At 36.1% G+C, this 67,418-nt stretch overlaps 3 protein-coding genes across 3 annotated transcripts in view; 1 reads left to right on the top strand and 2 right to left on the bottom strand.

Annotated features, from left to right (window-relative positions):
* Nucleotides 1-15,205: 15,205 nt before the first annotated feature.
* chga (chromogranin A) lies at nt 15,206-24,312 on the top strand. Its single transcript, XM_028439643.1, has 8 exons — nt 15,206-15,409; nt 15,591-15,640; nt 16,941-17,034; nt 19,415-19,483; nt 19,585-19,671; nt 19,871-20,143; nt 21,701-22,107; nt 23,645-24,312. The coding sequence occupies exons 1-8, from the start codon at nt 15,361-15,363 to the stop codon at nt 23,726-23,728; spliced, it is 1,113 nt and encodes a 370-aa protein (XP_028295444.1). The 5' UTR covers nt 15,206-15,360; the 3' UTR covers nt 23,729-24,312.
* Nucleotides 24,313-25,385: 1,073 nt separating this feature from the next.
* ccn2a (cellular communication network factor 2a) lies at nt 25,386-28,226 on the bottom strand. Its single transcript, XM_028439976.1, has 5 exons — nt 27,785-28,226; nt 27,473-27,689; nt 27,126-27,377; nt 26,825-27,036; nt 25,386-26,725 (listed from the first exon to the last, which is right to left on the bottom strand). The coding sequence occupies exons 1-5, from the start codon at nt 27,845-27,847 to the stop codon at nt 26,429-26,431; spliced, it is 1,041 nt and encodes a 346-aa protein (XP_028295777.1). The 5' UTR covers nt 27,848-28,226; the 3' UTR covers nt 25,386-26,428.
* Nucleotides 28,227-59,920: 31,694 nt separating this feature from the next.
* Nucleotides 59,921-67,418, bottom strand: part of LOC114457391 (syntaxin-7-like) — a 9,494-nt gene continuing 1,996 nt past the window's right edge. Inside the window, exons 2-10 of the mRNA XM_028439123.1 lie at nt 66,592-66,684; nt 66,313-66,382; nt 64,723-64,813; nt 64,498-64,635; nt 62,972-63,015; nt 62,404-62,494; nt 62,206-62,278; nt 61,182-61,264; nt 59,921-60,941 (exon numbers count right to left, since the gene is read on the bottom strand). Coding sequence (XP_028294924.1) covers nt 60,846-60,941; nt 61,182-61,264; nt 62,206-62,278; nt 62,404-62,494; nt 62,972-63,015; nt 64,498-64,635; nt 64,723-64,813; nt 66,313-66,382; nt 66,592-66,676 — 771 coding nt within the window. The 5' untranslated portion in view covers nt 66,677-66,684 and the 3' untranslated portion in view covers nt 59,921-60,845. The remainder of the gene's footprint in view (nt 60,942-61,181; nt 61,265-62,205; nt 62,279-62,403; nt 62,495-62,971; nt 63,016-64,497; nt 64,636-64,722; nt 64,814-66,312; nt 66,383-66,591; nt 66,685-67,418) is intronic.

Raw genomic sequence — 67,418 nt, 5'->3', positions numbered from 1 at the left:
CAGAGGTAAGGCTATAGTAAGTGTCAAAGAGCAACCGTAGCAGTGGAGGCAATCAATGAGGCAACCAGGCCCCAGAGTTTTGATGCATCAGGTTTTTGTCTTTTTATTTTCAATTGGCACCACAAGCACAGTGCATTTCAATCTCCACTCAACCCAATACTGACCAGAATGGAGGTCCCTATATACAGGTGCATCCTTAATTAGCCTGTACCAAGCGTGGGGTGACATTTTATTTAAATATTAAAAGTACAACATAAATATTTACACAAATAATTCTTAACAGACACCATCATAAACAATAACCCTCTATTAATATAATTACCCTTTTTCAGATCCCCTAAAAGATTAAACTAATTATTTATATTGATTTCTAAACATCAAGCTCCCCTGTTCCTTAGTCCCTCTTGGTCTCTCCCACCTGGAAATATAAAAAGGTGTCCACAGTCCCCGGGGAATTCTTTCACCAGGACACCACAGGAAAAAGGAAGAGACCATGCACAGGTAAGCATTGCTGTATATTTCATTTCAATCACACCCAGAATAAGAGAACATATTTAATGGTTTTATCTATCATGTCACTGCTAAGTTATTTATCAATTATCTTAAAATGTATTTTCTGTTTTTATCACTAGATGAATGCTGAAACCCTGTGGCCTGAACCATGTGCTTCATCACCTGTCCTCATGATGTCAATTTAAGCAAATTCATTAAATCAATACAACAGAATGTGTCTTCTTAATTTCATTAAGTACTGCCAGTCTGTTCACACAATTTACCATGTATACATTATAACAGTCCATGTGTAACGTCACCTCGTCGTTACAGTAAGGCATAAAAATTGAAAAAAAAAATTGATTTTTTTTTTCTGAGATAAGGCTATCACAATACCCTAAGAACTAGTCCAAATATGATGTGCATACTTGAACTGGGATGAAAATTTAGTGAGGCATGAAATAGTGAAAAATGAGAAAAATGACAAACACCCCAAATCAGAGGTAAGGCATAAAAATTGAAAAATAATTTTGACTTTTTTTTTTCTGAGATAAGGCTATCATAACACCCTAAGAACTAGTCTAAATGTGATGTGCATACTTATACTGGGACGAAAATGCAAAAAAGGCATGAAAAATGAAAAAAATGACAAACACCCCAAATCAGAGGTAAGGCATAAAAATTGAAAAAAAAAATTGATTTTTTTTTTCTGAGATAAGGCTATCACAACACCCTAAGATCTAGTCTAAATAAGATGTGCATACTTGAAATTGGATGAAAATTCAGTAAGGCATGAAAATGAGAAAAAGTAGAAAATGAGGAAAAAATGACAAACATCTTAAATCAGAGGTAAGGCATAAAAAGTAAAACAATTTGAATTTTTTTTAACTGAGATAAAGTTATCACAACACTCTTAAATCTAGTCCAAATATGATATGCATACTTAAACTGGGATGAAAATGCAGTAATGTAAGAAAAATGACAAACACCCCAAATCAGAGGAAAGGCTATGGTAAGGCATGAAAATTTGAAAAAACGTGGATTTTTTTTTTCTGAAATAAGGCTATCACAATACACTAAGATCTAGTCTAAATAAGATGTTCATACTTGAACTGGGATGAAAATTCAGTAAGGCATGAAATTGAGAAAAATGACAAAAACCCCAAATTAGAGGTAAGGCTATAGTAAGGCATAAAAATTGAAAAAAAAATTAGATTTTTTTTTTCTGAGATAAGGCTATCACAATACCCTAAGATCTAGTCTAAATAAGATGTGCATACTTGAACTGGGATGAAAATTCAGTAAGGCATGAAATTGAGAAAAATGACAAAAACCCCAAATTAGAGGTAAGGCTATAGTAAGGCATAAAAATTGAAATAAAAATTAGATTTTTTTTTTCTGAGATAAGGCTATCACAACACCCTAATAACTAGTCTAAATATAATGTGCATACTTGAACTGGGATGAAATTTCAGTAAGGCATGAAATTGAGAAAAAGTAGAAAATGACAACACCCCAAAACAGAGGTAAGGCTATAGTAAGGCACAAAAATTGAAAAACTTTCGATATTTTTTTTTTTTTTAGATAAAGCCATCACAACAATCTTAAAACTACTCCAAATATGATGTGCATACTTATACTGGGATGAAAATGCAGTAAGGCATGAAAAATGAGAAAAATGACAAAAACCCCAAAACAGAGGTAAGGCTATAGTAAGGCATAAAAATTGAAAAACTTTGGATTTTTTTTTTTTTTAGATAAAGCTATCACAACACTCTTAAAACTACTCCAAATATGATGTGCATACTTATACTGGGATGAAAATTCAGTAAGGCATGAAAATGGGAAAAATGACAAAAACCCCAAATCAAAGGTAAGGCTATAGTAAGGCATAAAAATTGAAAAAAAAATTAGATTTTTTTTTTCTGAGATAAGGCTATCACAATACCCTAAGAACTAGTCTAAATATGATGTGCATACTTAAACTGGGATGAAAATTCAGTAAGGCATGAAATTTAGAAAAAGTAGAAAATGACAAACACCCCAAAACAGAGGTTAGGCTATAGTAGGGCATAAAAATTGAAAAACTTTGGATTATTTTTTTTTTTAGATAAAGCCATCACAACACTGTTAAAACTACTCCAAATATGATGTGCATACTTATACTGGGATGAAAATGCAGTAAGGCATGAAAAATGAGAAAAATGACAAAAACCCCAAAACAGAGGTAAGGCTATAGTAAGGCATAAAAATTGAAAAACTTTGAATTTTTTTTTTTTTAGATAAAGCTATCACAACACTCTTAAAACTACTCCAAATATGATGTGCATACTTATACTGGGATGAAAATGCAGTAAGGCATGAAATTGAGAAAAATGAGAAAAATGACAAAAACCCCAAATTAAAGGTAAAGCTATAGTAAGGCATAAAAATTGAAAAAAAAATTAGCTTTTTTTTTTTTGCTGAGATAAGGCTATCACAATACCCTAATAACTAGTCTAAATATGATCTGCATACTTGAACTGGGATTAAAATTCAGTAAGGCATTAAATTGAGAAAAAGTAGAAAATGACAAACACCCCAAAACAGAGGTAAGGCTATAGTAAGGCATAAAAATTGAAAAACTTTGGATTTTTTTTTTTTAGATAAAGCTATCACAACACTCTTAAAACTACTCCAAATAAGATGTGCATACTTATACTGGGATGAAAATGCAGTAAGGCATGAAAAATGAGAAAAATTACAAAAACCCCAAATCAAAGGTAAGGCTATAGTAAGGCATAAAAATTGAAAAAATTTAGAATTTTTTTTCTGAGATAAGGCTATCACAATACCCTAAGAACTAGTCTAAATATGATGTGCATACTTAAACTGGGATGAAAATTCAGTAAGGCATGAAATTTAGAAAAAGTAGAAAATGACAAACACCCCAAAACAGAGGTAAGGCTATAGTAAGGCATAAAAATTGAAAAACTTTGGATTTTTTTTTTTTTTAGATAAAGCTATCACAACACTCTTAAAACTACTCCAAATATGATGTGCATACTTATACTGGGATGAAAATTCAGTAAGGCATGAAAATGAGAAAAATGACAAAAACCCCAAATCAAAGGTAAGGCTATAGTAAGGCATAAAAATTGAAAAAAAAATTAGATTTTTTTTTTCTGAGATAAGGCTATCACAATACCCTAAGAACTAGTCTAAATATGATGTGCATACTTAAACTGGGATGAAATTTCAGTAAGGCATGAAATTGAGAAAAAGTAGAAAATGACAAACACCCCAAAACAGAGGTAAGGCTATAGTAAGGCATAAAAATTGAAAAACATTGGATTTTTTTTTTTTTGATAAAGCCATCACAACACTCTTAAAACTACTCCAAATATGATGTGCATACTTATACTGGGATGAAAATGCAGTAAGGCATGAAAAATGAGAAAAATGACAAACACCCCAAAACAGAGGTAAGGCTATAGTAAGGCATAAAAATTGAAAAACTTTGGATTTTTTTTTTTTTAATTAAAGCTATCACAACACTCTTAAAACTACTCCAAATATGATGTGCATACTTATACTGGGATGAAAATGAAGTAAGGCATGAAAAATGAGAAAAATGACAAAAACCCCAAATCAAAGGTAAGGCATAAAAATTGAAAAAAAAATTAGATTTTTTTTTTCTGAAATAAGGCTATCACAATACACTAAGATCTAGTCTAAATAAGATGTGCATACTTGAACTGGGATGAAAATTCAGTAAGGCATGAAATTGAGAAAAATGAGAAAAATGACAAAAACCCCAAATTAGAGGTAAGGCTATAGTAAGGCATAAAAATTGAAAAAAAAATTAGATTTTTTTTTTCTGAGATAAGGCTATCACAATACCCTAAGATCTAGTCTAAATAAGATGTGCATACTTGAACTGGGATGAAAATTCAGTAAGGCATGAAATTGAGAAAAATGACAAAAACCCCAAATTAGAGGTAAGGCTATAGTAAGGCATAAAAATTGAAATAAAAATTAGATTTTTTTTTCTGAGATAAGGCTATCACAACACCCTAATAACTAGTCTAAATATAATGTGCATACTTGAACTGGGATGAAATTTCAGTAAGGCATGAAATTGAGAAAAAGTAGAAAATGACAACACCCCAAAACAGAGGTAAGGCTATAGTAAGGCACAAAAATTGAAAAACTTTCGATATTTTTTTTTTTTTTAGATAAAGCCATCACAACAATCTTAAAACTACTCCAAATATGATGTGCATACTTATACTGGGATGAAAATGCAGTAAGGCATGAAAAATGAGAAAAATGACAAAAACCCCAAATCAGAGGTAAGGCTATAGTAAGGCATAAAAATTGAAAAACTTTGGATTTTTTTTTTTTTTAGATAAAGCTATCACAACACTCTTAAAACTACTCCAAATATGATGTGCATACTTATACTGGGATGAAAATTCAGTAAGGCATGAAAATGAGAAAAATGACAAAAACCCCAAATCAAAGGTAAGGCTATAGTAAGGCATAAAAATTGAAAAAAAAATTAGATTTTTTTTTTCTGAGATAAGGCTATCACAATACCCTAAGAACTAGTCTAAATATGATGTGCATACTTAAACTGGGATGAAAATTCAGTAAGGCATGAAATTTAGAAAAAGTAGAAAATGACAAACACCCCAAAACAGAGGTTAGGCTATAGTAGGGCATAAAAATTGAAAAACTTTGGATTATTTTTTTTTTTAGATAAAGCCATCACAACACTGTTAAAACTACTCCAAATATGATGTGCATACTTATACTGGGATGAAAATGCAGTAAGGCATGAAAAATGAGAAAAATGACAAAAACCCCAAAACAGAGGTAAGGCTATAGTAAGGCATAAAAATTGAAAAACTTTGAATTTTTTTTTTTTAGATAAAGCTATCACAACACTCTTAAAACTACTCCAAATATGATGTGCATACTTATACTGGGATGAAAATGCAGTAAGGCATGAAAAATGAGAAAAATGACAAAATGACAAAAACCCCAAATTGAAAAAAAATTAGATTTTTTTTTTTCTGAGATAAGGCTATCACAACACCCTAAGATCTAGTCTAAATAAGATGTGCATACTTGAACTGGGATGAAAATTCAGTAAGGCATGAAATTGAGAAAAATGAGAAAAATGACAAAAACCCCAAATTAAAGGTAAAGCTATAGTAAGGCATAAAAATTGAAAAAAAAAATTAGCTTTTTTTTTTTTGCTGAGATAAGGCTATCACAATACCCTAATAACTAGTCTAAATATGATGTGCATACTTGAACTGGGATTAAAATTCAGTAAGGCATTAAATTGAGAAAAAGTAGAAAATGACAAACACCCCAAAACAGAGGTAAGGCTATAGTAAGGCATAAAAATTGAAAAACTTTGGATTTTTTTTTTTAGATAAAGCTATCACAACACTCTTAAAACTACTCCAAATAAGATGTGCATACTTATACTGGGATGAAAATGCAGTAAGGCATGAAAAATGAGAAAAATTACAAAAACCCCAAATCAAAGGTAAGGCTATAGTAAGGCATAAAAATTGAAAAAAAAAATTAGATTTTTTTTTTCTGAGATAAGGCTATCACAATACCCTAAGAACTAGTCTAAATATGATGTGCATACTTAAACTGGGATGAAAATTCAGTAAGGCATGAAATTTAGAAAAAGTAGAAAATGACAAACACCCCAAAACAGAGGTAAGGCTATAGTAAGGCATAACAATTGAAAAACTTTGGATTTTTTTTTTTTTTAGATAAAGCTATCACAACACTCTTAAAACTACTCCAAATATGATGTGCATACTTATACTGGGATGAAAATGCAGTAAGGCATGAAAAATGAGAAAAATGACAAAAACCCCAAATCAAAGGTAAGGCATAAAAATTGAAAAAAAAAATTAGATTTTTTTTTTCTGAGATAAGGCTATCACAACACCCTAAGATCTAGTCTAAATAAGATGTGCATACTTGAACTGGGATGAAAATTCAGTAAGGCATGAAATTGAGAAAAATGAGAAAAATGACAAAAACCCCAAATTAGAGGTAAGGCTATAGTAAGGCATAAAAATTGAAAAAACTTTGGATTTTTTTTTTTTTAGATAAAGCTATCACAACACTCTTAAAACTACTCCAAATATGATGTGCATACTTATACTGGGATGAAAATGCAGTAAGGCATGAAAAATGAGAAAAATGACAAAAACCCCAATTCAAAGGTAAGGCTATAGTAAGGCATAAAAATTGAAAAAAAAATTAGATTTTTTTTTCTGAAATAAGGCTATCACAACACCCTAAGATCTAGTCTAAATAAGATGTGCATACTTGAACTGGGATGAAAATTCAGTAAGGCATGAAATTGAGAAAAATGACAAAAACCCCAAATTAGAGGTAAGGCTATAGTAAGGCATAAAAATTGAAATAAAAATTAGATTTTTTTTTTCTGAGATAAGTTTATCACAACACCCTAATAACTAGTCTAAATATGATGTGCATACTTGAACTGGGATGAAATTTCAGTAAGGCATGAAATTGAGAAAAAGTAGAAAATGACAAACACCCCAAAACAGAGGTAAGGCTATAGTAAGGCAGAAAAATTGAAAAACTTTGGATTTTTTTTTTTTTTAGATAAAGCCATCACAACACTCTTAAAACTACTCCAAATATGATGTGCATACTTATACTGGGATGAAAATGCAGTAAGGCATGAAAAATTAGAAAAATGACAAAAACCCCAAATCAAAGGTAAGGCTATAGTAAGGCATAAAAATTGAAAAAAAAATTAGATTTTTTTTTTCTGAGATAAGGCTATCACAATACCCTAAGAACTAGTCTAAATATGATGTGCATACTTAAACTGGGATGAAAATTCAGTAAGGCATGAAATTTAGAAAAAGTAGAAAATGACAAACACCCCAAAACAGAGGTAAGGCTATAGTAAGGCATAAAAATTGAAAAACTTTGGATAATTTTTTTTTTAGATAAAGCCATCACAACACTCTTAAAACTACTCCAAATATGATGTGCATACTTATACTGGGATGAAAATGCAGTAAGGCATGAAAAATGAGAAAAATGACAAAAACCCCAAATTAGAGGTAAGGCTATAGTAAGGCATAAAAATTGAAATAAAAATTAGATTTTTCTTTTCTGAGATAAGGCTATCACAACACCCTAATAACTAGTCTAAATATGATGTGCATACTTGAACTGGGATGAAATTTCAGTAAGGCATGAAAAATGAGAAAAAATGACAAAAACCCCAAATCAAAGGTAAGGCATAGTAAGGCATAAAAATTGAAAAAAAAAATTGATTTTTTTTTTTCTGAGATAAGGCTATCACAATACCCTAAGAACTAGTCTAAATATGATGTGCATACTTAAACTGGGATGAAAATTCAGTAAGGCATGAAATTTAGAAAAAGTAGAAAATGACAAACACCCCAAAACAGAGGTAAGGCTATAGTAAGGCACAAAAATTTGAAAAACTTTGGATTTTTTTTTTTTTTTAGATAAAGCCATCACAACACTCTTAAAACTACTCCAAATATGATGTGCATACTTATACTGGGATGAAAATGCAGTAAGGCATGAAAAATGAGAAAAATGACAAAAACCCCAAATCAGAGGTAAGGCTATAGTAAGTGTCAAAGAGCAACCGTAGCAGTGGAGGCAATCAATGAGGCAACCAGGCCCCAGAGTTTTGATGCATCAGGTTTTTGTCTTTTTATTTTCCATTGGCACCACAAGCACAGTGCATTTCAATCTCCACTCAACCCAATACTGACCAGAATGGAGGTCCCTATATACAGGTGCATCCTTAATTAGCCTGTACCAAGCGTGGGGTGACATTTTATTTAAATATTAAAAGTACAACATAAATATTTACACAAATAATTCTTAACAGACACCATCATAAACAATAACCCTCTATTAATATAATTACCCTTTTTCAGATCCCCTAAAAGATTAAACTAATTATTTATATTGATTTCTAAACATCAAGCTCCCCTGTTCCTTAGTCCCTCTTGGTCTCTCCCACCTGGAAATATAAAAAGGTGTCCACAGTCCCCGGGGAATTCTTTCACCAGGACACCACAGGAAAAAGGAAGAGACCATGCACAGGTAAGCATTGCTGTATATTTCATTTCAATCACACCCAGAATAAGAGAACATATTTAATGGTTTTATCTATCATGTCACTGCTAAGTTATTTATCAATTATCTTAAAATGTATTTTCTGTTTTTATCACTAGATGAATGCTGAAACCCTGTGGCCTGAACCATGTGCTTCATCACCTGTCCTCATGATGTCAATTTAAGCAAATTCATTAAATCAATACAACAGAATGTGTCTTCTTAATTTCATTAAGTACTGCCAGTCTGTTCACACAATTTACCATGTATACATTATAACAGTCCATGTGTAACGTCACCTCGTCGTTACAGTAAGGCATAAAAATTGAAAAAAAAAATTGATTTTTTTTTTCTGAGATAAGGCTATCACAATACCCTAAGAACTAGTCCAAATATGATGTGCATACTTGAACTGGGATGAAAATTTAGTGAGGCATGAAATAGTGAAAAATGAGAAAAATGACAAACACCCCAAATCAGAGGTAAGGCATAAAAATTGAAAAATAATTTTGACTTTTTTTTTTCTGAGATAAGGCTATCATAACACCCTAAGAACTAGTCTAAATGTGATGTGCATACTTATACTGGGACGAAAATGCAAAAAAGGCATGAAAAATGAAAAAAATGACAAACACCCCAAATCAGAGGTAAGGCATAAAAATTGAAAAAAAAAATTGATTTTTTTTTTTTCTGAGATAAGGCTATCACAACACCCTAAGATCTAGTCTAAATAAGATGTGCATACTTGAAATTGGATGAAAATTCAGTAAGGCATGAAAATGAGAAAAAGTAGAAAATGAGGAAAAAATGACAAACATCTTAAATCAGAGGTAAGGCATAAAAAGTAAAACAATTTGAATTTTTTTTAACTGAGATAAAGTTATCACAACACTCTTAAATCTAGTCCAAATATGATATGCATACTTAAACTGGGATGAAAATGCAGTAATGTAAGAAAAATGACAAACACCCCAAATCAGAGGAAAGGCTATGGTAAGGCATGAAAATTTGAAAAAACGTGGATTTTTTTTTTCTGATATAAGGCTATCACAACACCCTAAGAACTAGTCTAAATATGATGTGCATATATGAAATGGGATGAAAATTCAGTAAGGCATGAAATTGAGAAAAATGAGAAAAATGACAATAACCCCAAAAAAGAGGTAAGGCTATATAGTAAGGCATAAAAAGTGAAAAATTTTGGATTTTTTTTTAACTGAGATAAAGTTATCACAACACTTCTAAATCTAGTCCAAATATGATGTGCATACTTAAACTGGGATGAAAATGCAGTAATGTATGAAAAATGAGAAAAATGACAAACACCCCAAATCAGAGGAAAGGCCATGGTAAGGCATGAAAATTTGAAAAAAAACGTGGATTTTTTTTTCTGAATTAAGGCTATCACAACACCATAAGAACTAGTCTAAATATGATTTGCATACTTGAACTTGGATGAAAATTCAGTAAGGCATGAAAATGAGAAAAAGTAGAAAATGAGGAAAAAATGACAAACATCTCAAATCAGAGGTAAGGCTATAGTAAGGCATAAAAATTGAAAAATTTTGGATGTTTTTTTTCTGATATAAGGCTATCACAACACCATAAGAACTAGTCTAAATATGATGTGCATAAATGAAATGGGATGAAAATTCATTAAGGCAAGAAAATTGAGAAAAATGACAAAAAACCCAAAAACAGAGGTAAGGCTATAGTAAGGCATAAAAATTGAAAAAAAAAATTAGATTTTCTTTCTGAGATAAGGCTATCACAACACCCTATGAACTAGTCTAAATATGATGTGCATACTTGAACTGGGATGAAAATTCAGTAAGGCATGAAAATGAGAAAAAGTAGAAAATGACAAACACCCCAAAACAGAGGTAAGGCATAAAAATTGATTTTTTTTTGGTCTGAGATAAGGTTATCATAACACCCTAAGAACTAGTCTAAATATGATGTGCATATTTGAACTGGGATGAAAATTCAGTAAGGCATGACATTGAGAAAAAGTAGAAAATGACAAACACCCCAAAACAGAGGTAAGGCTATAGTAAGGCATAAAAATTTAAAAAAAATTTAGATTTTTTTTTCTGAGATAAGGCTATCACAAAACCCTAAGAACAAGTCTAAATATGATGTGCATATATGAAATGGGATGAAAATTCAGTAAGGCATGAACTTGAGAAAAAGTGGAAAATGACAAACACCCCAAAACAGAGCTCAGGCTATAGTAAGGCATAAAATGTGAAAAATTTTGGATTTTTTTCTTTGAGATAAAGCTATCACAACACTCTTAAAACTAGTCCAAATATGATGTGCATACTTATACTGGGATGAAAATGCAGTAAGGCATGTTAAATGAGAAAAAGAAGAAAATGAGAAAAAAAAAAAATGACAATAACCCCAAATTGTGTTAAGGCATGAAAAATGAAAATTATTTTTATTTTTTTTTCTGAGATAAGGCTATCACAACACCCTAAGAACTAGTCTAAATATGAGGTGCATACTTGAACATGGATGAAAATCCAGTAAGGCATGAGTAATGAGAAAAATGACAAAAACCCTAAATCAGAGATAAGGCTATAGTAAGGCATAAAAAGTGAAAAATTTTGGATTTTTCTTTTCTGAGATAAGGCTATCACAACACCCTAAAAACTAGTCTAAATATGATGTGCATACTTGAACTGGGATGAAATACCAGGAATGCATGAAAAATAAGAAAAACTATAAAAAGGGAAAAAAAATGACAAACACCCCAAATCAGAGGTAAGGCTATTGTAAGGCATCAAATTTGGTAAGGTAAGGCATAATTAAAAAAATAGACTTTTTTTCTGAGATAAGGCCATCATAAGACCTTAAAAACTACTGCAAATATGATGTGCATACTTAAACTTTGATGCAAAAGCAGTATGGCATAAAAAATGAGAAAATGTGGAAAATGAGAATAACATAAACACCCCAAATCAGAGGCATGAAACTTGCAAATTGTTGTCATGGGGATTATATTTTAGTATACTAGTTTATCATGGAAATCTATTGTGTTTAACACATTTTTACTGTGTTTTGTCTTGACACCTGCTGACCACTGACTTAACCACAGGTTAAGAACCATTAATCTAAAGACTACTTTGTTTTTTTTTTTTTAATACAACAGTCAATGTTATTAAAGTGACCCTAGAATAGAAGCATGAGAGATTTATTAAAACATTTATTTATAAACAAGTCATTTTAATGCTGAAAATGGTTTAGTTGGTGGATTTCTAGGTTGTTGCTGCTGCTGATCAGAAGTCCCTGATGTGTGAATCAGTTTCACCTGAACAGCCACTGCTGAACAAATCACTCTAATTTGTACACAGTGTCCCTTCTTTTCCAGCAATGATGTAATTGCTTTCACTAAACGAGGCTAAGTATGTATCTTTCCATCCACTGTGGATGATTGTATTGTCCTATTCATTATGCTTTCTAGTAAACAGATCACACAGTACAAACTCAGTGTGTTGACACAGTTGAATATAATAGTAAAAGCAGCTGGTGGTTATAGTTAAAGGTTCTTCTAAGGTTACAATACAAGATTTGAACTAGTTTGAATGGAACAGAGAAGCACAAAAATGTATATTTTAAACAAACCTTGACTTATACTTATCATAACAATAAAGCCATGTGACGCATTAGTCCCAACCTTTTTTGGATTGTTGCCCCATTTTAATATCACAAATTTCTGACATTATCTTACTTCTGGAATTTGTTTGCTATACTTATTTATTTTAACATTATTATTATTATTATTATTATTATTATTATTATTATTATTATTATTATTATTATTATTATTATTATTATTATTATTATTATTATGTTTTTAACACTATATTATATTACATTATATATTATATTACCATATTTTAGATTTATATTTGAGAAAGTGAAAATACAGAACACAGTTTTGTGTTGTTTTATTTCTTGAAAAGAATGATAAAAAAGAAAATATTCAGCAACTTTTTAAAAAAATGTAATCAATTACTAGACTTTTCAGGTGACCCTATTTAAATTCCAGGTGACCCCACATGGTATCACAACCTCAAGGTTGAAAAACCAATCATTATAACAAGAATTGACAAATTATTAACAATAATAATGTCATCTGTAGTAAAATAAGTAAGAATTTTTTGAAACGCTTGGTGTTATGAGTACAAGTAGATGTATACAGTTTAGATTGTGCAGCTAATAAATACAAAACAGGATGAGTGCATCATAGAGAGCCTGTGGTGTCAGAAAAACACATTAATATTAAAGGGATTCATTTTAAAATATTAATACCTTTGTCAGAATTAAAGGTGGTGAATTGGAGGGGAAATTATAATGTTAATCTCCTGGCAGATCTAGAAGATAAAATTCCGGCTTCATTTCCTTCTGACCCAGCTCTTCGATGTTTCAACAAGATGAATTTCAATCAGCTGCTGCTTGGATTTCATAAAGACCTCATTGTTGTATTCAGAAAAAAAAGCCTCTCCATGTTTGAACAAAGCTCTCCTGGCTTTATCCGAAGCAAATATGGATTCGGCTCTGACGCAGCTCTGCTTTTATTGTCTCTCTCACCATTAGAGCATAATTAGATCTTCAGGATCTCAGTGGAGCGTTAGCGATGAAACAGCAAACAGTCCCACCTCCCCACTTTGTCAACCACTTTGTTGAATGTGTCACTAACAAAAGAATAAATGAACTCCCAGGCTTGTGTACATTTGGTATAATCTGAGCCCGTAAAGGTTGACGTAAGCAAACAAGCTGTTTCATGTTTGTAGAAGGCTCTTATGTAAAGGGACAGTAAAATACATGCGCAATTTACTTCACAACTGGAGACATTTACTTTGGAATTAAATAGTTTAATTAAATTTAGATTATTCTGACATTTTTTCATTAGAAAATATCGTTGTTTTGCTTTTTTACATTAACTTTAACCTATCCTATACAATATGACTCCTGATTAAAGACAGTTTTATGGTGAAGTAGTTAACAGAAAAACATTTTGCCACAAGAAAAGACCCAAAACCCTTGATTGTGCTGAAAAAAAGGTTTTGCTTCATGCAATATTTGATATTGTAAAAACAGGGCTGCACTATTGATTTGCATATTACAAATTACAATAATTATTTTACGAAATAATTTGCTATACTTATAAATATTTGTTGCAATTTGCTATAAGGACTGGTATACTGATTCACTCAGAATGTTGTTTAACATAAAACAAGCTATGTTGCAATGATAATGTTTAACAATAAAAAAAAAACAATAATAAATTAAAAAAAACAATAATAATAAATAAAAAATAGCAACAATAGTAAACAAAATAATTAAAACAATAATAATAATAATAAAAATAATAATATGATATACACTGACATTACAGCCTGTGCAATTCCCAGTTCCATGAAAGCAGGTATGCACACTACAGTGAGGTGTTGCCAAGCAACACTCCCAGTCTTTATAAAACTGCAGGTCAGCTCTGTGACTATCCAACTGTTCTCAGGGCATGATGATATGTGGAGACATAGTGAAGGTGTCTCTTCACATAAAGAAATGTGTGTGCCTTCAGACACAACAAGCAGCAGACATTCACAGTTAAAATAAGCAAATGATCCACCAAAGAACTGTGCCATAAAATAAATACTAAGAAAAAAATGACATAATATTTATTTATTTAGTTAATTTGTGAAGCATATCAATAAAACAAAGATTACAGAAGGAAAATAATACAAAGTTGCCACTCAAAAGGAGTAGGTGGCACTTAAAAGAAATCCTGCCCCTCTTTCTTCATTTTATAGTGCTGTATTTACACAATTCATATTCACAAAACAAAAACAAAAAACCCCAAAAACTAAAAAAACTGAGAAGCATAACCTATAAATATATTATCATTTGTAATATTTACAAAATAAAATATAGAGAACTAAATCAGATAGTATAGCCTAGTGTTGAAAAAAATAAAATAAATCAAAACCAGCCTGGCTTAACTTAGCACACTACACAATGAGTACATCTGTAACACCACATTGCACTCCCACCTTAAAACAGTTGACTTTCCCATTGTCCTACCCTGACTCCCTCTTCCCTGTCCCCTGTCCCCTCAGCTATAGGTGAACGCTGCCCTCTCTTTTCTATATTCTCCCTTTCATAAAGATTTTCTTACCCTTCCTTGGGGAGGGCTGGTGATGATCAAAAATTTTTTTTTTTAAATTGCAATAATAATACATGCAATGCTGTCGCAAAAAGATTGCACTACATGTAGCGTTGACCTTCGATGGCATGTGTAGAAATGTGAAAAGAAAAACATGACTAACTGTGATATATGGATTTCAAATGTGTGATTTTATGAAATATCATTTTTAAAAGTTTCCAACATCCACATGCATTCTTAATTACTTTTTGTGTGAAAAGAGAAAATATAACGTCTGAATCCTTATCCATCCAATTCATTGTTCTAGAATACACTAAGGTGTGTTTATGAGTGTGATGTCACTTCCTCTCTCTCCTGAAATAAAAGCTGCTGTCAGGGGCAGCGCAGAGAGGACAGACGCTGTCAGCTCACTGACGCTGTAGAACGTCTTCACCAGCTTGATCTCAGGATGCGTCCGTAAACCTTCCAGGCTCATCTTTCTGACTCAAGCGCTGGGTTCCTGGAGAGCTTTACGCGCTTCGTCTCCAATCATGGCACAAAGGGGATTGTTGGTACTTCTGACAGCGCTGTTTAGCTGCGGTAAGAGAGCTCAGCTGAATAAAAGAGTTCGGACACAGAGGCAGTGAGGGAGGAAAGCAGAGATCAGAGGGTCATGATTCAGCACCGTGGACAGCGGCATTCATTCCATCCCTCATCAGGAGATAGCAGAGTGAGATAATGATGATGATGATGATGATGATTGTCCTTCTTTTCTTTGCAGTTCTATCATTGCCAGTGACTTCAAGCCAGCTGGAGAATGAGGACGTAAAGGTAAACTGAATTATATCATATCAATATACGCCGATGTCATTGTAAAACATATACAATGAAATTAAGGTGATTTCCAAGAATGAAGAAATGAGGAATGACATATGACACACTCAAATAAAATATTGGAAAAATAAATATAAATATATAACACCATAATCCGCAATATAAAAATATAAGCTGACCTGTCAATCAGATAAATAAATATGGCACAGATAGTGGATTGCTCTTAAATGTGAATTATTGCACGTTTTTTAATCCATATTCATTCCATATATGTCAGGAATATAAGAAAATATGAACAGGACAAAACCTAACCCATTTAAAATGCTAAATAGTTGTGATTAGAAGTTAGAAAATAGGACGCTTAGACCCTTTTTTTTGGAGGTTTAATGAGATTGTGACGCTCCTAAATAAATTAGAACCAGCTTTTACTTGTTCAGCATTATAATTAACAGTAGCTCATGTGTTGGATCAGGCATTGTACCCTTGCCGGTTCATTACTTTTCCTTCTTTTGACTAATAAAGAACGCAGCACGCTAAGAAAATCCACACAATAGCTGCAGCGAAGAAGAGTCATAATGTGCTTTTTGGCTCACATCCACAATATTACTCAATATTCTTTTGTAATGCTGCAGGATGATAAATAACACAAAACATGAGAGTAAAGTAAAAAAATATATATATTTGTATGTTGGTAGTGTGTCAGTCAATCTGTGGAATCTGCCACAATCTTGCTAACTTTGATCATACATTTGTATTTTGTCTTTATTCATGCTTTCAGGACAATTCAAACAGCAGGAATATAAATACTTAGTGTGGGTAGTTTAACAATTTAAGGCACTTAGTCCACTAAGAGAAAGATCTGTCTGAGTTTGCTGAATCAATAAGACATTAATTAGAAAGCAACAGTGAGTCTGACCTCTGTGGTTAGTACAGAGAATGGTAGATCCATCTCTCTCGCTCATACACATATGAATGTACATGTTGGAAACAAACCAAAAAGCTGACTAGGAGTGACTGATATTTAAAATAAAAGCATTTGGGAGGCTGAATATAACAGAGGGAAAGAAGTGACATTGCTGCATGATACAAGGAATTGGAAATATTTTTGATCTCGCCATCAAAAGGGATTTCACATTTCTAGATAAAGGGAGTGTTTTCGGAGCGTCTGTGGCAAATCTGCTCCATAATTCAGTTTGATTGCTATAATCAGTGCTTGTCTGCAGTGTTTCAAGAGCAATGAGACGCACTGAAAGTGAAAGGCACATATTTTCACGTGTGGGTTTGTTTGCCTCCACAGGTGATGAAATGCATCGTGGAAGTGTTGGCTGATGTGCTGTCAAGGTCACACGTCATCCCAGTCAGTCAGGAGTGTTTGAGCACGTTGAAGACAGGTAAGAACAACAAAGAAATACAGGAACGATGGGAAACCGATTTAATTTTCACATTTTATACATAAAAAAACACATTTTTTGATTTCACGTTAAATTGTCACATCCTATTGTCCATTTCTTGGTATTATCTGACATAAACAAGAGCACAACAATCCACGTACAATATTAATTCAAGTTTTTGTTTGTTAACTGATGGGATCCTACAATGCATTGCTAAAATTTGTAATTAAACAGTAAAACATCCAATATTTCATTGATTCAGTTTTACAACAAGTTGCTCCACCCTTTGCAGCTACAACAGTCTTACTTGAAGTCTCAGGGAAATTCTTTCTATAAGATTTTGGAGTCTGAACTCTGTAAAGATGTTGCGCAAGAAGAGTTGGGAGCTTAATTTGTTGGAACATTATTTAACCTTTTGTAACCTTTTCCCACAAAGGAGAACACAAAGAATTGTCTAAAATGTCTTCCAGTTTGGCGGCTAAAAACTATGACCCAACTTTATCCCTTTACACCAGCATTAAGGATGGTTTTTTTTTTTTTTGTTAGTTCTGGTTTATTTGAAAAAACAAATGAATATTAAATGTATGATTTTTTGCAGCTTCATGTCATTTCAATTAGTCCTTATCACCATTATTGTCACAAAGGCAATGGCGCTAAACAGGTCAGCCGTTATTGGAAAAATCATGAAATCGGGGGATGAACATTAAATTTTCATAAGGTTAATGGATTGATGCAGTGATTGATGGGAGAAAAAAACTCAAGCGAAGGTCAAAAGCACGAGTTCATTCCATTACATTTCCAAAGTATGACCTTCAAGCTGTCCTTGTGAGAGAAAAAAAAAAAAATCAATTGAGGTCCATTCTGTGTTTGGAGCAGTGAAGAAGGTGAAACCGTGCACCGCCAGTGGAAATGTTGGATAGGAAGACTGGATGAGAAGAGGGAGAGATGGAGTGAAAGAATATAAGAGGAGGGGAATGATAGCTAAACTCAGCACAGTGCAGCCAAGCAGTCTGTTTGGAGGGTCAGCACAAAGTGCCCTGCTGCATTACCCCAGTGAGAGAACCTCTGAGGGCCCAATGATTGATTATTCTCCTGCTTTGAAGGACTAAATTTCAGGGCAATTAAGTCAGAGTAAACCACCCAAGCAAAATGTCCTTTTTCCTTGAGAAAGTAAAGTGTTAAATGAAATAAAATGAGACATATCTGTGTTCTACACCTTAAGGCATGTGTCAAACTCAAGGACAGGGGGCCAAATTCGACCCTTTAGACCATCCAATTTGGCCCGAAGGAAAAAGTAAAAAAAGACGGAAAAAACATGAATTATTGTGTAATATACCAAATAATTTGGTTGTCAATATCTCAGCCCTTCTGAATACATAAATTCAATGAAACTCCACATTATTTGGAGGATGGCAATTTCCCCCATGCTTTTATCCTGTAACTGCAGTCATTTTAAATCTCGCCAAATTAGATAAAAATTCTACACAAAAATCAAGAAAATGTAAAAGAGAAAATTCTGCAGATTGATATCAATCACTTATGGCTTGGATATTGTCAGCGCTTTAGGTATCATTTATACGTCTAAGAGCAAACATTGGGACATTAATGTTGAAATTGCTCATTTTCCTGCATAAAATCTGCGGCCCATTTAAAATCAAACTATTTTGTATTTCGCCCCAGTATCGGTAGTCATCTTAAAGATGTAAATCATTGTTCTAATCAGAAATAAAACGGGTCAAAAGTGACCAAAAATTTTAAAAACCACAGAAATTGGTTAAAAGTTGCAAAAAACGAACAGAAAAAGTGATAAAAAGTATTAAAATTGTCAATATTGGCTTAAAAGTGCAAAAAAAAAGTAGGAACATTCAGTTTAAACTGCCAAATAATGGGCATGATAAATCATGAATCTTGTTAAGTTGGCAAAGATAAGCATTAAATATGGTGTAAAGAGATTAAAAGAAAATAATGGGTCAACAAATGCAACATTAGGTGGAAAAAGTGGTTTATATTAAGTGCTGAAAATGTCTTGAAAGTGGAAAGAATGTGCAGTATAAAGCAATATAGATGGAGAAGTGGCAGTAATGGGAGTAGCAAAAATGCTTTAAAAGGAGCAAAAATATGTCAAGAAAAAGTGATGAAAAATAGGTTAAAATATGGCAAGTTTAGTGTAGTTGCAGAAAATGGGTAAAAATGACCCAAAATGGGCTTAAGTTGTTAAAAAAAAAAAAAATTCTTATAGTCACTTGAAGGCATTTGGCGACCCCTTCCCAGTGTCTCGTGACCCTTAGGTTGAGAACCCCTGCTATGTGGTGACGTGTAAAGGTTTCCTGTGAGGAACCCTCCCACAATATAAAGTCATACTCTAAATATGTGTTTGCAGATGACAGGCTCGTTACAATCCTACGTCATCGCAACTTTCTGAAGGAGTTGCAGGAGATCGCAGTTCAAGGTGAGTCATAACTCAGAGCTGACGTATGTGTGTGTTTATGTGAGTGTGTGCAGAGATTAAACAAATGGATGGCTTACTCATACTGATTTTTGTTATTCTAGGCGGTCAGGAGAGAGCACAGCTCCAGGGAGATGCTCGTCTTCCCTCGTTGACGACACAAACTCTTCAGACTGCAAATGACGTTGCTGGTGGGTTTGATGTAAAAAAAAAAAAAAAGAAAAAGAAAAAGGACAATTAAACTGATTTAATAATGTGCTGAAGTCCATTTGAATTCCATTCATCCCTGTGATGTCCCTCTAATAAAGATCCATGCTTTATTTAAGCCTTCTGCATGTGTGTAACTGGAAAATCAAGTAAATCAGAACCTTTTTCATCCCCTGATTTCAGATCAATCCATGCTGGAAGCTTTGGGAGGCCCAGGAGATAAATCCATCCTATTTCAAAAGAAGATGACCGATAATGAAGGCGGAGCCTATGAAAAGATGAATGACATTGTGGAAGATGAAGAGAAGGATGAATTTGAAGGAGCTCAGGTGAAAAAGGAACATGATGAGAAGCCTAGAAGTCACATCTCTGAGTCAGTGAGGAGGAGAGAGAAGGAGGAAGATGGATCTGATGAAAGACGAGTAAAGGAAGAAAATGTGAATGAAGATAAAAGAGGCAAGCTGATTATCCTGATTTTTTTCTTTTTATTCCAACAACAACAACAACAGCAAAAAATTTAAAGAAACATCAATGTAAGAAAGCAATTAAAATGCCAAAAAAACATGCTGATTTAGAGCTCACTTTGTCCTGTGTATTTAAAACCAAGACATCAAAATGAAATCTCAGCAGATTGAAAAATGCAATGAGGTATAAAAGCGGGGAGTTAGGAGACAGGGAGAGGGGGAGAAATGAAGGAGTGGCTTATAAATGAAACTGAACGCCACTACAGAAGCAGTTGATTGATTGAAGTGCTTCCATTTACATGATGAAATTCAGCCTCCTCACTGGCATTCTGGCAGCAGCAGCATCAGTGAATAAGTATCACCATGTTTGAAAATCCATCTGAGCCCCTGCGTTCAGATACAGCAAATCCCATTCACCAGAAACTGTAAACCATTCTTAAACCAAACGGCTGTCAAGATGCAGATGGCTCTTCTTTTCACCAAACAAAATATGAAACAACATCTTTTTCTTTTCTTTTTTTTTTATTTACAAGAAAACTTCAAACTGTAACGTTTGTAACCTAGAGCTCCAGCCAATACATCTAATGGCCCCAGGCAGGCTGTAGTTTCTCATTTGACTCAGCTTGCATTAGCGTGGTCATTCCTGCCAGCTGGCACAAAGCCTTTCATTACAGTAAAAGGATTCCTGCTGATTCTGAAGACTAAATGTTAAGGTTTTATTTACTCAGACAACTGTTTTTCAGGAAATTAGCTTTGATCTCCTAACATGTTTTGACTGTCAACTGCCAGTCTTCTTCAGAGGCGCCTGCTGATTGCTTTGATGTGTCCTTGACAAGAGTGTAATAATTCCAGCAAGAGATGAAAGTAAAAATTATCTTAAGGTTTCATTTAAATAGGCAATTTTTTTGGTCATGATATGTACTTTGATTTGTTGCTGGAATTATTATACAAAAGTCAAGGGCAACTGTTTTTCAGGAAATTGGCTTTGATCTCCTCACATGTTTCAACTGTCAACTGCCAGTCTTTTACAGAGGCATCTGCTGATTGCTTGATGTATCCTTGACTTCCACTTAATAATTCCAGCAAGTTCTTTTTGTCTTCTTTTTAAATAATATGTTGAAGTTTCATTTATTCAAACAACTATTTCTTAGGAAATTCACTTATGACACGGAAGTCAAGGACACATCAAAGCGATCAGCAAACGCCTTCATAGAAGACTGGCAATTGACAGTCGAAACATGTCAGGAGATCAAAGTAAATTTCCTGAAAAACAGTTGTCTGAATAAACAAAACCTTTACATATTATTCAAAAAGAGCTTGCAGGAATTATTATATGGAAGTCAAGGGTGCATCAAAGCAAATAACAGACGCCTCTGAAGAAGACTGGCAGTTGACAGTCGAAACATGTCAGGAGATCAAAGTAAATTTCCTGAAAAACAGTTGTCTGAATAACAAAAAACAAAAAGAACTTGCTGGAATGATTCTGGAGACTCTTAGTGTTTGACTTGTACCAGTGATTAAACATTAAGGCTATTTTGTTTGTCCTCAGGTGTTGAATCTGGTGAAAAGAGAGAGCCACGCACAAGCAAAACAAAAGAGAAGAAATCCAATCAAGAACACGAGGAGGAGAAAGACAGAAGATCAGCACTCATCTCCCATCAACATGAACGCAGACACGAGGAGGCCAAGAGAGAGCACGAGGAGAACCTGAAACGCTGGGCCAAGAGTCCCAAGTCTCCGTCTCTGAGGAAGAAAGCAGTCGGATCGCGGATCCAAGAGGTCAGCGAACAGCAGGAAGTGCCTCATCATTCAAAGGAGGTCGCAGAGGAAACAGAGGAGGAGAAAAGAGAAGCTCGGAGGAGTCCTGAAGAGCAGGAGCTGCAGATGATCGCTCATAAGACACCAGAAGAGAAGAGGGGGTCTGAGGAGGAGGGGAGTGCCAGCAGAAAGTCAGAGGTTGGCTTTTAACCTTTGCTAAAAATAACTGACACATTACACTGAAGCAAGCCTGAGTAAAGAATGGAAGGAAAACTGAGCTTTCCTGTTTTAATGTAACTGGAATAAACTGAAGAACCTTTTGCCACTATTTTCTGTCCTAACCAAACAAACCAAATAACAATAGATTTATGGTCAGGGAATGATGGAGTACAGTGAATGGCAATTAGTATAAAAAGTGTACAACAAATTCCAAATTACATCAAACAAAAAAAACTTTTTTAGTGCATTGGGTCATAATGAGTATTTCTTTTTTTTGATCGGAACAAACATGATAAGAAAATAACGAGATAAGACTAAACGAAAAGAAACTCGCAACCACACGCATGTCGGGAAGTGGCGCACGTTGAGGTGTGTTGCATGTCGGGGTGTGGCAGAAATTTTGAAGTGTTGAGACGTAGCTGACCATTTTCAAGGATTTAATCACAAACTTTCCTGTAATGTTCTGTGCAAATATATATGATTTCCTTTTACCATAACTCATTTTTTGGCAAACAAATGAAAGACACGATAAGTAATAAGCATCTACTTAGCTCTACAAACTTCCATAAGCATAGTACATCATCCAAGTGAACAGGCTGCTAAAAGGAATATTTCAATCTATAAAGATTCAACTTTATTGTTAAGATTGTTTTATAACACAACCAAATAAACATGCATGTTTAAAATAAAAATATGAACGTGTGAAGTACTTTAACAGTGCAGCGTTGGATGCAAGGCGGATCTCTCTGTTAAAGCAAGGAATCTCTGTCTGTCTGTGATGATGATGTCATCACTGTAGAGAGTAATGATGCCAGAATTTTGCAGAAGTTCCACAGTGATGATGTCATCAGTGCCAGCTGGGAGCAAATGCAATTTTCAAGGGGGCGCCATTGAGTCATTTTACTATTCACATGTACAATTCTCTCAAAATATCATCTTTTTTGGCCAGTTCTGATTGAATGTGTTTAGTACCTCAAAAATGTGATCACTTTTTTGTAAGAATAATAATAATGAAAAATGACAGTAGGGCTCGGGCCCTAATAATAATAATAATAATAATAATAATAATAATACATATAAAGAATAAAAGATGGATATATACATACAAGTGCTGTATTGTTATTATACAATATTATTTAATGTGTAAATACTAAAAAATAAACTGGTCAGGTATTCATCCATCCCCAACTCAGGGAGAACATGCAAACTCTTCACAGTTTATTGTGCAAACGACAGTGATATTGTCGTCTGTTGAGAAAGAAGGGATGAAAAATGTCGTGACTTATTGCCGCATTTCACTGCAGACATTCTAGACATAATTCTGAGGCAGTTTAATGGCCTTGATGCCTACAGACAGTTATATAATTGTGTAAAAATGAGGTCAGTTTAGAGCATTTTTAGTGTTATGCACTATTACTACTGGAACAGCACAGTATTATGTTTGCACCTATCTGTGACTGTGTCTATTTCCTCACATGCACTACTGTCCTCATTATATCTCTTATTACGCCCACAGGAGCCTGAGATTGAAAGCCTGGCTGCCATCGAGTCAGAGCTTGAAAATGTTGCCCAGAAACTCCATGGGCTGCGACATGGCTGAGAAAGAAAAAGAAAGAAAGAGAGAGAGTGGAGAAATAATATAAAAGAGAGAAGTTTGACATTGCTGCCTCTTCCTCCTCCGCTTCACCAGCTTTCCACAGATGGAAAGTGCCAGCGTTTGACGAGCTTTCTTATTTCAATAATTTTTTTTTTTTTTTTTACAGTCGATTGCTGCATTGCACTAACAAAATGAAAATGTTGATACACACATGCATCTAAAAAAAGAAAAGAAAAAAGTAGTCTGATGGTTTCTTGTGTTTTTCTCTGACAATCATGGACCTATCTTTGGAAAAATACTGTTAGTTTCACATCATGTTGCAAGATATTCATGTTCAGGGGCTAATATGGAGGTGGACATACATTAACAAGGAGCAGTTGTACAATAATGACATGCATACTTAATTAAAGCTTACTTAACTTAAGGAAAAAACATAAACGCAACCCTTTGCATCATAGAAACCTTTGAATCTAGTGAAACTAAGGCAGTACATGACCATTTTTAATAAAGTTGTGATGAGGTTGTCATCAAGAACTGCACCAATTTTTGAGTAACAAAATAAAAAACCATCATTAGTTTCAATGAAATATGTGTTTCACTGATTTCTTGTCAGTCTTTAAGGGTTTTGGACAGTGTTTAATGATATAAATACATAAACACAACACATATTGGTACTCTTTGGTAATGGAGTATATCTTTGGGTTTCATGCTGGAAATTGTGTCATTGTGCCATTGTGCCATTGAGCCAGTCATTGTTTGGTAATAGTAGCGCCTAAAAAGTATAATAACTAAACTTTGTCTTCGCACAGGAAATAGTTTTTGATTAAAACCATGTCCACACTTGGGTACAGTGAGTTCATTTTTGCATATACAAATGTTCTTTGCTATTTGAGATCAGAAGGTCCCAATTACTAAGAAGAAAAGTTTTATCTTTCATAGTTCAGACATATTTTGTATTTTGCCATCCCTCGGAGCATTTTGTGGCTTGAGTGGAGGTAAAACAAAAACACGTTACAATAAATCCTGTGAACCTTGGAAATACGAAGGATTATGGAATATGAAAGGATGAGATGAAAGTGTTCAAGAAGAGAAAAAAAAGATCAACTCATTTTAGTTTCACGTGAATGAACACTAGGTGGCGACCTTATGCCTAACATTTTTTCGCGTGAGGAAGATGACGGAAATACCATTCTGGATTAGAACGTTATGTACCTTTGAAAGAAAATGTTTTATCCCCTAGATTTAAAGAAAAATAAACACACGAACACCAAAAACGGCTTTCCAACTTTACACATATACCTTTTGAAGATTTAGTTTTGACAATTTAAGTTTCTACATCCTTTGACCTGTTTTCTACAAAGTTTTTTTTTTTTTCTTTTTTGTATGGCTCACATCCACTTACATAAGCAGAGGCAAAGAATTTTCCACGTTGTAATTGTTACATGATGTGTTGTGCTTGCTGCTCTGATTAAAGGCTAGAGTTGTAGCAAACACAAAAACATGGAACAAATTCATATTTAAGTGTTTGTTAGTTGCTACACTGTAAAAATGTGTACTTTTGAGACAATTTTGACCGAAAAACCCCACATTTTGACTTTATTTTCATGAATAATATTGAAATAATGTTAAAGTTTAAAAGAGACAATGGGAAAACATGTTCGTATAAAAATAGAAGTTTTTATTTCCAGCTACATCATGAAACATGTAACAGTCTTGTCACACTTCTCAATAAAATAGTAAAAAATACTGTTGACAGAAAACAACAATAGACTATCGATACATTTTGAAGCACGGAACAAATTTTGCTTTTAAATTAACTCAAACTGTACAAATATATACAAATATTACACATCAGCAATAAAAAAAGGAATGAAAATACATTTCTTCCAGTCTTTTCTTCTATTTTTGTACAAAATAGACATTTTGTTTCTTTAGATGCTCGTCTTCTATTTTTTGACCTGAATCAGCATCAGTCAACACATTTCTCTTTTCTCAGTGCCGTGGCAAAGTCCACTGTGTTCCATAATCTAACCCAAAACTCAGAGTGAGGCCTGCTTTCTCATCCACACGTCAGACGGAAACTCTGACCTTTCCTCCACTCTGTGAGCAGAGGGAACAACATGCACACAGACAAGGCGGACATTCAGACCTGTGCTAACACACGCACGCACACACACACACACACACACACACACTTGCACGCAAACACACAAGGACACATTCAGACCTGTTTGGACAGGGGAACACTGGCTCGCTGTGGTCTGCGTTTCACCCTCTACAGCTGCTTAGAGTTTGGCAGGTCTGGTCTTGGACTCAAAGGGTGGAGGAATTTACTCGATTATACCTCATTTCAAGAGGAGGTCATGGTTTAAAATATGCATAATAAAAACGCTCCCTAAACTGGACGGGCTTGTTATTAGAGATTTTAAGGTGTTTGAGTGGCGACCTGACAGTAGGTTTGTCAAAATAAAATAAAAAGTTATAGTGCATAAATTTCTTTAGAGCTGCAAAGCAACTCTCTGTCTGAGTCTATGAAGCTGACATGTATCAGTTGTACAAAGCAGACACCACAATAGGTGTCTGAGCTACTTTTCTGTAAAGGAAATAACAAAAGTACAACAATTGAAACATGTATACTGAGCTGCAAATGAGATGGAGTTCTGTTTCATTTCAAGTTACGAGTTCTGTTCATCTCTCTGTGGCTCACGCCATGTCCCCCATCATCTTCTTGTAGTACATGGACTCAAAGATCTCGTTCTCCCCGGGGCAGTTGTGGTGGCAGGCACAGGACTTGATGAACATCATGTGCTTCTTCATGAATTGTCCATCGGGGCATTTGAACTCCATGGGCAGGGTGGTGGTCCTGTGAGGGGTGCAGCAGCGGCCATCCAGACACACGCCGCAGAACTTTGGTCGGTAAGACTTGGTGGTGGTGCAGCCAGAGATCTCAAACTTCATAGGCTTAGAGACTCGGGGCGTACGAATGCACTTTTTGCCTTTCTGTATAGAAACATCAAAGGAAAAGCAATTTTAACAACTGTCCATTGGTCTAGTGATATGGTGTCATATCTGTGAAGGTCTCATTTAAGCAGAACTCACCCTAATGCTCTGCTCTAGCTGGGATTCGCATGGTCGCACCATACACAAGCGAGTCTGCTTTTCAAGGCGACAGTCGCGGTTATCATTGGTGACCCTGGTGGAGATCCCAAGGCCACAGGTCTTAGAGCAGGCGCTCCATTCAGTAGTCTGAACCAGGCAGTTCTCCCTCATCATGGAAGGGTCAGGGCCATAGGTTTCCTCCTCCCTGTAAGCTGCAAGAGGAACCAGCACTTTAGAAAAAAGGCCCAAGAATTATGTTGTCTTTGCAAATAGGAAGGAAAGGCCAGTCAAGATAACTTACCAGCCAGAGCAGAACCAATGAATGGAACTCTGGAAGGAGAGTCACACTTCCACTCTTCACAACACTTCCCTGGCACCTTGACGCGTCTTGGCAATGGGCAGTCAGGGCTGGGCAGCCGGATGTCCATTGAGCAGAGTGGCACACAGCCCACGGCACCATCCAGGCAGGTACATTGGTACTTGCAGCTGCTTTGGAAAGTCTCTCCATTCTTGTACACCCTGCCACCTGACACACAGCTGGCTCCTTCTCTTGCTGTAGAGCGAAGAACCAGAATGGTCACAAGATGGTTCATACTTGATAAACACTCAAATACACATTGGTCAGACATCAGTTCACACATGGCTCACCTGTGCACACTCCAATGCGTCTGTTAACAGGGGATCCGAAATCGCAGTAGAGGTTTTTGTGAGGGTCACAGACATCTCTCTCCGTGCAGAGCTCTCCCATCTGTTTGGCACACACTCTGCAGCAGCCGCAGCCGTCCAGAACCAGGCTAACACCGGGGAGGCATTCAGGTGGAGAGGAGGGACACACACACTGGTTTCCACACTCCTGACTTACAACCTGAGCGCAGAGATGCACAGAGACTGGGTGAATATCATGCATAGCAGACCCAACACTTGGAACACAAAAACAGTGTGTTGTATTAAAGCTCTTACCATGTGTGAGAGCATTAAGCTCAGTAGAGGAAGCAGAATCATCTTCTTCAATCCAGCAGACATCTTTCTCACTATAGGTTTAAAAAGTTTAAATTCTTTTAAAATATCTTTGAGGAAAGCAGTCTTTCTCTTGTCTCAGAGTTGAAGCTCAATCTCTTCTGATCAATTTGATCTCTTGTCTCGTTTCGTCCTGTAGAGTTTCAATCTTCTGTTCCAACCACGCTTGTTTCTTTCCTTCCTTGGTTAAAGCTAGAGTGTAGCTTCAGTACAGAGGAGTTGATCTGAGTTCTGATTGCCGAGTTGAGCTCCTTTTATACCCACTGGCCCTCACAGTACGTCACTGGGGGCTGAATGGAGAGCCAGCCCTGGACAAACATGAACATACTTGGCATTCTTTCCTCGTTTCCTGACCCCCTCTCCAGACATCCCACATTCCTGCTGTCTGAAGGCAAGGCTGTGCTACTGAGTCGAACAACACCGTCTCTCAGAGCAGCTTTCATCTGGAATGGAAGGTTAAGTCTGTTTAGAAGCTTGAGACCCCACACTGGGAATTCCTAAAGACTGACTTCACAAACAGACAGCCAACACCTATAAATATTAATTTCTTACATAAACAAAACGAGAGACTACTGTACAAATGATGAGCAGCAAATAGTTCACACAAAAGAAAATGAGTTTCAAAACAATCTGGAGGCGCCTAAAAACCCTTTGAAACCATGGAGCGTTTAAAATTACTGATTTATTTGTGGTTAGGAGCTTAAGCCAACAACATCATTCCTCAATGTTAACTTTAAAAACCAGAAGACAGCATGTACTTTAGTAAATCAGAGCAAGAGGTTAGAAAACGGAAGTTCTTGGGAGCTATCAACCTAAGCTGGTGATCAGTCAAAGGCTCATTGGTAATTACAGCAGCTTTGTGCTGCTCTGTTTGATACAGCGCCGCTGCATTTCTTTGCACTGACATCAGCACATTGTGATCCCTTTACCACAAACACTGCTTTGTGATCTTCATGATAATCCAAATCTGTTCTGATGACCATTCCTTGTATTATTAAATACATTTTCCAGAAAGATGAATTGAAAACAACTATAGACAAAAAAACTATGAACAACCCCAGTCCATGATAAAAGAGTGTTTTCTCCACTTCTGAGTGATGGATACATTTTGGCGTTAACTTGGCTAAATTAAGGAATGAAGAGGATTGTTTTGATGTCTTTTTTGTCTTGTTGCGTTTACCCGGTCTGTTCCTTTTGTCTCATTACTCCCTTTTTCATGTCCGCATGTCTGTGCTGTAAGGTGTGCTTAATTTCCTAGTTCCTTTCTGAAAGTTTGGGGTTTGGGCAAATGTCCTAGGATCGTTTGGATACAGAATGGTTACTGGTTCATTGTCTTCCGTTTCCACTCCCTAGTCATAACTGTTTGTTTTGTGAGTCTGTTTGTTTTAGTGATCTTGAGTTTGATCATAAATTGACTATTACTAAAACCTTCTCTTGTCTCCTCAAATGTCTGCATCCCAGTTCCCCAAAACCCTGACAAGAATACAAATATAGTTTTTTTAATCATTGCAGAAATTGGTTGTTTGTAAAGCTCTGCATCATCTAGATGTCAAATAAGTAGGATCATTTTCAGTAGGAAGCAGTGACATAAGATGATACTTTACACCTGACACTCAGAACCAGAGCAGGATGGATCCTGGGACAAGTCCAGAGATGTATCTTATGAAAGCCGTCTGCAGACATGATGAAGAAGAAAGACTCATTCATTCATTCTCTCAGACCTCTCATCTGCCCGATGAGGTTTAGTCTATGGTGAACTTGAAAGGCCAGGTGTGCCCCGTCCTTGCCCAGGCTTATTTTACTACATCAAACTCCAACCTGGAAGAAGAGGCTAGACGGAGGTTTGTGTGTTTTTCAGGGATTGCACACCAGGGCAGACTCCGATGAAAGGCAGCCCTGCTCCCTCTCCAACCAGAGAATCGGAAATGAAAAACTCTCAGAGAAACCTGGGAGTTGAAGGAATGTGAGAAAGAAGCCAACAGACTGGGCTGCTTACTACAGAGGAAGCATCTCCATATAAGGGCGACTGCTCTCTTCCTAATAAGGACAGATTCTTTCTCCCTGCTGGCTCAGTACAGTAGAAAGTCCAGACATCACAACCTCAGCCCTGTGTGAAAGTGAGAGGGCCGCATTGTCTGTCAAAACAGGCCGGAGAAAGTGTGATAGTGGATTCCTCGTGTGTGTGTGTACGTGTGTGTGTGGTATCTATCGGAAACAGACTGCAGTCGGATGCAGGCCAGCAACAACTTGACAGACGTTGTTATATAAGTCAATAAGTCTTCCATCAAAGGCAGTTTTTGTGGGCAAATGTAGAATCATGTTATATCATCTTATTTGGAGGCTGTGCACTATTCCATATATCATTGTATTTGGAGGCTGTGCACCATTCCACCAAAGCACATTAAATTACATAATTTGCCATGCTTTTATTACTAAACTGTCCACAGACATTTTTTTTCTGCCACAAACCCTAAAATCAACAACTAATGGGTATAAAGAGAATCAGAAATTCATCTGGAATTTAGGTTTTTTCCAAGTCCAATATTGTATTGTTAAAATGAGTTGTTTGCTGTCAGAGTCAATGTTCTTGTCTTGGCACGTAAGTCGAGTGTTCCTCTGTGGTGAACATCAGCGGGCTGACTGACTGCTGTTTTGCAGATCTGGACGTGAAGACAGGATGCCTGCGATGGCCAAAAGAAACACATGCTCTGTGTGTGGTGGGCTCAGATAGTCAAGGCTAAGTTTAGACTGAGATATTTGTTTCAGAACAGGTTACAGTCAGTAATGGAAGAGACGTGGTGACACAATGTCCAGGGAAAATCTGTTCAGCTTTGTCCTCTTTGGCACGAGTGTAACGTAGCATATGTCTCTGTTGACTGTCTGGACTAAAATCCTGTTCACGTTCACACACGTGAAAATGTGCAAAGTCTGCATAATAGACTGCACGTGACACAGATACTGTCAGATAATCTGCTATAGCAATACTGCAACTCATCTATCATCAACAGCAGCTCAGGTTCCAGTGGCTTGTCTGAGGGCATGTCGTGCACAATGAGACAAAAAGTTGACCAAAGTAAAATGCCCTTCATTTACACCTGCAAAAAAATTTATATTTACTGTAATTACATTTTAATTTTATAGTGTCTGAGCCTATATATTTAACAGCACTACAATAATACAATAATACAATTTATCTAAAATGCACATTAATATAAATACTAGCGCTGCAGGATAGATAAAATGAAATAAAACATTCTAAACTCATACCATTGTTGTATAAATCCATTATACATCTGTTAATTTATCAATCCAGCCATGCATTGAAACTTCTAGAAGGTGCTTAATCATTAATCCTTAATCTACATACTTATGTAGATTAGAAAGAAAGTGAGCCTCAAACATTTAAAACCCTTAATCCAGCAATTTTGAATGCGGTGCCCCAGGATAATAATCCCATATATGGGAACCTGTTAGTGACTGTAACAAAACACTACTGATAAGTGGTGCTCACTTTGTCCTGGAGGACAAGGATCTTCTTTATTCGACATACTGTAAATGAAAAAGCAAAATATCAAAAAGAATCAAACCAAGAAAAAGCTGGTTGGCATAAAGCGTTTTATATTTAGTTGTGATCACTGAGACATCTACAGAATGTACGACAGCAGGCCTTGAGAACAGGAGCCCCCACACACAGTAAATTATAGTCTACTCATGAGCTCTGCAGGTTATGTAATAGGAAATGCCAAAAACAAAACAAAACAAGAAACCTAAAGTGGAGATCATGACTTGTAAAAATGGCTCCTGAAATAAGATAGATAGATAGATAGATAGATAGATAGATAGATAGATAGATAGATAGATAGATAGATAGATAGATAGATAAATAGATAGATACGTAGATAGATAGATAGATAGAGTCAAATAGGCATCTTCACATGCCCGTTAAATGTTATAGTTGTTCCAGGTCAATATTCTGAACCAAATTGAGTTCTCTTCTACTAATAGCTCATTCATTGGTGGCCTTTTCATAGTTTCTGCATGACGAGGCGTAAAGCTCTCGTCAGCTGGGATCTTTCCAAGTACCAGGAAGAAGGTCTCAGTGTCCACAGCTTACATTTTAAAATTCCTACATCAGGTTTTGGTGACACAGCTTTCCCCATGTCACCTCTTTTCCAGCCCGAGAAACCGAACACAAGTTTGTAAAAACAACTCCTGTGAGTGTGCTTCAGTACAACGTGGTTGATGATATCACGATGATGACACAGAGAAGTTTTTTGTGTCACAAGTGTGGTCCCTCACATAGTTTCCATGGTTACCATGCATACATTTGCCGTATTAAGCAGGGCCGCATTCAGGACTTTCCAGCACTTTCAAAGCTAAACAGGAAGACAAACAACACACCAAACAGCCTGTCCTGAAGCTGCACTTTTGTTCCGTGCTAGGTCACTCACAGACTCAAACATTTTGTACCAAAGCGCTTCTAAAAGCATCTGTTATTAATATTCTTTGGTGTACTTTCCATTTCATAATCTGTTTAAAAAAAGTACGAGTGCTTTTTTTTTTTTAGATTTCGCTTTTTAAGTTTTTTCAAACATGCAGAAGTACTTATTGGACTTTATCTGTGTGCTCTGTCACCATATGGCTTACACACGAATCGTAAAATATGCTCTTGCAATAAAATAATTGTTCGTAAACGCACCTTTAGTTGTCATATGTCCTTGATTTATCTGTAAATGCATAAGTATTTAAATGTATGTTTATGTATATATATATATATATATATATATATATATATATATATATATATACACATACTTATGCATTTACAGATAAATATATATATATATATATATAGATAGATAGATAGATAGATATAAATTATTGGAATTTACAAGTATATTGTATATTATTGTTTTTCTCTAACTGTGCTCATATTTACAAACCTGCCCTTAGTTGTCCATTACATTCAGATCCATTAGTGGTAGCTGGCAGACTATCTGAAGAATATTCTATGGCTTTAACCTTCAAACCAACCCTCCATTTACCACAGTGTCAACTCCACACAAAACCAAGGACTCAAAATGATTTTTTCCTGCCTACATATTTCTGTTTCTTTGAACTGCAGGACCAACGCAGTTCAAAGAGGGATACATACAGTATTTACACTTGTATACCAAAAAAGAAGTTCTAAAATTTTGAGATAAATAACACATTTTAGATTGGTCTTTCCCATTTTTTGTTGGGGTGAGATTATCTAAGATGACAATGCTTTTTAAAATATATTGTCTAAATGTGTCTATCCAGAGCTAACATTACAGATATCACAAATATATTACAATGTACATAATTTCACCTAGCCAACCTGTGTAAGACCAACAGTATTGATATTTTTAACTGAGGGGAGTTCAAGGCGTACTGAACTCGACTTTTGACTGGGCAAAATGCTGTGTTCAAACCGGATGCATCACAAAAAGTCCGTATGTCTAGATTACATACAAAGTCAATGAATAGATGCGTCCCAGATGCGAAATCTTTCCTGTGCGGTGGTGCGGTCCGATCTGCACGTCAAGTGCGTTGGCCGTGCAAGCAGAAGACCCATTCGGTGTGAACACAGCATTAGGTCATAAGTAAACTCTGGTCTGATCAAGGTTATTGCTACTTTTCTATAGATATTGGTGGTTATGAGGTTCTTTTGCTGTTTCCATTTGTATTGAAGTGACACTTTCAGCTAAATTAACACTTTATAGAAATGTAAGTGCACACAGAGTACTTTTCAACAATGTTGTTGCCGTCAAAGTAAATTGTAATAAAATGCTTGACATACACTATTTACATTTATATACCAAAAAAAGAGGGTCTAAAATCTTGAGAAATATAACACATTTTAGCTTGACAAATCATGTGTGTCTTGTATTGTATTGGTCTTTTACATTTTTGTTGACAAGACAGTAGAAATAATTGCCTCACAGCCATGTGACATCTGCAGTATCATCAGTACAAAGAGATTAGGAGGACTGGTGCTTGCTTTAACTGTTTAAAAGCTGTCTGCAAAAACCACTAATGGAACATTTTTGGGAAATACATTGAACTGTGATCAATGGGCAGGTCCATTACTGACAGATGAAAGAGTTGGAAAGTGATGGAAACTTTTTGGAGCCTTGAGCTCTACACAGAGACAACCAGTGGAAAGTAACAGAGGTTGTGGAGCCATGGGATGATGACTCTTTGAGATTTAACAATGGAGTTGGTGGGCAGATGGGCTGTCGAGATGGAATCAGGGTCTATTTAAAGTCTGGAGTGGTGGAAAATGTTCCGACTGGAAACACGCAGATTCTTTTTTAGGTGCGGCCTGCACAAAATAGCTGGGTTTAGGATTACTCGGGGTAATAGGCGGAGGCCTAATATATTGACCATTTGATGCCAGATGTGCATAGTTGAAAAGGCATTACATTTTTTTCTCAAATGTTCACATAAATCACCTTGTGTGCTGAGAAGAAGAAGGATGATATAATCGCTCATCTCCTGAGAACAAAGCATTTTTGACAAACCATAAAAGAAGCTCCCAGGTGGAAAACAGCAACAGACTGAGAGCCTGGGAACATCTATGGACATTATGAGGGAGACTGATGGCTGCCTGAATCGTCAAAGGTAGTAATAGAGAGTGGAAACTGTCTATTTAAATCCCATGCCCTGGAAAGTGTTTAGACTGGAGACACTGATGAGAATTTTTAACTTTCACTATTTCAACAAACAATTGCGACTCATCCCAGCCGTGAATGGACAGCCACACACATGGACGAGGAAGTCAGGTGGTCTTTACCTAAACACAGCTGCATGTGGGCCTCCGTTCTGTTTCTGTGACCTGCTAACTGGAGGTCGATTGGGTTTCTAATCTTAGACATTATGCATGTCTGCTTCTTTGTAAATGCCTTATCCACCAGACCCCATCCTGAGCCATACAGGAAACCAGGAAAAGGAATGCAAATCACTGACATCACAAGGCCTACTTTCTAATCTGAAGATGTCTGGTGGTTAGAACAATCTGTGAACACTCAAGAGCATGAAATGCCCATGACCTTACATATGGTTTATTATTTTTTTGTGTTTTTTTTTTTACAGATGAATGTAGGTTGAGAGTTTTTTTTTCGACCACACACTGTGCTCCAAAGAATACTGAAGGGGTGTACACGCTTTGCTTTAAAATACATTCCTGTAGTTTGCCGTTACAAATTTTGGTCGTTGTAAACAACTGTAGGATGGTCCTCGACCTGAGTTTACATGTTCTCTTCCTCTTTGGTTATCTCTAGGTACTCTGGTTCCCTCCAACAAGCTGAAAACATGGATATTTCAATGTTTTTACAGAGGGATCAGTACTGTTGTTAGGGTTCTGGTTGAGGTTCTCTATGGCAAGAGTTTTTAACATTTATTGTCTAAATGTTACTATCCAGAGTTAATATTACAAACATCTAACACAAACATCATTCTATCATTACACCTAGACAAAACGTACAGTATATAGTCAATTTTTCAATGCATGTGAATTGTACACCTAGCCAACATGTATCAAACCAACAGTATTCATATATTTAATTAAGAGAAGTAAAGACATCTTGAACTGGAGTTTTGACTTGGTAAAGTTGTGTTTTAGATACCTTTAATGGTCATTCTGCCTAGTCAAAATGATGTTTGAAATATCTTGTGTGATGTATCCTATAGAATATCATATTTTCATCTAGGGGGATAACTTTGGTTATATCTGCAAAGTTCTTTTTGACTAGGCAGATTTGAATAGCAGATATCTGTAACCAATAACAAGGATAGCTATTAAATTAGTGAATGATATAGTAATAATAATAATGACATAGATAATATTAAAACAGCTTACCAATGAAGTCTTCCCTAAGGTTTCTGCCTATGGGGTTTTCAGCTATAATGTCATAAGTAACCTCTGGTCTGGTCAAGATTATTGCTACTTTTCTCAAGATTTTGGTGGTTGTGAGGTTCTTTGCTGTTTCCATTTGTAATAAAGTGACACTTTAAAGTAACACTTTAAATAAACGGAAGTGCACACGGTGTACTTTTTAGATAGAACAAGCAATTATTGTTGCGGTCAAAGTAAATTGTCATTCAGTGTTGCTGTCCAGCAGTATTTATCGTCCAGGTCTGACAAAAACCCTAATCGTCATCAAGGGTTTAAGCAAAAGTCAAATGACAAATGAGTACATCAGAAAAAAAAAAAAATCACTCAAAATTATACAGCCTGCTGCTTCGACAGGGTCCATGAAAGAAAAATACAGAGAATATTCATGCGGAAAAGTAGTTGAAAGAAGTATACATTTTGAGAAAAAAATCTTTGGAACAAGCTGAACATATGAATCTTTAGATGACAAGACTGGCACTCTGAGAGACGCCCGTAAACCAAATCTGACAGAGAGCTGAAAGGTTCATATGTAGCATCTACGAAAAGGAAATACATCAAATGTATTTAACAAAGTAAGCTTTGTTAATGTTATTTTTGCACTCTCCAGCCTATGTTTTTTCTTTTAATAATTTTGAATGTAGGATATGAAGTTCATGTTGTAACTAGTTGGACATGAAGGTTCCACACAGATGAGGCTGTGAATGTAAATACATATTCTGAAGCACTCACGGGTCTCTGCTTCCTGCAGAAATGACAGCTTCCGCCTATTAGCTTGGCACACGCCTGCATACCTCGGCTAATTAGCTTCCTGTAAAAGCCTCGAATGAAAACACGGGCTTAAATCACATGCTACTGCTTTGTCTCATTCCCTGCCAAGCTAAATGTTGCTCCAAGAAGGAGAAAAAAGAGGCACATTTTGTTTTCTGGGTTTTCTTTCTACACAGGTGTCTCACCCCATGGTGTGCAGTGAGTCCAGTCAAGATGTTACCTTACCATAACCCAACATCAAATAGACCTGTAAACTTTTTACGGGCTTTAAATGCTGCTTCGACGTCTGATAGCTTCTTAGCGTGTTTATTTAGTGTCTCTTACTGGATTGATATTTACGGACCGTCAGTGGGAACACTGTGCAGATTCACATCACACTCAGTGGCTGCTTTTACAGGTTGTTTATTCATAGAAAAGAAGAGTAATCACATATGCACTTGTTGACTAGTGTCTAAATATTTAGCAGATGGTTGATGGTAACTCTCATCTCCCCCTCACATAGATACACGAACTGTTTACAAGCTATAACTGCTTATTTACCTATTTTTTCTTGGTTATCCCGTACTTCATATTTGTGTGAGAGCCTTAGATCAGTGATTCTCAACTGGTGGGTCGGGACCCAAAAGTGGGTCACGGACCTATACTGAGTGGGTCGCGAACAGCTGGTCAAAAATGTGTGCATGTTACACAGGAAAATATATAGATTTGTATTTTAAAAAAGAGAATGTGTGTTTTCAACAGCAATTTCTGAAAAATGTGGGTCGCGATTTAATGGCCGTGGAAAAATGTGGGTCCCAGTTGAGAGCCCCTGCCTTAGATAAAGGTGGGCCAGTCACACGGTCGATTACGTCTGCGTTAACCATTACATTGATAACACTCTACTTGTATATTCTTCTCAATCCAATGTGAACATTTTTAAAATTCAAGTTAAATTCACTCTTTTTCTCTACTGCATATGACTGAGAGAGATTTTTAATCATATTATTGTTGATTTAATGTTTTTACTGCTGATTTCAATGTTCTTACTGATTTTTAAACTGTTTCATTTTTTCTGTTGCACTTTCTTATCATGTAAAGCAGTGTTTCCTAAACTTTATTTCCCTATGTACTCCTTAGCCTGTGTCTGCAGGCTCGTTTAAACTATTTTCTCTTTTCATCCAACATTAACCTTAAATTAAGGACTTTTTATTCATGTATTTCTGATGTTTGACTCGTTTTAGAATTTGAACTTCACCTTTTGGTGTATTTTAAAGAGTTGTGTCCATAAATTATTATTGATGGATGAGAAAAAAGTCTGTGTGCATGAAAGAAAAAAAAATATATAATGTAAAAATAAACTGACAAATGTTTCTGTGAACCTCCTGAGAGGTGTTCAAATACCCCAAGGGGTACACGTACCCCAGTTTGGCAACCACTGATGTAAAGCACATTGAATTACCTTGTGTATGAAACGTGCTATACAAATATATTTGCCTTGTCTTGTCTTGTTCTGTCATAAACAGCCTGCATCCTCCTTGAACAGTGTGGTTTAATATGAATTAATTAGGAAATATATAATTTTCATTATTGATTGGATGTTTGTCTTATCCCCAGCCAAGATTAATTAGTAAACATGGTTTGATATATAAGATTAATGGAAGATACAAGTATTTAGAACAGCGGTGCCCTTACTTTTTAGGCTAAAGAGCTACTTTTTTAATTTCCAGCGTTGGGAATAACATCTTACAGAGTATCATGAGTATCATGTTACTGTGACGCCTGTAACTAGTACTCTAATGCATACATTTTTATTATTACTCAGTTACCGTTACTTGATGGTGTGTTTTACATATAGATTGATAAACTAGTTAATATTTCGCAGGATGGGCATCATGGCAGCGCCTACGAAGACGAGTGGAGATATTTTCAGTATTTCTCTTTTGCGTGGGACAAGGACAAAAACATAGCAGTTATATGTAAGCTGTGTGTCGGCTGTAAAGTCTTATATCTGTCATGATCATTATATAATTACTGTGGAAGCACGGCACAAAAACAACAAGCTCAAAAACATATCCAAAGAGATTCAAGTGGAATGTTAACCAGGGACATCTTGAAAGTACATCTGCATGACATGTGGGGATCACCTGCTTCAAAGGCAGCTATACGATGATCCAGACAGCAAAAGTCAAACATTTCATATAGTAATAAAAAAAAAAAATATGATGTGATGAGAAATGAATTAAAACTGGTCAACAGTGTGTATTATCCTGAAATAAGTTAAATAAAGGCTGTAATTTGCCACTTAATTCTGTGGGTGACTTTACATTATACACAGGATGCATATACTGTAATACACTATTAATGTGTATTTTAATTTGTCATGAGTTCTGTTTTAAATTTTCTTGTTTGTTTGATTGTGTGAATGACTTTGGGATTGAGCGAAATGTAATTACTCAGGAAAGTCGTTAAGTTGTGGTGCTGTGAAGTAGCAAACTGACAAAACTGATTTGATTTGATTTGATATGACTGTTTTCATAGCATCATCAGATCTACTGTATATAGGCTGGTTTGTAGATGTCTGCTAATTTTAAGTAAATGCTGGAGAAAACCTAGGAATCAATCAAGAACACAAATACAGGTAGTGGAAAAATGAAACACACTGAAAACAACAAAGACGAGTCCTTATGAAAAGCAGACATAAAAAGCAATACAGGCCAAAAGAACTGTGAAATGTGGGTTAACATCCAACGATCCTTAATGGTGTGTTTCTTTAACACCACATCCTCCATGTTTTTGTTAGACACTCCCTGCTCGCTCAGTGGACAGGAGTTTTAAATTCAATAACCACAGAGTTTGTGATTAACGTAGGCTCGCTTCAACCCTGATGTCATCCTATGATTATTCTTTGAGATTTGATAAAGTCCTCCAAAGCTGGAGGACTAGTGAGCACAGCTGAGTAATGAGTTTTTCGATACTAAGTAGTCCTTTTCATGTATACGCTCCTTTTTGGTAAGAATTTGTTTTTTTTAAGACATTTTCACGAGGTATGACGGGGACAAAGATGTGCAGTTGGACGTTAAATGCACGGTTACACACACTGTGCAAACTATGAGAACTCTGAAACAGAAGGCGTTTGAATGATGACCTCTGAAGTGAAATATTCAAAGTCAATTAAATCTTAGTGCTTTGATGGAGCTCTTATTGCTGAGTGCTGCAGTAAGGAGCTTAGTGTTAGGTGACTAATGTGAACAGACAACATGTGAAAGATTAGTTCAAGAAGGACTTTTGATTCACAGACGGCTGAGAAAATATTTTATTTCAAGGTCTATCGCCCCTGCTGAGTTGTCAAGGTAAACACAATCGTGTTGATAAAATAAAGGATTATTAGGCAAAGGTTTTAGCAGTGGGAAAAAGGGAACTGCTGCTACCATTTGATGTGCTTTTGATGAAATGCTCTCGTGTGATTGCTGTGCAACAGGAAGCCAACAGTTCCCAATGAGATCTTGACAGATTTGGGCTTATAGAAACCGCCTGGCCAGCGTTCCCATTAGCACTAATTGTTTCCAGATTTGCACTTTTCTGCACATTGGCAAAGCAAGCCCCTCCCTGTCTGTCGTATGGCACGAAAAGGCCTTTCAGCATTTGTCTGTAAGGTAGAAGGTCAGACTGTGGCTCACACCCTCGCCCCATGTCTGTCTGTCTGTCTGCCTGTCAGTCTTGTGGCAATCTGACCCTCAGTGAGCACCGATGGGGCTTCGACTGGAAGGTCACACTTGGTCTGCTGCACTTATCTTCTCCACTTCAACTGTTTTATTATGTGTTTTGGTTTCTTGACCATTTGCTGATCTTAAAGAACCATCAGGATGGATAAGTTAAAATTTTGATTTATCATTAACAGAAAAAGCTGCCATTTAAAGAGGTAGTATTATGAGAAATTCACTTCATAATGGTTTTGCTACAGTGATATACAGTACAGTCCTTTGGCCTCATTTAGAGGGCCAAAGTTTAAAAAGTTATGTTTCCTCCCTTCCATGCTATTTCACCATTTGTAAAAAGTCAGCTCCAAATGGGTGAGTTGGATTTTTCTCATGTTGTGACATCACAAAGTGGAAACTCCTCCTCCTCTACCCAGTATATAGATAAACCGAAGAGCGCTCACAATCAGTTCCACTTTCATTTGCCGTATACTGCCTTGTATCGCTTTTATGGGATGATCTGACGTGTTTGTGACCCAATGCGACGCAGCAGTCGGACAAAACAATGAACTATCGTCTTAAATGGACTTTTCCTGTGGTCACAAGAAAGCGTCGTAGCAGCTCATGACAGTGTTTGAAACAGTTGTCTCAGCTGTCGTTGAGAGTTTACTTCCCTGCGGCGCAGCGTGAGCGGTTACAATCAGTTCCATTTTAGTTGCCGTCATATCACCTTGTATTGCTTTTATGGGATGATCTGACATGTTTATGACCCAATGTGATGCAGCGGTTGGACAAAACAATGGATATCGTCCTAAATTGACTAGTCATGTATGGTCAGTAGAGGTGCGGAGGAGAAGGAAGACTGTTAATGATTTACTGCTGCTGCTGCTGAAGCGCCCACTCATGCATATGCATGAAGGCCAAAAAAACAGCCTGTTTCAAGAGTGCTCTGGAAGTGACTTTTCAGAGGGCTAAACTCTGTAAAAGAGGCTTGTTTGGGAAAATAAACCTCAAATACTATGTTGTTGGGGTTCTTAGAACAATTGGAGATTGAAAAAATAGCATTCTACTAGACCTTTAAATAAACTGGAAAAAAAGCAACCTTGCACTCTCATCCATGCCAACTGCAAGCTGCCAGTGGAAAAATATTGTCCACCATTCATCCACTTCACAACAACATGTACTATTCCCCAGCTGGAACAGCAGAGGGTGGATTCCTCAGCAAAGTGAGGAGGAAGTGATGACGCAGGAAGGTGCTATCACTCAGCCAGCTGTCAAACCGGCAGCAGACGACCCGAGTTTCACACGTTTCTACCACCTCAGCACACACAGCAAGAAACATTGTTTCCCTCCCAGCCAATGAATGAATCAGGGCACAGACGTACATGTTTCAGGAATGTGTGAAGTAGAGTAGGTGTTAAGTCAAACATTATACTCCTCAAATTAAAAAAATATTGGGGAGGTGGAACATATCATAGATACAAACACAAAGAAAATTATTTTTTTTCTATCAAAGGTTATACTTGTAGTTAAAATGTATGTAACATTAAATGTGTTTGCCAATAAACAAGTTGTGTGTACATTTATTTGAAAAAAAAAAAAAAAAAAACATGTTTAAATTGTGTTTTTGATTGATTTCACACCTGAAAATAAAACATTACAATAGGTCCCACCTGATTTCTTAGATTTTCCTCTTTATTTAGGGTTTTTCAAGAGCCTTTCGGCACATTTTTTTCTCACACATGTAAAGTGAGAGGTTTAAATGTTTGTGGACTGAATTAATAGAGCTGTAATTCATATTTAAAGAAAACAAAAAAAAACAATAGTTCTGTTATGATTTTACATGTTCAAAATAAAGACATCAATCAATCAAATATCATTGTATTTATTACTACTGACAACAGAAGGATGTACGGTATGTAGCTATTTCTGTCTGACTGCCCTCGCCTCTCCGTGCATTGTTTACTTTGCTTAAAGTGTAAAGCAGAAATAAATTTGTGTTATGAGTTTGTCACACCACAGAAACATGTGTCATTGACCACTGAGCCAAATTTGAAAGATGAAAAAAAAAATCGAAAAGTATATCAAATTAAGTCTCAAAATCATGGAAAAAGACGCCCGCGAGAGGCAAAACACACAATAAGTGCAAAAAAAACTGCTCATTTCATGGAAAATATGGCACTAGCGGACACATTTTATTCCCCCGAGTCCGAATATGGGGTTTGTTTTTGGTTAGGGGTCGAATTGCGCCCCCTGGAGGCCGCTGAAGTTTGGTGTGCTTCAGCAGCAGGGTCGGGTTTATGCTAATGACGGCTCCATTACGTAACGCAACTATGATTTCTGACCCGCCCATTAAATCCTGAACACAGAAATTTAAAACACAGTTTGTGAAGCCTAGCTTCGCAATTAAATTATAAATGGTTGAATGGCTTTTTACATGTTTTAAGGAATACATTTATGACCTATTTAGAAGAAAACGACTGAATTTTCTTCACACGGCCTTTAATGACTGCAAAATGAAATGACAAAGCTTATACTACATTTCACTTGCTAGCTACTACCTCTTCCATCTCACAGGAAGTTGGGCTCATAATCATCCAATAATCTACAGTAGCACCTCCGGTAGTGATGTGGCTAAAGCTCCTAAAACTAATCCCTAATTTTCCTATGTGGGGCAGCTTTTTCTATCAGCTGCTTTCATTCAGAAGTTATAAAAAAAAAAAGGTACAGCACCAGCAAAGATAGGAAGACAGGAAGTTATAGTGTTGACATTTTAAGCGATGATGTAATGCATTTCTGACGACTACAGACAAGAAGGCTTGATATTCACAGGACTTTGTTGTACATAACAGCTATTTTCAACCAATAGTTCTTTCATTGTGAGGCCTGTAATCTTGGAATCTCTTTGATCTGTGATGCTATTGAACACCCGGGCATTATCAGACTGTACTTTTATCATTCAGAGAGAACATTTCTAAATCCTCGGAAAACAACAAAAACTACTTCTTCAAGACACATGTGAACGTTGAAGTGCTACAGGATTAGACACTGACCCACTGGCTAAACCTGAGCCTTTTCGTGCTATAAGCTAACGCAGCACATGTGGCCGTGGCCCCATGTGAGGTCTCACTTACTGTACAATGATTGAAGGGTGCGACAGTTGCGTAACCATAAGGTTTCGTGTGATACTGTGTGAATATGAAGCCTTGTCCTGTGAGGAGTCTTTATGGGATATGTCTGGCAGGTTGGTGCTCAGTCGCAGCGTGCCTAAACGTCTCAGAGGCTTCTCAGTCTCACACGTTTTACTTCATTATCGCTGAAGTTTCCAAGTTTTTGTTCTCACCCAATCAAATCTCACATCAAACATTCGTTCTTTTCCTGTCTGCTCCACCCGGCTGTGTGTCCAATAACGTACGTGTGTCTACTTTGTTTTCTACTTGACTTGGTCTGGTTTTTGTTATCATGACTGGAGTTTTTTTCTGTTCTTCAAACCTTAATTTGCTTCATTTAACAATGTATATACTTCTCTGCCCTTTCAGCACACCCATTTGTGGTTTTCTGTTTTGGGTGATACCACTGCTTCTCACGGTAACTGTTTTCAGGTATGTTATTCTCTTGCCCTTTGAACATGTGGTTCAGCGTGCCTGGCGCGGCGGCAGGCCACTCTACTGGCTCTATGTGTTTATGCAGGTGCAGGACATTGAGGACACACCGCCCTACAGAGTATCTTGAAGGTGCTTTCCATTGCAGCTTACCCTGCAGTATTAAAAGGGGCCTCCTATATGTGGCATTCAGTGGTACAGCCCACAGAAGGCATTTCCTAAGGTTACTGGAAACCAGGGCTAGTAAAGGACTTGAAATTGAGTCAAGTACGATGCCGAGAACTGGTTTATTAACAGAAGAGAGATCAACATGCTGATGTTTTTCAGTATAAAACTGTATTTAAATATATTTTCATGGAAAAAAAATGTTATAGATAGAAAAACTCTAAGGTCATCCTTTTGTATCTTTTTTGTACAAATCTGCAATAACTGATTGGTGGCCGATTGAAAAGTTGCGCAATGCTAACAACAAACCACCGTTAAAAAAAATTATGTGAATTTTTGTATGTTACTTTTGACCAGAATTACAGCAATACTTGTGAATTTTGTTTTTTTTCCCCGTAAAAATATAATGTTAAATCTAAATGTCACAGGTTAAACTAAATATTTAGCTAATATGCAAATTCACTGGAATGAGCTTTTATTTTGGTACTTCCAGATGAATTTGCATATTAGCTAAACTTTAACATTTAGATTTAACATTTAGATTTGGATTTACCAATTTGATTTAACATTTAAATTTAACATTGATATTATATGCAAACTCCGCACGGAACGGTCAAACAAAGGACTTTTTTGGAGCGAGGCAGCACAACCATGCAGCTCTGATATTTTAAGCTTGTGAAAAGAAAATTCACAAGTATTGCTGTAAATCTGGTCAAAAGTAACACAAAACAATTCACACATATTTTTTAAAGGTAGTTTGTTGTTAAGTGTTGCAAAAAGCTGCCGTTTATTTTAGCATGTACAACTTTACAATTGGCGCCCCATAAAATCTGTTCAAGTCGAAGTAGCCATAAAAGCAGAATGGGAGACATGTCAGACAAAAATATAAAGAGAATGTGAGTCTCTTCCCTCGTTTTGAATAAATAAATCTTTTAGTTTTGTGAGTTATCAATTGAAAAGAGGCTAAACGGGGAGGAGGATTTAGCTAGCAACAGGGGAGGCTTGCTTATCCAGTCAGCATAGAGGGCGTCAACAAGCCTTTCTGTATAATGGCAGATTATTGGTTTGATAAGTGGATTGACCAGAAATGAATGAGTGGGCATACACAGGCAGCCAAACAACACGTAGTACTCAGACGAGTCAGTGTGTTCTTTTTTGAAATTTCGTCTGGGTATTTACTGCTGTAGAACTTCATCATGTGCTCCGTCAGGCATTCGCTGAAGCTGGAGTTTCAATCAGCAGAAAAAAACACAATAATTTCATATTGGAAAAAGTACCTCGGTGGCTCAGATGGATTGTTAAAACCAGGCGCTTTGGCCACGGAAAGCTAAGCTTAGTCCAATAAGCATCTATCAGCTACTCCCAACATTAAACTACACAAGGTCAAGCTAGATTTACGCAAGCTCCAAGTTTATAATATTCTCTGTCTCTTGCATGTTCTACTTTAAAGCATGTGAACTTTGACTTCAGCTTGAATTGAGCACACGTTCAATGAGGCGCACTGTTACTGCAATTGCACAAACACAGATGCACACACACAGCACACAACTTGAAACAGAGTACATACACACACACGACACACTGCGCTTCCACATCGAAGTGATCCAGTTTGAAAAATTTTGGAAGAAAACACACAGGATTCCAGAGCGGCGTGGTGTGGTGTGAGGCTGCTGGACTGAAACACAAAGAGAGGCCTGTTCACTGCATACAGGAGCATTCCAGCTAACGGAACAGGCTCTGGGACACTGTTGACCTAAGCTACTTTAGAGTGTTTGTGCAATAGCTTTTGACCACTTGATTAAAAATATCGTTTGATGCTGAAGCAGCCTGTGTCCTAGCATGGGGCAGTTTAGACTGGTCTGAGTAGAGCAACAGGTTGCGGCATGAGGGGCGTGCTCTTATGAGAGTTTGAGCGGAACACTGAGCCTCAGTCCAACTCCAGAGGGTGACCATCGGGACTGTCCTTTGGCTCACAGCTTCTATACTGTCAAAAAAAAGTGTCATTTTAGAGACCTTAACCAACTCAAGATAAATAAACAAACATTTGGGTCATTCACGTCAACGAAGGAACAAAACCCTTCACATTAAATGCCCATCCAATTTTTTTTAAATAGCTTCAATAACATAGGGTGACTAAACACACTATTCACCACTTGTTTGGAACAAATGTTTATTTGATGTCAAGCTAGTAATGCACGCCACATACAGTATGAGTATTTTAGGTCAAAAGTCGTTGAAAATCATTGTCACAAGACTAGCTTAACTGATTACGCAACACAATATGCACAACTGTAACATCACATTAAAATAGTCAACTCTTCCGCACCCCTTCCATTGCCCAACCCTAACTCCCTTTTCCCTGTTCCCTTCTCCCTCACCTAGGTTTGACACTGCCCTCTCTTTTTATATTGTCCTTTAATAATGTTTTTCTTACCCTTCCTTGGGGAGGGCTGGTGATGGTCACAATTGTGCAATAAAATAAATAAAATAATGTAATCGTAATAATGAAACATGTATTGCTGTCGCAAAAAGACTGCACTACATGTAGCATTGACCTTCAACAGCAAAATAGACCTTCAAGAGCAAACTTGACGTGCAATTTGTCAATGCATGTCAAAGCATCACAATAATATATTTTGCATATTCTTTAGAAAGCCTATGCGTATTTTTTTGTTCCCATAGCAAGATTAAAAAATTACTAACTTGGCGGACCTGGACAAGCTTCATCCCAGATTGATAGTCTTAAAAAAAATAGATAAATAATTCAAAACACACATTGATTCAAGCGTCAAAATTCCAAGTATAAATTCCTCTTTATCTGTACCTAAAAGTTATTGTCTGGTACTAATGGCAACAGGACATTGGGTTTGCAGGGAGTTTACCATGACTGCTCAGATCGTCTTACAAGAAAGAACAGTTGTACCAATGCAGATAGCAAAAAACCATGATCATTCAGTAATAACCAATTGGGAAGTCCATGAACAACAAGGCATGCACAACAAGTTTTGAAGCATAGTGCATATTATTTTAGCTTACCAAACAAACATTTAGTCAGTAATAGGTCACACATCCATCAATCAGTCAATACTAGACTAAAGCTACTTTTTAGTCAGGTACACAATGCACAGGTAGCCAGTCTATTAAAGAACACACACACACAGAGAGAGACAGAAAAGCACACATTTTGGACATACTGCTGCATGACATGTAGCTATTATTGGTAAACACATGATGTTTGACAGCACAGTATTTTGTAGTTTGGTATGCAGCCAATTTACTTGCATAGTTGCCGTTATTTTCACTCGCCTCTGAGATGTTTTCTGTAGAATGCTTACTATGCTGCAGAAAGCCAAAGAAATTGGCTTCCAAGAAAAATGTAGCTCAGGGAAACAAACGTGACCTGCTCCTGTCATCCTCAGCCAGTAGCAGAGAAATGCCCTTGAGCAAGTTTGGTGCAATCCCAATTGAACGGGTCTGGCTGCCCACTGGACCGACAGTAGAATACTGTGGTTGGACTAGGAAGCTGCCAGCTATGAATGTGTGTTACTTTGTATGTGTGCAGGAGGGTGTTGGTGAAAGAAAGCATGTGTTGGCAAATATTAGCTGTGTAAACCGAAGCAAAAAGTAATAGGGTTGACTAACATCTGGAATATAAGTGTTTGATATGGAGGCCAGTCGGTGCCTTTGAGGGTCGGATTAAACTCACCAGAACAGAAACAAAAGGTCAAGTATTTCTTGATGTTATTGAATGTTGAAGGTACCTATTTGATACATTTTTAACAAAGGTAAACTAATGCCTAAAACAATTGGCAGTGGCAATCCGTATGGTTGCCGTATCAATATACTGACATTCTATCCGTACCCTAAACATAACCCTAACCCTAGACACTACATACTTGTACTTTGGTAACCACACCAATAGCACCTGGGTTTGTCCGTACGGCAACCGGCTTTGGTCTTCTACCCTGAGTTAGCCAATCACATCACTCTAAAATGTTATGAAATGTCAACCACTTTCGTACTGTCATTCAAAGCATCTGTCCTTGTTCGGGCTTTGTGTTCCTTTACGTGAAACCATTTCACGCATGCTAGCTTTCAGCTCCTGAGGCTTATGTAACAATGAAATGGTTTGCATTCACTTGTGAATTTAGTTTGACATACTTTTTTCTAATTATTTATATTTAACGTGTTAGCGCACACAGAGAGGATCAGTGGGGAGGTCGCTAAGATATGAAGACTCTGTGTGATTGATCACAGGTGTGGCGCATGTGATTAATCACACCTGTTTTTGACTCAAGGGAAGAAGCTAAATGAGCAAAATAAACTGTATAAACTTGACAATAAAAAAAGTCAGAAAACCAGCAAACTGCGCCTTTAACTCTCACCTGTCAAGCAGTCGCACAACAGCAATTTTTTAGGGCATTGTATCCAATTATTTAATTCCCCTACCTTGGGCTTTGTGTTACATAAGCCAGTGGTTCTCAAACTTTTCAGCCTGCAACCCCCAAAATAGAGGCTCCAGAGACCTAGGACCCCACTGTAGCTGAAGGTGGTTGAACACAGACATGAACATTGAAGAGCAGTCATGTGGAGACAGGACCATCTATAAGGGCAAATAAAAGGGAGAGCTTTATACCAAATGATGATCTATTGTTCTATAAATATGTGATAACCACAGTTATTTATTTATCTGAATATTATTAACTGCTATCCAGGAAGCTTATTATTATTTGCGCCATAGTATATAGGGGCCCTAATCCTCTTCTGTATAAAGATGTAAATCCTTGTTTTAATCAGAAACAAAATGGGTTGAAAATGACTAAAAATGGTGGAAAAGGTGTTGAAATGGGATTTTAAAAACCACAGAAATTGGTTAAAAGTTGCAAATTAGAGTTGCCAAAAACGGATGGAAAAAGTGGCAAAAAGGCTTTAATGTCAATATTGGCAAAAAGGGGCAGAAAAAATAGGAACAATTAGTTAAAACTGGCAAATAATGGGCAAGACAAATTGTGAATGTGGGTAATTCGGCAAAAATAAGCATCAAATATGGTGAAAAGAGGTCAAAAGGGACAATATCGTCAACATATGCAACAATAGGTGGGAAAAGTGGCGGAAAGGGTTTGTAAATGCCAAAAATATCTTGAAAGTAGAAACAATGTGCAGAAGGGGAATTGGAATTTGATGAAGAAGTGGCAGAAAAGGGAGTAATGTAGCAAAAATGCATTAAAGGGAGCAAACACATGGCAAGAAAAAGTGATAAAAAAAAAAGATTAAAATATGGCAAGTTTGGTGTAGTTGCAGAAATAGGGTAAAAATAGGCAAAAATTGGCTCAAATTGTTAAAGAAACATTGTTAGTTTCTTAAAGGCCTCTGGCGACCCCCTCCCAGTGTCTTGTGACCCCAAAAGGGGTCCCGACCCCAAGATTGAGAACACCTGACATTAATAACCCAAGTAACCATGACTTTGCTTTTACTTTTTAATCTTTACCGCGTAATCTTTGGCAAAATTCCATTATATTTTCTACTTAACTTCATCTTATCTTATTCAATATCACACATTACTACATCTCATCTATTATTAAAAGTACCTCAATGGGGTTAAAGGCTATATTAACTAATATCTGGTGAGAGACTCGGCAGCAGTCCATCACAGGGCTCAGTTTAGCTCTTTCTTTTTTTTATCCAACCAAGTTATTTTGGCTCAGTTTAAAAATGTCTGTTGAGTAGCTGAATAAATAAACAAGCATTCAGCAGCCTGTCCTGCAGAGATGTTCCTATATTGCTTATTACTCAGTTATTGTAGCACATTATTTAGCATTTTGTCATTTTATTTTGTTTTTCTACTGTTGTACTACACTGAAGCGTTTTGTTGATTTTGTACTATGTCTTGTATTAGACTGTTCAGTAATGTATTGTTTATAGTTTTGTTGTAGAAGGTATTTGTTAGAAAGTGTAGTGGAAAAAACCTTTAAGTGTAAACACGACTAACATATCCAAACACATGTCGACAATCAGGACTTTCTTCCGAAACGTTCCCACTTTGTAGGCTTTCCGTTGCCCTTTTGGCTTCCTTCCCTGAAACACTAATCCTTCCTCGGTTCTCCAATAAACTTGGGTCTGTTCACATATCTGCTGTGCCCTTCAACCCCTCTGACCTATGACACCGACCGCCCCCACCTGCCTGCCTGGTCAAACACACTCAAGGACATGCAGTCTTCACACTTCTTGCCCTGTTAGCTTTGTCCACTTCTGACGTCAAAGCCTTTTCAGTGCAGCTAATTACCAGGTATAATTCACTGAGGGCTTAGAGGTGGAATAGCAGGTAAATAATGAACGTGCATTCCTGCACAAAAAAACTGTAGTCCAGCAAAGCGATTACAGTGGGAAAGAACCGGTGATGTTCTTTTAAAAATAGTTAATGAGACTTTCTTAAATTGGGTGGATGGAGTAGATCAAAGAATAACATTTAAAGGCAGTAAGAAATAAACACATGTATTAATTCTACACTCATTCAGAAAAGGACTGGTGGTCAAAGGGTAACCCAGGGGTCCCCAATTCTGGTCCTCAAGGGCCACTATCCAGCATGTTTTAGATGTTTCCCTCTTCCAACACACCTGATTGAAATGACCAGGATCGTTATCAGGCTTATGCAGAGCTTGATGATGAGTTCATCATTTGAATCAGGTGTGTTGGAAGAGGGAAACATCTAAAACATGGTGGATAGTGGCCCTTGAGGACCAGGATTGGGAACCCCTGCTGTAACCAAACTCATCTCTCTGAACCGTATTAACATTGTTCAAATGGCGAACGGTATAGCTTTTTTAGTCCTTAAAGTGCCTCAAACCAGTATGCCCGGCCCACATTATGCCATTATGGGCTGTACAAATGCACTTGGGGAATGAAAACATGAAAAATGTGATTTACACGGCTGTAATTACGGTATATATCCAGATGAGTGTGTTCCACTGTTTGTATTGCATGCATCCCCAACCGAAAGAGGAGACCCTTACAGTTAGATGCATGTTTAACATCTTCGTCGTTAGCCGTTTAATCGTTGCATAAGAAGAGATTGTTTCGGAGAAATACTGTCAATGTATGTATTCGATGTTAATGTGGCCAAAAGCACATTCCGTAACTTTCCCCCTTCCATCAGTGAAGATGATCCCAAAAGAGATCAGGCATTTTCAGGCTGCCTAAAACCAGCAGGTCGTTGTATTCATTTTTAGAAGGTGATATTTGCTTTTCTTTGGAAGGTACATTTGGCCTATTTCTGATCCCAGCCCGCAAAGAAAAGTGTTACAAGTTCATCCTTTAGCTTGCCAGTAACTGTACACCCTCGTTGTTTACTAAATACTTTTAACTGCTGCACTGTCCAGTGTTTGAAATCCTCAATACTCGTGTGGGCCATTTTTCATGCACAAATTTTGGCAGTATGACATTTGACCTGATCCACCAATGCAGCACAAGAATGAGACTGTTGTGTACAAACCATTGAACTAATTTCTAAAAAGAAATGTTTAAACCTCTGCCAACTGACCGTTGCCAGATATTGGCAGTTATATAATTTGTCAATTATAAACCCATCAAGACGTGGACTGGCCATCTGGCATACCGGGAATCTTCCTGGTGGGCCGTCGACCCAAAGTGAGCCGGTCCAGTCGGCTACATTTTTTTTTTTTTGGCAAGCGAGTGGAGGCAGACATGGTAACAGATGGCCAAAAATGGTCCAAAAGTGCCAAAAATGTGGCAAGAAAAAAGTGAAAAGTGACTGAAATGGGCCAAAGAGAGTCAAGAGTGGACAAAAAATGGACAAATAAAGAGGAACCAGGTGGTATGTAATGGCAAAAGGTAGCTTAAAGCTGATATTCGGAGTTTCTGAGAAACGTTTCGAGGACCCGCCCTAAGCAGCTTCACTTCCTCCCCTGCCTCTATCAGAAGCCACACCTCTACTTTTCTACATGCGCATTGAGGAACATAACAAGGTTGCATTGGGTCACATTGATATAGGTCTATGGGTCAGGTAAGAGCCAAAATCATATTTAACTGTTTGCTGTTGTGACGCGTGGCCTTGTTTCCGTGCACAGTTCCGCATTCACTTTGATTGACAGTCTCTAAAACAGGAAGTCAAAGCCTATTGGCTGGATGATCACGGCGCTCGTTTCCATTTGTATAGGGGTCTATTGGACAAAGGCGGGACTTATATTCACTGACGTATATGAATGACCACCGGCAGTAGACAAAAGTAAAAGACTACTTAGGCATTTTATCGCATTTCAAAAGAATCATAAATAAACAGATTTCTCAGAAACTCCGGATATCAGCTTTAAATGGGCAAAATGTAGTGAAAAATTGTGAAAAAGGGCAAAAATATGGAGAAAAAAGGAAACAAGTGGTATTTATTGGGAAAAAGTTAGCTTATTTGGGTAAAAAAAGTGTCCAAATAAAATGATAAAGTACAAAAATTGGATAAAAGTGTCAAAAAGAACTGGCAAAAATGAACAAAAAATAAAAACAATTTATATTAATTAGCAAAATGTAGCTAAAGTCTGAAAAAAGTGTCAGAACTTTTTGAAAAGGGGCAAAAATTTGTCAAAGGAAGTTGCAAAATTACCAAAGGAAATAGGTGCAAAGGCGTTAAAAAGTTTCCCCATTTTAAGGTTTTCTGGGGGAATAATAATTCAAACTAAGACATAAAGAGTCACATCACTGACTTGATAACGGCTTCTACTACATGTTTTGTTTTTTTAAATTTTCATAGCCAGTTAACTGTTCTTACTCATAGTCAAATAATCTCAGAGGAACTACAAATCTTACGTGACGTAATTTTGGTTTCCTCGTGTAACAAAATCTGTGTTTGGATTGAAGGAACTCATATTTCGAGTGTCTGTGGTTAGCAGGAACTCACAGCAGGGCTAAGTTCTTCCACTCCTTCTACAACACAGCTACAATTTACAGTATCATCATCCAATCCAGACTCTTCCTCTTCAAACTCAACAAAATAATAACGAAGAGTTGAGATTTTGGTGAGATCTAGCTTTTCCTGTGTTTGATTGTATGTATGTATGTGTGTGTGTGTGTGTGTGTGTGTGTGTGTGTGTGGTTTGACCAGTAACCACATGCTTCTAGACCAACATGGCCACCTAGGAGACGCATATCTATTCTTCACTTCACTCTCTGACCTTCAACCCTTTCCTCCTCATCCCCACCAAAGGCAAGGAAGCCAAAGGTTATGACGTCTGTTATGTAGCATGAATTAATGACTGTTTGTCGTCCAGCATTTCTTCTCAGGGATACCTTCCTTTGTACAAACAAACTCCTACATATATAGGAGACGATTTGACCTTAGCAAACCATGGTGGTATTTACCTTGGTCACACAAGATGTAAAAAAAAAAAAAAAAAAAACATCTTTGAAGAAAGGTTTAGGAAGGGCTATTTATTTTCTCTGTGTTGCAGATAAATAAATCACTGTTCTGTTCACGTAGCCTCATTTGACTCAGGAAAGATACTGTTCATAAATGACCCTTTGAAGCACAATGTCAAACTCCAATCTGGCCCTTTAGAACCGTGGTTCTCAACTGGTCACACATTTTTTAGAATTCAGCCAACAAAATTTAGTTTTTCAAAAATAGCCATTGAAAACACACATATCATATTTTTTCCAACATAAATGTACATATTTTCCTGTGTAACATGCATTTCAAGGCACGCCTATCAAAAGAAAAGTTTCTTTCAAAATAAAATACAACATGAGAGACATTAAGTATTTATTTAATTTTGACCAGCTGTCCGCGACCCACCCAGTACAGGTCCGCGACCCACTTTTGGGTCCCGACCCGCCAGTTGAGAATCACTGCTTTAGAACATCCAATTTGGCACGCAGGAGAAAACAGAAAGAGAAATCATTCATTTTTATGTAAATTACACTAATTCAATTGTAAATATCTCCAAAATAATATGAAACGCCACAATATTAGCAGGGCTCACCTTTTCCTCATACTTATATCACATGATGGCAGTCCTTTTTCATCACGTATTGTGAAAATAACTCTCAATTTTTCAAAAATCCTGCATGTTTCTTCAAATTGTTCCACGAAATGTCCCCAAATTGCATAAAATTACAAAAAAAAATACATTGAAAGAGAACATCCGGCAGGGAAGGATTGCTTTAATATTATTGGTGCCTTACATATTTTATAATTTATTTAGATGTGGAAGTGCAAACTAGAGCACAATAATGATTAAATTACTAATTTTCCCACCTTTATTCTGCCGCCCAAAATAAGTATTTGGCCCCTGAACTAAAATTGTGTTGCACACTTTGATTCAGCTCTTTTAACACTTTTTCTTTCATATCTGTTTTATTCAACAAAAGGTTGTGATGGAAGTACTGGAACTTTAATTGTGACTTTTTGAAAAAAAAATGTAAACAATGTTAATAAATAAGAATTGAGTTTAAATTCTTATTGTGGAGGCCCTTACAAATATTCAAGAATCTAATCATCCTCTCTATCTTCATGCACTTGTACATATAAATGCACATTCCTGTTGCAAATCAACAGCTGATTTTCAGCCTTTAAATGAAGTGATTGACCAGATACACGTCCATAGTTTAATGCATGTTGTTCAGTATATATGTAGATTAGAAACGGCAATTAAAAAATAAAAAATACGTACAAAAAATGAATTTAAAAAAAGTAAAGTTTTGCTTCCATTTTTGCTCACCCTTCAACCAGCCAAATGGAAATACGTTTTCCCATTTTGGTGCTTTTTCAGGAAATAATATTGTGATGTTTTCTGTTTGCAGAGTTTGCAATGAATGTTTTCTGGTAATTGAAGCAAAGAAAACATTGACCATCATCCAAAAGTGCTAGCCATCATCTCATTAGCTTCCTGAAAGCAGTATGACAAATTTAAGAAGCACAAACTCTACATTGAAGTCACTTTTGTTTGCATCAGGAAGGTTTAACAGCGACGCACAGGAAGAGAATCATTCTGTAACATCTCAGGGAGCTACAACCTTCTCACCAGAATATTTACCAGAACGTGCACAGGCCTCTAAACCTGAGGAAACCTCTAACCCACTGGCATACTTTTATGATCTGCTGCCAGTTGTTATTCCATCCATGCCAGCTCTACCTCATATTTATTCATTAATTTTTCGTGCAAATGTTCCTGCACAACAGAGAGGACATTTTCCTAACATTACTGCTCTTGGATCCAAGTTAAAGTTTACATTCCTGCTCTGCTGGGAGGTTTCTGCCCCCTACAGCTGTGGGCCACTGCAAGAAGGTAAGTGGACATAAACCTCAGATGGCAACACTAACTTGTTTACCTCTGATTTATGAAGGGAAAACACTTGCATGTCAACAACATATTATACAAAACTGAATATAGCTGTTTAGGATCCATCCATCAATCCTAGGGAAGGTCTGAATCCTTTCTATGAGGAGTTTGCATGTTCCCCTGTGTGTATTAGTGTCTCCTACAGGTACTGCTGCTTTATCAGCCAATAAGCATTTGCATAATGGAAGCATTGGTCATGGTTATTGTCTGAAAATGCAGAAATGCAGCTCAGATCTTGTGTCATCCCTTTTGCTAATCTCACTATGGTTTAACACATTTTCATTTTTAAAGGATTTCTGATATGTATTTCAGACATGTGCAACTTTTAATAAAGTGGGGGTTAAAAATATGTGATCCTCTGATCTGAGGGCCAGATTTTTGTACATTTTCCTGTCATTTTTGTCTATTTTTTGTTGTGGTTTTGTGTGTTTTTCACAAACTTTTGAGTAATTTTATGTATTTTTGCAGTTTAGTGTGTTCGTTGTCCTCTTGCATAATTATGTTCTCCTTTTGTGTTTTTTTCTGTAATTTTGTACGTTTTTGTTGTTGTTTTTTGTGTTTTCCATTAACTTTGGAGTCATTTCATGTGTTTTTGATTAGTGTATTTGTTGTCCTGTTGCATAATTTTGTTGTCCTCGTTGTGTGTTTTTCAATAACTTTGGAGTACTTTTATGTATTTTTGCTGTTTAGCGTATTTGTTGTCTTCTTGCATAATTCTGTTGTCCTTTGGTTTATTTTTCCTGTAATGTATGTTTTTGTTGTCATTTTTGTTGCTGTTTGTTTTGTGTAATTTCTTTTCATTTTGTGAGCTTACTTTGTGGGCCGCACAAAATTAAACTGATGGCCAACATGTGGCCGTGTCTGATGTATGTCAGAGCAAAGTTTATGCAGAATAAATCATTCCTAGTCTCTTAAGTGTATATGCTAGGACAGCGTCTATCCTATAGACTTTGGCCTGAGGTTTAAAAATATTGAGGACATAAATCAATAAAGCTGTAAAAATACACTGCAATTTTAAAGAACTCTGGAGGATAGAACAGGAATGAAGAGGAGGAGAGAAGAGCGGAGAACTGTTGGAACTCAGCTACAGCTGTGACAACCAAGCAGCAGCAACATCAGCAAAACACATTATTAAAAAAAAGGAGAAATTGAGCCACTCTTCTGCTATTACTCCATTAGAGCAATCATATATTATTGATGCAGAGACAGACAGGGACTCTTTGTTTCTGGGCCTGAGATTGTCTGCTGAAGGCTGAATATCTCTGTAGGACTGGACTTTGATATAAAGATAATGACTGAAACTCAGCCATGTGCATCTTGGTTCAATCCTAAAGGTTAATGTTCATAGTAAATCAAAGCTTTACTCAGTGTTACATGTTTACAGTTATGTAGTAGATGGTGGAACTGTACTAAATGGCTGTTATGGACTTCCTAAAAATGTGTCTTACACAACAACATAATTCTAAGTGTCCAGAATTATGATTGTAATTTTAGCTCAATGTTGCCTCCTGCTGGCAGAGATAAAACATACAGGTATATACACACATAATATGTACAGTAGACATAGGCAACTGGCGGCTCGGGGGCCACATGTGGCCCTCAGTCAATTTTTTTACAGCCCCAAAAACAAATCCTCAAAAATTGTAATTCAAGAAGATGGAAGGAATATGTAGCCCAACATAATACACAAAGAAACTCCCAAAACACACAAATGGCAGCAAAATGCACAAAGTACTCACAAAATACACAAAATGACTCGTAAAACATAACATTAATAACATAACATAAATCGACAACAAAACTGCAGAAAATGACAGAGAAATACACAAAATTAAAACAACACAAAAAATAACACACACATAATGACCCCTAAAACACACAATTTGACAAAAAAAACAAGAAAACATCACAACGACAAAGACAAAAAAAAACAAACAAAAAAAGACGACAAAACTCTTTTTCCCCCATTAATGCTGTGATTGGTCATTATTCTAAATGCTGACATGAAAGTTGATCATGTGACACATTTTTGTGGCCCCCGCTGTGATAGTTTCCCATCCCTGATAGACAGAGAGAAGTTTTCAAAGGCCAAACTTTAGGCAGGTTTCCTGACCGGACACCTATATTTTGATTTATCTTTTAATATTTTTTAATTTTCTATATCACTATATTGAAGGTGGAAGCCCCATCTTGTCTGTCTCTTTGTGTTTAACCAGTGATGCGTTCATGGGGTTTATATTTCTACAGCAAAAGTCAAAAGCGGCACATTAAGTATGAGAAATCAAAAAATTTTTAAGGAGTTTTTGGTAACACTTTACTTAAAGTTGTATAAATAAGGCTGACGTTACACTGTCATTAGCATAAATAAGGTGTCACAAACGCTGTCAATAAGTGTTGTTTGCTAAATTATGACACCTTTGGAGTCATGTTGGTATTTTTTGGGTTAGGTGGAGGGATGTAGTGGGGTTAGATAGGGTTAAGGTTAGGGTTGGGTAGGTTTAGGGTTAAGGTAAAGAAGGACACCTTATTCATGCTAATGACAGGTGTCATGTCATAAAAATGACAGCATAATGTCAGCCTTGTGTATAAAACTTCAAGTAAAGTGTTACCGAGTTTTCTAATTAATGACCAAGGAAAATAAACGCAGCCTATAATTTATTTTGCTTTTTTTTCTCCAAAATGACGCAACTGCTAGCTCACGTACACTGACTGAGCTAATTTTACCATGAGACACTTCTTTCTTCAAACTCTGACACATTGGACTCCGCACCAGGTAAAACTTTCCTCATCCTCCACTGCTGTGACACTTTAGGAAGGAAAATCTAACTCAGCTCTTTGCAACAACCTGTTACCTTCTATGTGCGTAAACATCAGAAATACTCTACTGACGACACTCAATTCAAGCCAAGCTTTGAAACGCTGCGTCCAAGTTCCACCACATTTTTCTCTCTCGCTCTTATTCTTTGCCAAGAAACGTTGGGCCTTCTGCATCAATGCTGCCAGTTACTTCCACATGCTGATCCAACTCTGATTCTCATTTTTATGAATCACACTTTTTTTTTTTTTCATTATAGCTGTAAAAAGTTATCCTTAGGTGTACCACAAGGATTTGTATTGGTCTCATTGTACATTTGTTTTAAATTCATTATTATCTCAAGTGTGCCGATATCTCAGCTAGATATCTCCAAAATAATACACACATTTAATGAAACTCCACAATATTAGAAGGGTTCACGTTTTCCCCATACTTATTTCGCATTTTTCATCTCAAATTGTTAAAATAATTCTCAGTTTTTTAAAAATCCTGCTTGTTTCTTGAAATTATGCCACAAGATTTCCAGAAATCACACATAAATTGGTCACAAAATCAGTAGAATGAAGACCCTGAAGGGACTGGTATCTGTCACTTATTGCTTTGATATTATCAGTGCCTTACATATTTTATGATTTATTTATACGTGGAAGTGCAAACTAGAGCACAGCAATGATTAAATTACTTATTTTCCTGCCTATAAACTGCTCCGTATTTGGTCCCTGAACAAAAAATGAGTTTGACACTTCTGCTTAAAAGGGTACCTGTCATTCTTACAACATCAAGTGTGTTGTATTACCAATAAACAAAAGACACGCACGTGATAGTGTGGATTCCACAGAATCAGCATCAGCTCCTATACCTCCTTTTTTTGACTTTCCTCTATATTTCTGTTTTTGTAATGCTTTTCTCCACTCTAAGTCTCCGTCTCTGGCATTATGTTCATAGTATTCATATTTCTAGAGGAAAAGTTTTGGGGGAGTTTTCCAACTAATGACCAAGAAAAATAAACGCAGCCTGTTGTTTCCTTTGGCCCAAATGAGACACTTCTTTATGCTGATCAAACTCTGACACAATAAGGAGCCGACACGTGACTCTCATTCTTATAAATTGCACTTCTGTTTTATTATAGTTGTAAAAAGTTATCCTTCGGTGTACCACAAGGATTTGTATTGGTCTCATTGTACATTTCTTTTAAAATCTTCATTTTTATCTCATGTGTGCCATTTCATTAGGATAACAGTTCATAGATGATGAAGCATGAAGCGTTTTAATCTTTAACTGAAATTTTAAGCTCTAAATGGAGAAAATGTTGATTATTTTTAATGGAAATCAAAAAGATCAAACTCGTAAATGTCTTTTTTTTTTTTGGTAATAAAAATGGATGACTACTTCTGGAGTTACAACACATTCACCAATTTAACCAAGATACACACATGTACAAATTGATGTTACGAAACATAAGTACAAATATAACGTAAATGTGTAATTATGATCGCTTCACTCACAAACTTCTGCATTCATGTTACTGCACTTTTTACTCACTGCGTATAATTCAAGAAGTTTAGGAGATATTATATGCACAGTTTAGGATATTTTATATTTGCTACAGTGCAAGCGATCAAAAGTGTATCAAATGATGTAACAGATGAACATTGAACTTAAAATCAACACAAATAAATTACAAATATCAACCAACACTTAGCTGAACTGTCTATAGAAATTATTGTACTTCAATCAACTTCAAAACCAAAATAGCTAAAAAATAAAATCACCATCTTCTGTTACTCCTACATTTTTGGAATGTGAAAATTTCCCGTGAACAAACAACCGTGAGCACAACTTCAAAACCTTTAAGAATACATACTTCAAAAACGGTTCATTAAAAAGAAAAAATAAAGAAAAAAAGGCAAATAAGTCACTGATTCACTATTCATTAATGATCATAGATTACTGCAATGTTATTAATCATAAAAGGCATGTATCACATTTGGATTAATTAACTGCACTTTTACTACTATTTCATTAGTAGCCTTTTGTTTACTTGATACGAGTTTTGTGAGCTTTAGTTAACATATGTGGTGCATTAAAAAAGGCAGCAGCTGTGCAATACAAGGAAGTACCTGGAGACCGCAGATACCAACTCATACCAATCAAATCATATTGGCTTGGTCAGACTGTAAATAAGCCCTGTGAGGAGTGAGTATATTCATTACTACTAGCAAAGCAAGTGTTTTAAATGCACTGAAGTTCTTCATCTAATATTGTAATAAGATATTACAGATATATTACAATATTTGATGCACACTAATGTTCATAACCACTCAGTGTACATGCTACCTTTAAGTGTGACTGCAACATGCCATGAAAACTGTGTCTCCAATGGAGCGATTCACCAATATTCAAACTGTCACTGACTTTTCATGGTAACATTAAATATCTTTGTTTATTCCTAATCAGGCACATGAGCAATAAAATCACTTCGGTCAGAGAACATTTAGCCTTCCTGGAAAAAAAAAAAAAGCGTATGATCAGATTTTACCATTACAACTGAAAGTGCTGTTTTCTGATTCACAGTGAGGGAGTGTGCAGCTACTGCGAAAGCTAATGCAAATAAAGGCAGACGAATGGACTGTGTCAGTTACTCCTGGAAATGAGACATTGCATCCTTTGCTCAGACTGATGATGAGACAGTGAGTGTGAGGAGGAAGACGCTTTCAATTTTTGAGAGCACCCCAGATGATAAGTCCTACTACAACACCGATTACAGCCAACACAATCATGATGATGCATATCTTCTTACGAGAACTTCTCTGTAGGGGAACAGATAGCACAAAGTTAAGTTGTCTCAATTTAAAGTACATTTTAAAAAGCAGCATTTTGCATCTATGGTAAATGTCTGCAGCTCCAAAGCTAAGCTACAGTAGAGCATCCAACATAACGCCTAATCTGTGTTGGCTGGATTAACTAAAACACTAAGAAATGAAGAAAAACTTCCCCTCTCTGTCTTTCTTTTTTATTACCCTTTTTTTTTTTTATTGTGTGACGTTTACCTGATGATCTGCAGCCCGAGACAACTGCTGTGTGCCACGCTCAACATGTGTATCTGTACTCTCCACGTTGGCCTCTATACTGTCTGCAGAGCATGGGAGAAATACCAAACATTGAACCAAAAGCTGAATCAATCTTTAACATAGTTGAGCTAAAGCAGTAAAAATGCCCAACGGACAGCAGAAATGCACAATGACCGTTTTCAGATCATAAACTATTAAAAAGGCAAAGTGATGCAGCATTTTCAAATCAAACTGAACTTGGTAAGCCTCAATCAGAGATGGGCAACTATTATAACAACTGTGTCACACTCATGTCATCATACAAAAAAGTGACCCATCTAAACATTATTACAGGAAAGAAATAGTCTTGTCATGTCAATTTGTGTGTTTTGGACTCTTTTTTGTGTATTGTTGTCATTTTTTAAAATATTTTTGTTGTAGTCTTGTGGGTTTTTAAAGTAATTTTGAATTTTGTTTAGTCCTTTTGTCCTTTTTGTGTATTCTTGTTGTAGTTTTTGTTTATTTATATATATATATATATATATATATTTTTTTTTTTTTTTTTTTTTAGTCTTGTGTGTTTTTGAAGTCATTTTTGTGCATTTCTTCAGCCAAAATAATGCACGTCATTTGTGTAATTATGTCATATGGACATTTTTGTTATTCTATCATAACAAGTCCGCTTTATAGGTCTGTTTTTAAGGAGAAATGCCAGTGCAAAAGGAGGAAATGTAAATAAAAAATGTATTTGAGACATGTGTGAGGGTGTTTTTTTCACACATTTAAGTAGAAGCTATCAAAGGAAACTAGTGTATTTTTGTGTGGCTTATTTATACTGAAATAAACAATGACATCTTCTTGTGAACTTTTTATTGAACAAATTTGAAATGAAACAAAAATTTGAGGAAAAATATCACTCAGATAGTTGAGCATCCATAGGACTTCAGTTTGAAGATAACGTGGAAGTAAAAAAAATAAAATAAAATAAAAACGGTTATGTTCAAGTGTCAGTGACAGCACTCACCTATCATGTCTCCCTGTTCATGGATCATCATTCCCAAGTCTTTAAAGATGTCATTTATGTCAGTGATGTCCGACTAGAACAAATACATTAAAAATGATTTTACACTTGTTAATGAGCATAAATGATGTTAGTGTGATCATTAACAAATCTCTGAGCAGGTACATGTGTCAGCCGTGGCTGTGAAGGAATACCTCTCACCTCTAACTGTCTGATGGCCGACTCTCTCTCCTCGATGAGCTGCAGGTCTTCCACAGTGATAGCTTCGGTCTGTGCTTGGACCTGAGGTCCACTTTATGAGCAGAGGAGGAGATGATCAGCCAATTACCAATGACTACATGGAACCATATGTAGAAGGTGCTTAAACCAGTGTTTTTCAACGCTAGGTGTGTGAGCCCGTGTGGGGTCGTCTAAAATTTAAATAAGATCGCCTAAAATGTTTAGAAATTGATTTAAAATATAATGATAATTTGATTAAAAATACATTTTAAATTTTTAAATTAATTCTTAATGAATTCTTTTTTTTTTCTTCAAATTGAAACATCACACAATCTAAAACAAATGTATTCCATACATTCAATCTCTCAAAAATAAATCTAGTTTAATAAAATTCAGTATAAAAAAAGAAGAAACAGATAGATAAACAAAATCCAGTATGAAAATATCTGATGTACAAGTCTTTGGGGTCGCCAGAAATTTGTGATATCAAAATGGGGTCACAATCCAAAAAAAGGTTGGGAACCACTGGTTTAAACAAAGATGGACTTACCTTTGGAAAGGAAGTGCATTTTCAAAGCCGTCTTCCACAGGACCCTGTTGACATATTTATTCATAAACGCACAGCAGTGACTCAGTAAATGTGCTGTAATAACGTCTTTACATAAACAACGCTTAAAGTTATTTATCTTTTTTTTTTTTGTATATATATTTCTTCATTGTGATTATCTATGGTTAACAAATACACAACATAAAAATAAAAATGTAACAAACTCAACTGCACAAGTTAGACCATGTTGTTGTTTTTTTAAGTAGTGCAAAAGAACTACAGAAATTTCCCTAACATGATAAATATTTGTGATTATAATCTTGATTACAATATTGATAAATAATAATCGAGATGATTATTTTGGCCATAATCGTGCAGCCCTAGTAGTATCCTCTGTAAATAAATGAGAAATTTAAGAGTAGAAGTAGACTTGAAAAGTCTGTGAATTTGTCGAGTTAAAAAGACTTTAAATCAATAAATAAATAGTGAAATAGAATAAATTAGATTTACTATTCAGAAGCAGATACAGTGGGGCAAAAAAAGTATTTAGTCAGCCACAAATTGTGCAAGTTCTCCCACTTAAAAAGATGAGAGAAGCAAACTAAGTATGTACTAAGTAAATAAGTATGCAGGTAGATTTTTTTCTTTAATATTCAATCAAGAAAACAGTTTTAATTAAAAAAAAAAAAAAAAAAATCACTTCAATAAATAAAAAAAAGTTTACTTGAATCAAAAAATAAATAAAATTAAATCAATGAAAAAAAGAGTTCAAATGTAAAAAAAAAAAAAAATTGAGACCCAAATAAATTGCATTTCAACACTTTTATTTTTGGGCCATATTATGGGAAGTACATTTGTGTCTTTATTATTCAATCAAAAAATATTTTCAATAATAAAAAAAAATTGTTTAAATATATTTACTTGGTTTTAAAATATACTGTATATATATTTTTTTGCAATTGAAAACTTTTCCTTCTTTGATTGAAAGTATTTTTTTTTTTATTGAAAAGGTTTTTTTCTGATTGACTATAATGAAGAAACATAAATAAGTAGCACCAGCAACTATTACTTTACAGGAAATATGAAATGTCTAGAGGAAAAAGGGAGCAATCAAAAAAAAAATTATATAATTTAGTAATCCTCATGGAAATACATCTTTAAAAAGTGGCTTACCAACTCAAAATGCTTCTTATATTAGCAAAGTAAAAGATTTGTAATTGTTTAAAGAATGGTCACTTTTAACTTCTATTTGAAAGCACACACTGGCCTTAGAGAAGGAAACCTAAGCATGTGCTAAGATTTACCATTCTTTTATCAGTTTCCAAACACATTACATAAACTTCATGTGACAAAAAAAAATTCACGCATAATCACTCTAATTATTCCAATATTAAAATATAAATTCCTGATTTCTTTCAATATAATTCCTACACCACACATTCTCAGCAACGTTCTGTTTTGTACCAGATTAAGTATTTATTTGCCCCGCCCGTTGACCTACTGGTATCCGCTGACTGGCAGTTACTCACCGACACTCTGGAACTGGCTCTGACCCTGGCCACAAATTCTCTCTCTTTACTGGCCGCCTGTCGCTGGTTTGTCTGGAAGTTGTTCAGAGCGTTGGAGAATTCATTCAGCAGACGCTCTTTCTGCAGCTTCCGCTGGCGCTGAAACCGCGAGAAAGTCACAGAGATCAGTTGCAAGGCATGAACTGATATTAGATACTTGATTGGTACATTTGTCAGAATCAGTACCAGGTCAGGGCCGACAGGAAGTGCGCTGAAGGCTTTGATGAGTTGATCGGTCTCTTTAGCCAGGTGGTTTCCCTGCTGTTGCTTCTGCTGACTGGGATTTTTTTTTAAAATAATGGTTTTATGATACACTAGACATGTTATCATTTATATAACAGTGAAAGAACAGAGGCTTTGTTAAGTTAAAACCTTAATGAGAAGGAAAAACTTCATGTTAACTGGGGCTAGACACAGATATTCTAACTATTTTACACTGTTTCCACTTCTCTTCTCTGGAATGTTCTGTACTAATTGCTGTTTTTTTATTTTAATACACAAAAACACATTTGTTTTGAAAAGTCCACAAAAAAATCATCCGGAAAAGCATTAATATAGCTTATTTAAATTTAAGTTTGTGCTTTGTGAACAATGCAATCATAATATTCTTTATTCATATTGTACATTATGTTAGCATACAGTGATGAAAATAATAAACACAATTTTGTTGTTTAACCTCATTTATGGTTTTCATTGATTTAATCATAAATCAAAATCCATTTAAATTGAAAAAATGTTGCTTCTCGAGTCAAATATTGTTAGGCGATGCATTTATATTAATTAACTTATTCACTGCCAGTCCTTTTCAGAGCAGCCAACCACAAATTGCCAGGCGTTTTAGATGATTTTCACTTGTTAATGACCCACAGAATATTTTGTACTATGACAATCTGAAATTCTGAACGATTTGACTTCCTAGTTTCATCAGAAAAAATTATTTTGTTTCTAGCTTGTTTCGTTCTTCTGTAATCAGCAGTTGAACAGAGGCAAGTTTCACACAAATCGCCAGTTTGTGACAAAAAGCTGAGGAAAAACGTCTTTTTCTGAAAAAATCTATTAGTGACTTCGAAGCATTTATTTATTTATTATTTTTTTTTTGCTTTAGGGACACCTCAACATTGGTTTCCGACTATAAAACTACAAAAACAACACTGAAACCGGGCTTTTGATGGCAAAATTATTATTATTTTGCTATCTAGGTCAGAATTGAATGGATTTCTTACTGTATTTTGGCAGTCCTCAAAGTCTCTCAAAGGTGCGCTGCTGCCAGATACATAGCACCAGTTGGTCACTACATCATGATACAAGTTAGATATTCACAGGAGAGCTTCGTCACACTGTCACCTAGCAACTCCAGCCGAAAAACACAATTAACGTCTATAGACGTCTTTGGCAGTCAACGTTACTAAACCAAAAAACGTCTTTAGACGTCTTTGGCAGTCAATGAGTTAATTACAAAACACCGCTAGCCTGTGAGCCAGATAGCAAAATAATAGGTGACACATAAGAGGTAGCAGCGCACCTTTGGATGAGAGAGTATCTGTGCTCAGCAGAGCTAAGAGGGAGAGGATGAAAGGCATTTACGAGACAAGCCAGAAACAATTAGAGGCTTCAATTTTTCAGAATCTGGTGTCAGATTTCAGATTGTCATAGTAGAACACATTCTGTGGGTCTTTAAAAATCAGTCAAAATGTTCAAAAATGGCTGCCACTGAGGGGGGTAGAAATTCTGAAAATGGCTGGCACTGAATGAGTTAACTGTGTGTAAATGACTCACAGTATTTGTCGTAACTGGCTGGTGTCCTGTTCAGTTCCCAGTAGAGACACTGTCCTCTGGAGCTCAGAAGCTGACAAAGAAAAAGAAAAACAGCATTGTTTGTATAGGTCTCTGTGCATGAAATAATTACCTACATAAAGGAGTGGTCTAAGTGGTGCAATATTTGTGTTACAGCTCGTCAAAATATGTGAATAGTGCTCTGTTGCGTGTGTGTGTGTGTGTGTGTGTGTGTGTGTGTGTGTGTGTGTGTGTGTGTGTGTGTGTGTGTGTGTGTATTACTCAGCAGTGTGAGCTTCTGGATATTGGAGCTGATTTTGTTCACCAAAACGTTGGGTTCCTCAGGAAACCCAGCTTGGTAGGCCATGATGAGAGCTTAACCAGAGACATAATAACACACAGTTAGTTCATTTACTTATTTAACACACTGTAATCCAATTACCAGCAGTTCTGTGGGTCACTGGTCTCATGACAAGCATGTGAAAATACCACTTGCTAACCGACCTAGCCTATTGGATAATACAATGCTGCTTTTACAAAAACATGTGCATTCATCTGAAATTAATACAACACAAAGAAATAGAAACAAAAAACCACTGATCCAACTCAACATATTAGCACAGCTGTGTTTAAAGACTTTATTGATCAAGCCATTACCGGTAATCAAAGCTGGGGAAAACACATTTGATCAAGACAGTCAGATAACCTGGGCCAGCAATAAAATGGAGAAAATTGTGATTTCTAATTCAAGTAAATAACAACAATAAAATAAGAGGCACGCACTACAACGCTATGAGATCCCAGGGGACTGAGCTTCTGAATGTCCCAAAGGTTTGTAAAAAGACTATTGTGGAACGTGCTTTTTCATTCCGTGCTCCAATGCTATGGAACAGTTTACCTGCTGAAATTAGGCTGGCTCCCTCTATTCATGTTTTTAAGGCAAAGGTAAAAATGTTTATATACTATTACATTTGAGTCCTAAAATTCATGTTTTTATGCACGCCTTTCGCATTATTGTTATAATAAATGTTATATGTTTAATGGATGTTCTATTTGATGTACAGCATTGTGATTGAAAGCACTCCATAAATACATGTATTACTATTATT

The sequence above is a fragment of the Gouania willdenowi genome, chromosome 24 (genome assembly GCF_900634775.1).
Source record: "Gouania willdenowi chromosome 24, fGouWil2.1, whole genome shotgun sequence".
Classification (NCBI taxonomy): domain Eukaryota; kingdom Metazoa; phylum Chordata; class Actinopteri; order Blenniiformes; family Gobiesocidae; genus Gouania; species Gouania willdenowi.
The sequence above is the reverse complement of the archived record's forward strand: the minus strand, read 5'-3'. Positions and strand labels throughout refer to the sequence as shown.

Bases quoted from the DNA above. Each gene is read 5' to 3' on its own strand.
- chga (XM_028439643.1), top strand. From the start codon at position 15,361: ATGGCACAAAGGGGATTGTTGGTACTTCTGACAGCGCTGTTTAGCTGC. The intron at 15,410-15,590 runs GTAAGAGAGCTC...TTTTCTTTGCAG, and splicing joins GACAGCGCTGTTTAGCTGCG to TTCTATCATTGCCAGTGACT. The intron at 19,484-19,584 runs GTGAGTCATAAC...TTGTTATTCTAG, and splicing joins GCAGGAGATCGCAGTTCAAG to GCGGTCAGGAGAGAGCACAG.
- ccn2a (XM_028439976.1), bottom strand. From the start codon at position 27,847: ATGTCTGCTGGATTGAAGAAGATGATTCTGCTTCCTCTACTGAGCTTA. The intron at 27,037-27,125 runs GTAAGTTATCTT...TTCCTCTTGCAG, and splicing joins CATTGGTTCTGCTCTGGCTG to CTTACAGGGAGGAGGAAACC. The intron at 26,726-26,824 runs GTGAGTTCTGCT...GTTTCTATACAG, and splicing joins AGCTAGAGCAGAGCATTAGG to AAAGGCAAAAAGTGCATTCG.